Raw genomic sequence first — 72,089 nt, 5'->3', positions numbered from 1 at the left:
ACATGGACTTTCCAACTTTTTGATCATTGGATGAAGACTTCTTTGAGGATCACACACACTCCACACAAAATCTTAGGGATAGAGGTTGAAAGAGTGTAGAATGTTGAGAGGAAATGAGAAGTGGAAGTAAATTTTTTGAAAGGCTTTGTGGGGAGACGGGTGGCTTCGGCCGAATTCATAGGAGAGGAGAGAGAGACTATTCTATTGATATTTGGTGGCTAATACTTCATTCATAGATGTATGAGAGGTAATTAACATGGTTACATGCGGTGTAAATGTGAGGTGTCACATTTATAAACAACCATTTTTTTTATTAAATGGGCTAACCGAATCAAAGGGGTTATCGGCCCACATGATGGCCTAAAATGGATGGTGGACATTGAACTTGACTTGGCCCAAGGAGTTTTCAGCTCAATAATGTTTTAGGAAGGGCATTGGCCAAATTAAGGGATTTTCGGCCCAAAATAGAACCCAAGTATGAGTTTATGGGATTTAAAGGAGAAGTTTTGGCCCAATAGAGGTCTTACGGCCGAATTCGAAGCCCAAAGGAGGGTTCTCGATCCAAAAGACCAATTCAAAGGGTTATCAGCCCATTAGGGCTCAATAAGGGAGTATGTGTCGAATAAGAGGTTTTGACTGACAACTCTTGGGCTAAGACCCAAAGTTGAGTGGAATTGACTTATTGGATTGAGTTTCGGGCTTACATGAGGTTGTTTCGAGTTAAATATCAATGTATGGAAATATGAATCTTAGTAGCATTGAAGTTTGATTTAGTGTTACGAGGTCACATGGAAGAAATTGCTGTGAGGAAGCTTCACATCTTAAACGCTAATTTGCTGGTTGTGACAAGTTTGGTGAGAACCCTAATTTTACTTCATAAATTCCAATGGATAGCCCAAATACAAAACAAATGCTTATAGATAATTTTGAAGGCCATGAGCATGTCAAGTTTCAACAACTGCTAGCCGACGTACAAAAGAAATGGTTATAGATAATTTTGAAGGCCACGGATGTCCTAATTTCACAAAATCGTCCGCAATAATTGAACTACTCAAGTTGAAGGGTATACATTGATGTTTCGATACGTTCTTTACAAAACTACTAAAATTTGTTAAAATAGATGCTACCTAAAGCTAATGAGTTGGTGGAAAACATTTATGAAGAAAAAAAATATGAAATATATGGGATCGGGATACAAAAAAATACATTTATGTATCAATAACTGCCTTATTTATTATAATGAGTGGGAGATATGGACCATGTGTTGATCTTGTGGGACAACAAGATGGAAGGTGGATGAAAACAAAAAGAAATTCTATGAAAACATTTCAGCCAAAGTAATGTGGTACTTTGCAATCATACCAAGACTCCAACGATTGTTTAAGATACAAAGTATGTATGAAGACTTAAGATGGCGTGCGAGAAAGAAAAATAACAGAGAGTGTTTTATGACACCCTGCAGATTCATCGACATGGCGTATCATAGATGAAAAGTTACCCGAAATTTCTAAAGATCCAATAAATTTATGGAAAGGACTATTCGCTGATGGGGTTGATGTCGACGGACGAAAAAGATCACATAGTATATGGACAGTTTTAACTGTCATATACAAATTTCCTTCATGGTTGTGTGTGGAAAGAAAGTTTATCATGCTTTCAGTCTTAATATCAGGAAACCCGGCAAATGACATCGATGCTTTTTTATAACCTTAGGTTGATGGTCTCCAACAGTTATTCGAGGAATAGGTGGATACATATGATGCTTACACAAAAGATTACTTTAATCTACATGTAGTTGTGTTATGGACAACAAATGATTACCTTATGCTTGGTGTGTTATGTGGCTGCCCATGTAGGGGATACAAGTTAATGCATTATGTGGGAAAGAAACATATTGTGTCAGACTGAAAGCCTCATCCAAGTAGAGTTTTATTGGACACAAACAATATATGTCATACGACTTTGCATTTAGAATGAAAAGAAAGGAGTTTAATGGAAATTAAAAAATGTTCCTAGCGCGAATTCCAAACACCGGGCAAGAAATATACAACAAGGTCCAACATGTTGAAAATAGGAGGGGAAGGAAAACAAAAAAAACAATAAGGCATCAAAAAATGAAGAGATGTTGGAGGTTAAGGTGGGAAGATCAAAAAGGCTAAAAGGAAAAGAAAACCAATGCTAGAAGAGGATAGTTCAAGCAATGAAGAAAATGGTCTGCATTTGAAGGAATTCAACATTTGGTATTAAAATCTTACGTATCGGAGGAATAATCATGTTCCACACTTTATTGATATCATGCATATAGAAAAGAATGTTATTGAGAGTTTAGTCGAAACTTTTCTAAATATGGGAAAGATGAAATATGCTTTGAATGCTCTATTGGATCGGGCAGAGTTCGGGATAAGACCTTAGTTGTTTGCTAAGGAAGATGATGAAAACATAACACTACCTCTAGCAGGTTAGACATTAATAAATAATGGTAAAGACAAATTTTGTGAAACCTTATACAACATCAGGGCACCATAATGCTATTTTTCAAGCATCTCTATTATAGTTAGCCTAAAGGATAGGAAAGTTGTTGGCCTAAAATCGTATGACTATCACATGATAATGCATGAGTTTTTGCCAATTATAATACGCTCAATCATATACCAACCCAGAAGATATGATATTATAAGGTTTTTCATTTTCTTTAAATAAATATGCACCAATGAAATAGTAAGAGAAGAACTTGATAAGATGCAAGTAGAACTTTGTGTGACACCGTCCCTGCTCGAGAAGTTCTTTCCACTAATATTTTTTAATATTATGGTACATTTGACTGTGCACCTAACTAAGGAGGTAAAATTATGTGGTCCCATATGCTTTCGATGGATGTATCCTTTCGAAAGACATATGGAGGATTTTAAAGGGAATGTATGAGACTGATACCGACCAGAGGGATGCATTGCTGAAGAGACTATTATACAAGAAACAATAGAGTTTTTGGTGGATTATAAAAAAACCATGATAACTAATGGTATACCACATGATGAACATGAAATGGATGAAAATGAGGATCAGGAGGCGCTATCGGCCAACAAGCCAAGTGAAGTTTCTTCAAAATGGAGGGAGCAAGCACATTTGGGTGTATTATTAAATACAAATGAAACTACGCCATATATTGAGTAAGTATTACTACCACATGTCTATTTCATTACTTCAAATGTTATATCACATATAATAATCAAATACAATGCTTCCGGCGACACAAGCATGTTGTGCAAGAAAAAAAAATAAACAAAAAGCATTGTTGCAGAAGGAGCAAAGTATGACCTTTGCTAATTGGATGTATTAAGAGGTAATTAATTTTATATTAATCATAATTGTTCGTTTGTTCATGTCCCTTCACTTTGAAGCTCATATATACTTGTAATGAAATTCAGCTCAACACACACAGACACATACACACACAAACAGAGAAAAGAGAGAGAAAGGGTTATTCAACCTATTACTATATTCGTTTAAAATATAAATTTATGGTCAAAAAAAATTCACATGTATGCACAAGGATACTATTAGAGATATGGGTTGAGTTTTTCTTATTCTCATTTAGTGTAAAAGTCGTATATATTGTTTAAGTGATTTGTTTCCATATCTCTCATGTATTTGAATTATTTAAAGGGTTATTCAACCTAAAAATTACAATATCATATGGTATCAGAGCAGTTTTCATCCCTCTTCCTCCTCAACCCTGTTGGGATTATTATGTTGTGTCATGAGCTGAGTCCTTACCCCGGTTTTGATTGCCGGTATTGGGCCTGTCCAACTATGCATGTTTTGTTCTAGGGTATAGTATATAAGCTGCATGTATGCCATCTTTGTAGTTAACACTTTAATTAATTTTCTCATTAAGTTTGTAGAAAACCCTAGCTCGCCTCTGCAGTGGAAGTTCTTTGTCGAGCTCTGTTGAGGCGTGACTTTATTGGAATCATAAGCACATATTTGATTATATTCTGTTTTCATAATCTTATTGTGTTTGTCTTGTTTGATTTTCATATTCTTACCTGTGAAAGATCTAATCGATCTAGAGTTTTATTCTCATCAATTAGTGTCAGAGCAGGAGGCTGTGTAATTCATACACATCTCTTCTATCGAAGAAGCTATTAGGGTTTTTAATTCCTCATTGATTGATATTAATTGAGCCGTCATTACATATTGACATATCTCATTAATTGTTGATCTAACCCTAAAAATATATTACAAGTCTGATCTTAAACAGGTAATCGACCAAAAGTCATTAGAATGTCCATGGATGATTCTCAAACCAATCGAATCAACATCTCCAACAACATTGGTTCTACGATAAGGATTCCAATCTTGTGTACTGAAGATTATGAAGTTTGGACGCATCACTTTGAAAATTATGTGATTGGATTAGAGGATAATGGGTACTTGATCTGGGAAGCAATCACTATTGGCCCATTTGCTCACTCAAGCACCTCAAAGATTGTCAAAACTCAGAAGGAGTACAATCAACTTGTTAACCATGTCAAAGATATTCCTCAAGACGAGAAGGAAAAAATTCAATGCAACATCAAGGCATTGACGATGATTAGGTTTGCTTTGCAGTCAAATATGTTTCTTTTGGTAAGTTCTTGTGCTACTGCTAAAGAGATTTGGGACAGATTAAAAGAATTGTATTCCACTGATGAAGATCTGGAACATTAAATTCAAACACTTCTGCTTTCTAAATTTGGCGATTTCAAGAAGAATCCCGAAGAGAAACTGTTTCAAACTTTTGATCGCCTTAATCATCTTTCAAGTAAGATGATAAAGCATGGGATTAAAAGAAATTTATTGAAAAAAAGGTTACTTTCATGAACGGTCTTAGATCCAAATGGATGGCTATTGTATCTACTGTTAAAGCACATCAATAGTTCAAGTCGTATTCTCTGGCGAAACTAGTGAGTATTTTTGAAATCCCACAGAAGTGCACTGTCTACGGAAAAGAATGTGATTTCTAGTTTGGGTTCTTTAGCCGTTGTCTCTAAAGGAAAAAAGCTCAGTTCAAGAAGAAGAGGAATTGGATCTTGCCGACTATGATTTGACTAGTGAAGAATATGCCATGATGGTATCAAATCCTAGAAAATTCATTAAGAAGAAATTCCCAGCCACCAAGAACTGAAACTGGCAGGGAAGTTACAGCATCGAAAAGATCAAGGAGGAACCAAATATGGGGTCGAAGTCTGAAGAGTCAAAGAAATAAGGGAAAGTTGGTGGAGACTCAGGATTTGATGTCCATTACTATGGAGGCTAGAATCATTTCGCAAAAGATTGTATGCTGAAAAAGAAAGCAGAAAAGATAGACGTGACGATGAGGAAGCGAGCCTCCTGAGAAGACTGGAGGAAATCAAGAAAAGAAAGTTTGCTGCTAACAATAATACTATGAATGCTTTAATTGTGCAGGATACAAACAATCGTGATGAGTTTGATGGTGTGGAAGTATGGTCCACAAATTCAGAGGATGAAGAAGTCAGAAAGCCCACACATAGGAAGGCAATGATGGTGAAGGAAGAACCTGCGACAGGAAGGTGTTACGTGGTAACCGAAGGTGTGTCTGAAATGAGAGGATATACAACCGATGGTGGGATAGAAGGGGAAAAGGAGCGAGAGGACAGGTGTTTTGCTGCTAAACCTGTCAGTGCACAGATCAACGAATGTGATGAGTTGATCAAGAAGCTACAAAATATTCTTGCTTCTTTAAATATACCTGTTACTAACTATGAAAAGGAATTAAGCAACTTAAAATCTAAATTTTCAAGCATAAGTAGCAGTCTCACCCAAACCCGTGTCACAAATTCTAACATAACTGATCAAATTAGCATGATATCATCGAAAAGTGAGGAAAGGATGATATGGATTGAGCAGAAGGAGAAAGAGTTGATTAGGTCTAAGGATGAATCGATTTATTTGCAAAGATACAATCTTAACCTTCTAAAACAGCGAAATGTGTTTTGTTTGATTGCGAAAAGACTTTATTTTAATGTCACTTAGTTACATCTTGATTGTAAAATATGAAAGAAGATACATCACATGACTTTACCCTTCCTTGAGTTAAAGGAGGATGAAATCGATGGTGAAGCCTACAACTGTGAAAGCATTGTATCTCCTGACGAGGTCTCTCCTGCCTATAAAATTGGTCTTGACAAAATTGAATCCTACATAAAGTCCAAAGACCACAAGGACATGCTTAAAAATCTATTAGCTGAGAATGATAGATTGAAGTTAAGAACTGAAACTGTACAGAAATTTGACTATTTGAATGCCAAATTAAGTTCAGAGAATAAAATTGATGTTGAAAATGCATCTGAACTTAATGAGGATGATGATCTGAGTGAAATCTATGTAGAAGATTTGGTGGACTGTTCAGAATTTGTCAAGAACGAACCTGAATCACATACAAACTTGATTTCTGAAAATTCTGCATAGTTCGCTCGCACGTCAACAGACAAGACCAAAACTCTTAAATAAAAAGTTGTTGTATATAAAAAGGTACAAACCACTCCAATCATGTATACACGGTCCCTTGTGTCACTCCACACCAAACTGCATAATTGACAGCTATGGTGGAGGAAGATAAGGTTGTCGGATGTGACGAGTTCTTCTAGTCAGCACCAATAGACAACACTGATGAAACGAAGGTTGTATCTCAGAAGACCTCATGGAGAGTGAAAGGTAGATATATACCCCAACCACTAAATGAGCCTGCAAGATATGATGTACCAAGTACAAGTGGAACCAAAACTTCATTGGGCGAACCTGCGCAAACCACTAATGAAACATCCTCAGCTAAAAGTGACTACCATGCTCCTACTTCAAAGAAACAGGCTAACATCCATAGAAATCCAAAACAGGTGGCTGATCGAAAACACCAACGTAATCTAAGATACAAGAAGAATCTCTCAGAAAGAAAACAGTTTAGGAGATCACAAAATCCTCACTTTGTAACGATAGAAAGGAAGCACAAATCTCAAGAGGAATCAAGGAACTGAAAGGGCAGTTTCGGTCCATCGACCGAAAGGAACCGAAAGGAGAGTTTCGGTCCATCGACCGAAAGGAACCGAAAGGAGAGTTTCGGTCCTGAGAACAACATCAACCAAAAAGGTGGTTTCGGTCCCTCGACCGAAAGGAACCGTAAGGAGAGTTTCGGTCCTGAGAGCAAGATCAACCGAAAGAGCGGTTTCGGTTCTCCACCCAATAGCAACCGAAAGAGCAGTTTCGGTCCTTATCCCTACAAGTCCAATCAGATACACAGAGGATCCAATGCCACTTTTAAACCCAACACTTCTAATTATAATTCTCTTTCTTCAAAAGATTTAAATGGAAAAAGAAAGCACTTTCTAGAAAATAATAGTCGTCCAAAAGAGATCCAAAAGAATCCTGATGTCAACACCACAAATCCCAAACCTACTGAATCTGAACCATCCAAAATTAAAGTTTTCAACATAAAAAGAAAAGATGAAACAACTTTAATTAAACGTACTTACATGGTAGATATTTTTCTTACTATTCCCTATCATGTAAAAGGCTCAAGAGGACCAAAGAAACTTTGGGTTCCTAAATCTGCTTAATATTTTGAAGGTTATGCATGACGAGCAGTTTGACGAAGAATTTTATATTGATAGTGGTTGCTTGCGTCAGATGACAGGGAGGAAGGAAGAACTGAGGGAGTTTCGGTCTCTCAAGGATAGTGGTATTGTGAAGTACGGCAACAACTCATTTGGCACTATCAAAGACTATTGAATGATCACTAATGGCGATCTCTCTATAAGAAAAGTGGCGTATGTTGAAGGGCTCGAACACAACCTTATCAGCGTATCACAGCTGGTAGTTGACAATGGATTGAAGGTATCATTTGATGATGAAGGATCTGAGATTTTCGAGAAGAAATCTAATAACGTTCTGCTAAAGTCAAAGCGAAACAGGGAAATGTATCCTTTGAACCTCAACCCAATTCGAGGTAAACCAGCAGTTTGCTTACTCATGAAGGCTCACTCAAATGAAAGCTAGTTATGGCATCGAAGAGTTTTTCATTTGAATTTCAAGGATATCAACAAGTTGGTTTTAGGTGATCATATTTGTGCTGCCTGTGAAATAGGAAAGGAAAGTAGGCAAAGTCATCCTTCCATTATCAATACAAAGGTGATAGAACCATTGGAGTTGTTACATATTGAGCTATGTGGTCCCTCGTCCATTGAAAGCATTGGTGGAAACAAGTATATTCTGGTTATAGTGGACGATTTCTCTCAATTCACGTGGGTGTTCTTCTTGAAGCAAAAATCAGAAGCTACTCTAAAGCTAAAGCTCTTCATAAAACAGGTGGAAACTCAATTAAGGAAAGTTGTTCGTAACGTTAGAAGCGACAATCGCTTGGAATTCAAGAAAAAAGATTTTGAAGATTTTCTTGCTGAGAAGGGAACGACTCATAATTTCTCAGCCCCATACACTCCACAGCAGAACGGTATCGTTGAAAGACGAAACCGATCTCTGTGTGAAGCAGCTCGCACAATGTTATGTTTCACATCCCTGCCTTTGTATTTCTGGGCTGATGCAATTGCTGCTGCTTGTTATACTCAGAATAGATCATTTCTAAACAAATGATTCTCCATCACTCCTTACAAGATCTTGAACAATCGTAAACCGAATGTGAAATTCTTTCATGTGTTCGGTTCAAGATGCTTCGTATTCAACTCAATAGAGAATCAAAACAAGTTTGATGCTAAGGCTGATGAAGGAATATTCTTAGGTTATTCCCTGAACTCTAAGGCATATATACTTCTAAATAAGTGCTATAAGAAGATTGAAGAAACATACTATGTCATTTTTCAAGATAGCTATGTTAAAAAGATGAAGTCAACAGAAGGTGCAATGCAAGAAATCTTTCCAAATAATGGTCAAGTTACCACTTCTATTTCAAATCTTTTCGAGCAATATTTGCTTCTGTTTGATGATCCTCAAAAGGAGATTGATTCTGAATCAAAGGCAAAAGACAACAAAGTTGATAATATAAAACACATCATCGACGATGCTGCTCAAAAGATGACTGATGATCAACCCAAAGAAACCGAAAGGCCTGAAACAAGCGAACCTTCAAATGATCATCCTAATGTCCAGGGGGAGGGTTCATCTCTTCAACATGATCAAGGTTCATCGTTCCAGCGGGAGAATCTATCATCTCAATCTTCAAGCTCCTCTGAGAATTCTATCGAAGGAGGTGATTCCAATCCAGATACTGAAAAGCTGTCATCCTTTGAGGGGGAGAACACCAACGTCAATGAAGATGACATTCTGTTAGAATTGGAAGAAAAAATCAATGTAGAATTGGATCCCTCTTGTGATCCAAATTACCCACCGCTTATCAAATGGACCAAAGATCACCCTCAAAGTCACATTATTGGGGAATCTTAAGAAAAGGTGTTAACTCGATCTCAAATCAAAGCGAAACAAGATGCACTCCTTTCATAAGTATAGTTTTGCATGTTCAACTCCTATGTTTCCAACTTTGAACCGAAGACCGTTAATTCTGCCCTTGATCATTCAGATTGGGTTCAAGCGATGCAAGATGAGTTAAATGAGTTTGAAAGAAACAAAGTATGGCGACATATTCGAACTCCAAAAGATGCCTCGGTTGTTGGTCTTAAATGGGTATTCAGAAACAAGATGGATAAGGAGGGAAATGTCATTCACATCAAAGATCGGTTGGTTGTCAAAGGCTACTATCAGGAAGAAGGCATCGATTATGAAGAGACCTTCACTCCCCTTGCAAGATTAGAGTCTATTCGTATCTTTCTTGCCTATGCAGCACACAAAAGCTTTGAAGTCTAACAGATGGACGTCAAATGTGCCTTTCTCAATGGGGAACTTGAAGAGACTATATAAGTTGAGCAACCGCCAGGGCTTATGAACGAGAAATATCCAAATCATTGTTATGTCCTTGACAAAGCGGTATATGGCCTAAAACAAGCTCCCATAGCATGGTATGAAACTCTAACTCGATTCTTAAAAATGTCTAATTTCAAACAAGGTTCGGTTGACATCATCTTCGCAAGAGAGAAGGTAACCACCTTATGATAGTCCAAATTTATGTTGATGACATCATCTTTGGCTCCACGAATCCTAGATTAACAGCTGAATTCAGGAAGTTGATGGAAACCAAATTTGAGATGAGCTCAATGGGTCCAATTAACTTTTTCCTTGGATTAAACATTAGACAGGGACCCGAAGGCATTTTTATTAATCAGGAGGCATACACCAAGCCACTATTGGCTAAGTTTGGGATGATAGGAGACTCCAAAGTGAAAGTGCCTATGGCCTTTGCGACAAAGCTTACACCTTCATTGGAGAAACCAGCTGCTGATATGATGCTCTATCGTTAAAAGATTGGGTCTCTGATGTATCTTACAGCTAGTAGACCTGACATCATGTTTTCAGTCTGTTACTATGCAAGATTCCAAGCTAACCCCCGCGATTGTCATCTGCAAGCAGTGAAAAACATCTTTTGCTATCTGAAGAGAACCTCCTCTCTCGGTTTGTGGTATCCAGCCAACTCAGGATTCTTTGTTCAAGCATTCTCAGACGCTGAGTTAGGTGGCTGTAGATTACATCGTAAGCGCACCACTGGAGGATGCTAATTTCTAGATGGTAAATTGGTTAGCTGGCAATCAATGAAACAAACTTGTGTCTCTCTCTCCACTTCAGAAGCTAAATACATTGTTGCAACATCAAGCACATCTCAACTCGTATGGATACAAAGTCAACTTTGGGATTACGTGCTAAACATGAAGAAAATCCCACTATATTGCGACTCTGAAAACGCAATTAGGATTTGTCACAACCCAGTGCAACACTCAAAGACTAAACATATAGCAGTGAGGTACTACTTTATCAAGGATCAAGTCGAAGATGGTAATGTAGAAATTCACTTCGTCAGAACGAACCGATCAACTGGCAGATATATTCACTAAGGCTTTACCTGAAGCGAGCTTCAATAAGATTCTACAAGGCCTAGGAATGATGGAAGCCGAATCCGTACCAAAATCGCCTTCACTTCAATAAAGGTAAGAAGCGAAATAGAGAGAACCGAAATGAACCGAACGTTCGGTCTATTTCGGGTTCGGTCTATTTCGGGTGAAGTTCAACCATGAACCGAAATGAACCGAACGTTTGGTCTATTTCAGGTTCGGTCCTTCTGAACTTGTTCGCTTCTTTTTCTTATCAAAGCATTTTGACTGTATTCCCTTGTATACTGTTTTTAAATACATCTTTTTATATTCATAAAATCCAAAAATATTTTTCTATTTCGTTCAATTGGTCAATTCTCACGAAATACAAAAATATTGTTTCATTTTTTTATTTTTATTTTTTTTTATCTAATGTTTTTCTTTGTATAAGTGTGATTCTCGATGTTCAAGCTAAACCAGGTAAATTTTTTTATTAGTTAGGCGTCCCTAGAATCATGCTTTTGTATGTTGACTAAAGCCTCGAAAGATTTTGAGTGAAGTCTTAATAACATGATATATACAAATCATGTTTTCCCAAACTACGTTGTAATATTCACTCTAATCCTGAGCTACCTTACTCTACTCACATTGAGTTTAGAGTTTTCTGCTTGGTCATTTTTTTTCTTTATAGTAGAGGTACATTCGCTTCTTTTTCCATCTCCATCATTTTTCTCTATTATACTTCTTTTCACCAATATAACCCTTGAGACTCTCAGAAAATACCATTGAGGTTTATGGTTATCCTAAATCTGTGTTAATGATCTTAGTTTCATGCCACTATGAACTAAGTGAAACCCACAATCCAACAGCAATGATGAATTGATGGTGAATTCTCATATTCAAGATCTTACTTGTTACATAATGAAATCTATTTTTATTTTTAAGTGATCTTTTATGAATTTGTCTAAAACCAAGGCTTTTCTTTTCCTAAAGATCTAGTTTATTTTTGTTTTTGGGATTTCTATAATTTCTTTTGTCACTATAACATATATCCTACCTACTTGTTCAACAGATCACATTGATCTCACAAGTACCTCATTCAATTTCGGTCTTATGTCATGTATCGAAATTATGAATTGAAGCGAAAGCCACCGCTTATAACCTTCAAAAAGATGCCTTTCAATACTTCTTAACAAGTTATTGATCGTTATTTAATGGGAAACCAAGCAAGCACTTTAATGTCTCTCTTGACATTGAAGAAAGTGATTCGTGCCCAGAATCAATTGTTTTATGTCTCTTTAAGACATCACAAATTATCACAAAAAGTTTGCTTTATTTCTTTATCTTTTACACTCTATGCACGATAATTTTTAATTTTCCAAACTCTGGTTCTTTTAAGGCTGTTCAATAATGCACAATAGGGAATGGCGATTCAAATGAATTTTGGGGTGACGATTGGGATAAAGTGAAAGCTCACTCAGCGGTTATCTAATCGTTTTGGCGATTTGAAAAAGCCAATTTTATGGAATGGCGTGCAAAAAGGAAACGTCCTTTCTCTTTCCTGTGTCATCATCGGTATGCCAACTATTCATCCGTCAAGTCAGGTGCTATTTTTGAAATAATCCAAGATCTCAGCCGGATTTTTCTCTCTCCTCCTTGTATGTATAAAAGGAATTCGAACGATCCTATTTACCCTTTTATCACTCACAAAACACTCTCAAAGAACAAAGGGGATTTCTCATACTGTTCATTATCTTCTCCAAGCTTCTACAATGGCAGACTCTTCGTCCGTTCATGATACATCTGTTCGTCAACCACTTCTCACAATCAAACCTCAACAAAACTTGATCATCGATCTCACTCCTTTTATCTATGAACCCTACATGCTATATTTGGTTGAGTGTCTCAAATACTCCCCTCTCGTCGAAGCTCTGACCAAAGTTGAAGTCGTACCAATGTCCTGCCTTTCACTTTTCTAATCCACTGCTTACTATGAAAAGGTTCATGAATGTGTTCACTTTGAAGTCCACAATGAGAAGACCTCCATCTCCAAGCACCGCTTTTGTGCCCTAATTGGTCTTACTGAAGCACCAACTCTGGTAAACCCTGAATCCATCACTACTGGTCAACTATTTTCTATGTTTTATCAGATGGGGTATACTAAAATCCTCACCACAATAACCAAGTTCAAGAAGTCCTATCTTCCTCCTCAATGGAATGGACTTTTCACTTTGTTGTTCAAAGGTCTCTCTGAACGCATCGCCGGCTCAGATGGGGCGAGGAAGTCTATTATGATTGTACTATATGGACTGTACCATGGGATAGATTTGGATTTTGGAACTATTATCTAGCAGCAACTGGAACAAAGCTTAGTCTCTTCATCCAGGCACCCAGAGATTTCTTGTGGGCGATTTTGGTCAATGATCACTAACTGGGCAATGGATCGTCTTCTTGTTCTAATCATGGCGGATTCTCTTCTCTCCTCCATCGCTACTTTTCACACCACAAAAATCATAGTCACAGATCCCACCATGTACTCCTTTATTGGATCTGTTCCTAAAACCATGCTCGCTCGTGTCTCTACAACGAGTAATGTTCTACAACAATACAGGAAGATTCCGTCTTCAGGTCCAAGGGAGCTTACGCCAGCCGTGGTTCGCTCCATTGAAGAGGCTGACAAGCCAGTGAAAAGGTGCAACAAAACTGAAACCTAGAAAGAGGCACAGGTTTCCAAATCAACCAAGGGGCAAAACCCTAAGAAGCGAAAATCTGACAAGGCTGCTCCATCACATCCTCAACCAAAGAAGCAAAAGAAGCCTGCTAGGAAGCTTATACTCAAATCCTCCAGTGATTCATATTTAGAGTATGTTCCTCCCAAACATAAGTCTGCTCCTCCTCCAGAATCCGAGAGCGAAAGCTCTGATGATGAGGCTTCGGGCCTAGGAGATACTCCGCCTCACTCCCCTACCCTAGAAGTTTCGGTTCCCTCTCCACCTCCTTCTCCACCACCTGTTACCATTCCAGTATTCATCCTTCCAATGTTTTCCTGTCCCAACCACTCAACCATCCACTACAATTCCCATCCCAAATCCTATATTCACAGACACTACTACCACCAGTACTACCACCAGTACTACCATAGGGGCTCATTCTACAGCTCCCAATCCACCCGTTACAACCGAACCACCAGTTACAACCGAACCACCAGTAACCACCGCACCTCCAACCACTACCAAACCCTTATCTCCTATTCCATCTACAAAAACCACCCCTGTTCTAGGTGGTGAGGACTTGGAATTTGATTCCATGTATTTTAGTCCTTACCGTGTACACAGTGATGATGATGATGATGAGCCTGTTACAAAGTGTCATCTCAAGGCAGTAAACGAAAAACTCGATCAACTGCTCTCATCCTCTTCCTCTGGAGATTCCTCTGAAGCTGCTTTAAAGGCCTTGTTCTCATCTATCATTCAAGAACACAACACCTCACTCTCTGCGGCCGCTAAAGCTATTGAAGCCTCAACTTCTCAATGTCAGCAAGCCTCCCTTGCTCTTAAGGCTTCCACCAAGGAGTGCAAAGAAGCGACCGCAAAAGTGATGGGTTTTGAGCATTCTAACACTTTTTAAGTGTACATGCAACCCTAATAACCTTAGATCTATGTTTGTCTAATTATCATGCAAAGTTGATTTCCAAGGCAATGATCCTATCTAGCATACATAGGGAATAATTTTAACTTGAATAAAAGATAGTACTACATACCTTGTTGTTGATTTTGATCCTTGAAACCTTGTGAGCCTAGCACCCCAAGTGTGATGCCTCAAATGCTTCACACAACACCAAATGCTATCAAGTAAACTTGGAGAGAAAGTATAACACTCTAAAAATCGGCTCTAGCCCTTAGGCATGCATGTGTAGCTGATTTTGGGAGAAACATGAACTTTATATAGTGTTGACACATATAGGGTTACACCATGTAAACCCTAATGTGTCATGACTCTTCATTTCCATGACCCATGGGTTTGTAACTCCCATGGAGCATCCAATGGTTTTTAACCAAACTTGATTATCCATGGAGCCTCTTAGCCCACTATATAAGATATGGAAGACTTACATAATCTACCCATATATCTAAATAGTTATCTTTTGATAACATAATTAATTCTAAATTAATTCTTGATCCAACTAATTAAATAATATTATTAATATATTAGAACTTATAATATATTAATAAACCACAAGTGTTTTTTCTCTCATTTGGTCTATCCAATTCCATGGTGCCATGCAACCCAAATGGACCATGCCGGGTCGGGTCGGGTCAACGTTTCTCGGAACTAAGAAGATGATGGTACGCCATTTCAGATAAGGGATCATATAATCCTCTGTTCTTAGATATCATCCGGACAAACACATGGAACATGGTCTTGCTTATTGTCCAGCAGTTTGTTTCCTGATTTCCGATTTGTTTGACATAGAACATAATTGAACACATCAACTTAGTTCTGACCGGGCCCAGTACATAGGTCAAAACAAAATCATCGAGGGGCCCAGATATCAGCTTCTAATCCAAGAAGGAACAGATAAACTTCGACTCATATGCTTGTTCTACTACTTGTTAAATTACACACAAACGCACATTTTATAACATCGAGTTACCAATGCGGTTTCGCACGTTCAATGCATAACTAACTCATAGTTAACATGTCATATCTCTAGGTTTGAAGACTGATATGATATTACTGTCTCGCGATCACTCGAGATAAAATTCCATGAAGTGATACCAGCGAGCGTGGGTTGAATCCGATACTCAGAACTTATGAGCACTCATGAGTGTTGAGGCCATGTCCAACATCTTAGACCTCTACAACCAACTCATGACAGTCTTACTTCATATCTACTTCCAACATATGACTGACTGTGGATAATTTGAATAATATGTAAAACAACATAAATATTCTAGAAGTCAAAACATGCAAAAGAAATAATAGTAAACGATTGACAAGAGATAGCAACACTTTACTCATAAATAAACACAACATTTATTCATCATGAAATGTCAATTACATTTTACAAATTTCAAAATTATCGAACTACTAAGACTAATATCATCCTTCAGCCCTATGCTCCTAGCATGCCGGAGATGCTTAACCCTACCCAGTCCCTTCGTGAGGGGATCTGCCGGGTTCTCATCCGATGATACCCTCTTTGCCACAAGAAGTCCATCTTCTATACGATGTTAGATGAAATGATATTTTATGTCAATGTATCTGGATCTCCTGTGATCCCTTGGTCCCTTGGTCCCATGATCACAGAAAATCTCTATAGGCTTCGATATAGCTGGTACAACTCCAAGGTCTCCGATGAAGTTCTTTAGCCACATAGCCTCTTTTTCCGCCTCGCTTGCCGCTATATACTCTGATTCGCAAGTTGAATCAGCCACTGTCTCCTGCTTGGAACTTTTCCTAGAGATTGCTCCTCCGTTTAAGGTAAAGACCCAGCCCGACTGAGAGCGGAAATTATCCCTATCAGTTTGGAAGCTAGCATCAGTATACCCTACGACTCTCAAGTCATCACTCCCACCGAGGGTAAGGACCCAGTCCTTAGTCCACGCAGGTAGTTGAGAATGTTCTTTACCGCTAACCAGTGAGCCTTACCAAGATTCCCCTGATACCAGATAACCATGCTTAAAGCAAAGGCTACATCAGGACGAGTACAGGTCATAGGATACATGATTGAGCCTACTGCCGAAGCATAAGGTACCCGACTCATTTCTGCTATCTCAACCTCAGTACTTGGGCTCTGAGTCTTACTCAGTCTAGTGTTACTCTGGATGGGTAACTCTCCTTTCTTGGAATCTTGCATGCTGAATCTCTTCAGCACCTTCGCCAAGTATGTAATCTGACTAAGTCCAATTAGTCTTTTACTCCGGTTTCTCAAAATCCTTATTCCTAGAATATAGGCAGCTTCTCTAGGTCCTTCATAGAAAAACACTTCCCAAGCCAGGACTTAACTTCCTGCAGAGTTAGGATGTCATTTCCTATGAGTAGTATACCATCCACATACAAAACGAAAAGGCTAAGTATACTCCCATTAGCCTTAACATATACACAAGATTCATCTTCACTCCTAGAAAAGCTAAACTCTTTGACTTTCTCATCAAAGCAAAGATTCCATCTGCGAGGTTCTTGCTTTAATCCATAGATGAATTTCTCAAGCTTACACACTCTATTAGGGTACTCTGTGCTGACAAAACCCTCTGGCTGATTCATGTAAACATCCTCAGCCAACTTTCCATTAAGGAAAGCGGTTTTGACATCCATTTGCCATATTTCGTAGTCATGAAATGCAGCTAATGCTAACAATACCCTAATAGACTTAATCTTGGCTACTGGTGAAAAGGTCTCATCATAATCAACTCCTGGAGTTTGAGAAAAGCCCCTTACAACCAGTCGTGCCTTATAGGTGTGTACATTTCCATCCATGTCGGTCTTCTTCTTGTAGATCCATTTGCACCCAACTGTCTTACGACCTGGCACATTGTCAACCAAGTCCCAGACCTGATTGTCATACATGGATTGTATCTCGCTATCCATTGCCTCTTTCTATTTAGCAGACTCAGGGCCTGCCATGCCTTCCGCATAGTTGTTAGATTCATCCAGACCTACTAGTGTCTCATCAATAATAAGTGTCTCACCTTCCGCCGTAATATGGAAACCATGGTAATGCTCAGGTACATTCCTAACCCTTGTGGAACGCCTCAGAGGTAAAATTGGAGGTATAATTGGATCAACAGGAGGTTCCTCCTCATGTAGACTGCTAGGGTTTGAGGATCCTTCACCACTTGACTCTTGAAGTACTTCAAGGTCAATTAGCCTCCCACTGTCTCCTTGGCTTATGAACTCTCTCTCTCTAAAGACAGCCCTCCTTGCTACAAAGACCACATTCTCACTAGGTATGTAGAAGATGTAACCAAAGGATTTTTGAGGGTAGCCGATGAAAATGCACCTCTCGCTTCGAGGTTCGAGCTTGTCATGAGTCTCGTGTCTCACGAAAGCCTCGCAACCCCAAACCTTGATGTGGGCTAGACTAGGAACTTTTACAGTCCACATCTCGTCAGGTGCTTTGGCAACCTTCTTTGTAGGGACCAGATTAAGGATATGGGTGGCAGTCTCTAAGGCATACCCCCAAAATGAGATTGGTAGCGTAGCTCGACTCATCATGGAACGAACCATGTCCAACAAGGTTCGATTACGCCTCTCAACCACACCATTCAACTTTGGTGTCCTGGGAGGTGTCAATTGTGAGAAAATCCCACATTCCCTTAGCTAGTCGAGGAACTCAGTACTAAGATACTCACCACGATCGGATCGAAGCATCTTAATGTTCCCGCCCAATTGATTCTCGACTTCTTGTTTGAACTCTTTAAACCTTTCAAAAGTCTCTGACTTATGCTTGATTAAGTAGACATATCCATATCTACTATAACCATTTGTAAAAGTCACATAATAACGATTAGCATCCCTTGTGGCAGTTTTGAAGGGTCCACATACATCCGTGTGTACAAGATCCAACAAACCTTCACCCCTATCACATGAACCTGTGAAGGGTGACTTTGTTATTTTTCCAAGTAAGCATGATTCGCAACTCTCATCTGACTTTAGATCAAATGACTCCAAGACTCCATCCTTTTGGAGTTGGCCTATGCGTTTCTTGCTTATATGTACAAGACGACAATGCCATAATGAAGCTTTATCCAAGTTAGTATTATTAGTAGAATCAATACAAAATACATTATTTCCTATGTTATCTACAACATACACAACTTCATACACACCATCACAAGGTAATGCTTTAAAATAAAACACATTATTAAAGAAAGCATTTATTCATCCAATTTCATTATCAAAAGAAAAGGTAAAACCTTGTTTATACAAACCATGAAAAGAAATAACATTTCTTGCCATTTCTGGCGAATAACAACATTTATTCAAATCTAAAGTAAATCCACTACTAAGCAACAAAGTATAAACTCCAATCTTGGTGACAGGTGAAACTTTCCTATTCCTCATGATCAAGTTTATCTTTCCATGCTCCACATTCTCACTTCTTCTTAGTCCCTACAATTCAAAACAAATATGAATACCGGAACCGGTATCAAGGACCCAAGAGTTAGAATAGAGTGAATTGTTAGATGAGATAGTGTAAATTCCTGCATGGTTGGGTTTAACTTTCCTATCCTTCAAATCTTGCTGGTACTTTGGACAGTTACGCTTCCAATGCGCCTTTTTGTAGCAATAGATGTAACGCCCGTGTTTCTGGGCTTGCCATTTTTAGCAATGTAATAGTCTAGGTTAACCTTTGTAACCCAATCTGAAATAATAAGAATGTATTACTTGTGAATTATGTGAATTATGTGTGTTTTCTTAATTATTAAAATTAAATTGAATTAAGAATAAAATGAGAATCAAATTTAAGTGTAAAATAAACTCGATATCTTTGGATAAAGTTGTAGTGGCCGAAACGAGGTTTCCTAATATATATAGAACGCCCAAATCTGACTTCGTATTAGGAAGTTATGATTTTCTAAAGTTTCGACTTAACAGTATGCAGCCCGAATAGTCGATTTGAGATCGAGCGGTTTGTAGCCAAAACAATCTAAACGAGAATCAAAGATCTCGTTGTTAGTAGCGAAACGATGAAAAGTTAGGCGAGAACGGACATCGGACGAAGAAGTTACAAATTTATAACAAAGTTTTCCTGTCCCGGCCTACTAAAAATAAATAATAAAAATAAAGTAAAAATTAGCCGACGGAGTCTAAACGAAAGTTGTATAGCGTAGTCTCACCTACGCGTGGATATAAAGAACGTCGAAAACGGAGTTCGTATGAAGTAGATATGAACTTTTGAAGTTTATTAAATAATTAAAATATAAATTTAATTAACAAATCCGATATTATCCGAAGGGGAGTCACCGGACTTATCCGGGTTACGCCCCGCGTAATGCTGTACGCCCAACGTACAGCAAAGCGTGACGAAACCTCGCACTCGAGTACTCCGATCACGTAGGCAATGACGTTTTGGCATTACGCCTAGTGTACCGAAGCCGCACGCCCAGTGTAATGCGAGGGTTCAGCCCTATAAAAGGGCCATGTGAGGGCAACTCTTTCTTTTACAAACTTCTTCCTTTCTCTCTAAGTTTTCCCTCAATTTGCAACCGTTTATACCCCGAAGCCCCGGTATTATTCCCGAGCCCCAAAGCAAGTTCCGAAGCCCTGAGAATCCCGAGAAGTGAGATTTCCGAGCCGAAGCCCTGCCGGCGAGGAGCCCGATTTTTGTGAAGATCTTCCAGATCTACCGAAGAAAACTACTTCTGCAAGTCGTAGTGATGTCCGATCATCTTCTGATCAAGTGAGTGTGTTGTCATTTTCTTCTAACACATTATTATGAAGTATCTTATACGAAATACATGTTATGTGTATACTTTGTTGATTATATGTGTGAATGTATATTCACTTTCTTCTATCTCACAGATCTGATTTATTCTCTATGAAATACGTGTTATGTGTGTATGCCTCATCTGTAATGTGGAAAAATGTATTGATCGAGCATGCTATACAGGTTTTAAACTTTGTATAAAAATGTATATTTTTATCTGCTAATATGTTGGGTAGAACATGGGTAGATAATTGGTGTGTAATAAACAGATGAGAGGCCTCAATGTTGTTGGTGTTATTCTAATCATTCAGCAAAGTATGGATGACGACCACAGACTATTCTTGACAGTCTTGTGGAACACTAGCAGGCTCATAACCTGTAGGTGTTGTGAATGACGTGTTCACCGGTGTACTCTATCCCCCTCATGGTTGCCTTTATGATATTTGTTGCCAAGGAATCCCCTTTGTAGTAATGTCCGTCCCGATGAAAATCCTAGATTAGGCCCTTATAATAGATGTTGTTTTAGGGACATAAAGTGAGGATAACGGGAATGGATAATCGAGTTATTGTTGATTGTTGAATTAAATATAATTATTTATTGTGGGTTGAAAACCCTACATGCTCACCAGGCTGCCAAGCCTGACCCACTCAGTTATATTTGTATTACAGGAAGTGGCGCAAGGGCATAAGATGGATGAATCATCAAGTTGTTTTGTTTACAAGTCTGTATATGTATATATTTGTTGAATGAGTTGTAATGTTATCATTTATGCTTTATGATCTGTATCGGAACATGACATCCCGATTTTTGATTATGAAATGAATCATATTTCTTTATGAAATGTTTTGATAAAAATCTATTTTATCATGTTTTGCTTTTGGGAACAAATTCCGCATCCCTTTTAAAAATCAAAAGGATTTACTTTGAAATTTTTTAAAAGCATAAATGAAACTGGTCTTTTCTGGCCGAGATTTTTGGTATGTCACAGTAGAAGTATTCAGCCTCTTTGGGATCAGAAGAAGGTGTAACGAAACCTTTCTAGGTTCCGCTAGAAGAGGACCCATCAAGAGTCTTACCCTTGGTACCCTTCGAAGGGTTATTTCTCTTCATCCCTTTACCTTTCCCGATTGCCAGGATAGGTGTTGAGTTTGGAGTAGTAGCAGGAGTGGTCACAAGTGACTTACCTTTAAGACCTGATTCTGTAGTCTTTAGGAGTCCCTAAAATTTGCTAAGTGTAAGTTCCTCCTTATTCATGTGGTATGTCATGCGGAATTGATCATAACACGAAGGTAAGAATTGCAAAATAATATCTATTGCTAACTCCTCAGGGAAGTTCACATTCATCATCATTAATCGATCCACATACCTTTGCATTTTCTGCATGTTGCTTGTGATAGGTTCACCATCTTTCATTCGGGTTGTGATCATAGAGGTGATGATTTCATATCGTTTTTCACGAGCACTCTGATGGTAGCGGTCCATCAAATCCTGGTGCATCTCAAAAGGATAGTAGTGCTTATAGGAATTTTGGAGTTCAGCTATCATGGTGGCCATCATGATGCATGCCACTTTGGTAGCATCTCTTTCATGTGCCTCATATTCAGCAAACTCCTCAGGAGTAGCAGTTGGCTCAGGCACCTTGAGCTCCTTACCAAGAACATATTCCTTGTTCTCGTAACGAGTGACCATCCTGATGTTTCTGATCCAATCAGTAAAGTTGGATCCATCAAAGATGACTCTCCCACAAAGGTTCATGAGAGAGAAGGAGCCAGTAGGGTTTGAGCCAGGAGTAGCATTTTTGGAAGACATCTAAAAAGAAGAAAATAATTTTAGTTTAGATATAGGGATAGTCCTTAATAAAACACCGAAATGTAATATTAAGGCTACGATCCAATCACAATATATTATAACCTAGAAGTGGGATGCCGTAATCCAAGTTATAACATATTTGAATGGTAGGTGAATGACGATTCATCAATTTCCAAAATGAAACGAAATATAAATTATTAGGTTGTATTTGGCTTTTAGAAATTCCTAGATTCTTTGAGATTCATTGAACTTTTTAATGGCATGTTTCAATCTCGAGTGTGCCCTTCATACTTTGTGACTGGGATACCGAGGATCACAAAACAAGGTGTGAAGTAATCGTGCTAATTACTTGGTACCCTTAATGTTTTTCACTTAATCGTTGTGCCGGTAAACCACACGCGCTCCTTCCGACCTCATGAAAAACCTTAAGTCACCCTTTGCCTTCCATGTTAAGTCCAAGTTAGTGTTCCGGTTAACCACACATGCTCCACCAACGAATTAAGCAAGGTGCAAAGTGTAATTTCATGGATTAGCACCTTATTCACATTTTTCCTAGAGTAACTAAGATTGGGAATTTATAAAACATTTAGTTACTTTATAATAATCTTTATACTTTTAATGATAATTTTTAAGTCATTGTCCTACCCGTTCAGCTAACGACCCTCTACCAGTCCAGCAAGCGGTGGGTGAGAGTAGACACCCATTAAGTCGCCATTTTATAGGCAACAACCTTATACCCACCTTATAGACTGGCTTCGTGAATGAGGCGTACTAGTGGTAAGACGACTTTGATCTTATACATACATATATATATATATATATATATATATATATATATATATATATATATATTATTATTATTAACTTATAATATTATAACTATAAGGGTAGAATTTTTACTTTTAAAAACCTAACGGTTGGAACTAAAGTTTTAATCAAGACATTACTTGTTCCAAAACTTGAGGACAAGTTTTATAAACTTTCAAAACTTCTCATTTCTTGTAACTTATGAGTTAATTAGAATAATAAAAATGAAAACTCTTCATTTTTATAACCCATGTGTTCTTTTAATGGTTTTAAAACAAAGTGACTTTTGGTTTTCCATAACTTGAGGACAAGTTATGGACACCATTAAAACACATAATGATCAAGAGTTAATCTATCACATAGGTTACAAACAATTCCTATGATCATCTAAACATCATAAGATCAAGAACATGAACATGAACACTTTCATGAATCAAAACTACACTTAAAACTTTGTAATTTTGATAACTTGTTGTTATAAATGGAATAGCAAAGACATTACACCATCTAAAACAAGTTTTCAAGTACCAAAACAGTTTAGGGTAATGTTTCTAGTCCATTTCCAGCAACCAAAGTCGAAAATCTGCATTCTGGGGCTCTTACTCGCCGAGTGCATGAACCTACTCGGTGAGTATGATGAAGATACACATGAACTCGGCGATTCCCCCCATGGACTCAGCGAGTTCATCAGGCAGATTGCACAAAATCGACTTTTTTTCAACAATTTAGCACAAATAACAAACAAACAAGCCTAGGCTCTGATACCACTGATGGGTTTTGAGCATTCTAACACCTCCTAAGTGTACATGCAACCCTAATAACCTTGGATCTATGTTTGTCTAATTATCACACAAAGTTGATTTCCAAGGCTATGATCCAATATAGCATACATGGGGAACAATTTTAACTTGAAAAAAAAGATAAAACTACATACCTTGTTGTTGATTTTGATCGTTGAAACCTTGTGACCCTAGCACCACAAGTATGATGCCTCAAATGCTTCACACAACACCAAATGCTATGGAGTAAACTTGTAGAGAAAGTATAACACTCTAAAAATCGGCTCTAGCCCTCAAGCATGCATGTGTAGCCGATTTTCGGAGAAACATGAACTTTATATAGTGTTGACACATCTAGGGTTACACCATGTAAACCCTAATGTGTCATGACTCTTCATTTCCATGACCCATGGGTTTGTAACTCCCATGGAGCCTCCATGGAGAATCCAATGGTTTTTAACCCAACTTGATTATCCATGGAGCCTCTTAGCCCACTATATAAGATATGGAAGATTTACATAATCTACCCATATATCTAATTAGTTATCTTTTGATCACTTAATTAATTCTAAATTAATTCTTGATCAAACTAATTAAATAATATTATTAATATATTAGAACATATAATATATTAATAAACCACAAGTGTTATTTCTCTCGTTTAGTCTATCCAATTACATGGTGCCATGTAACCCAAATGGACCATGCCGAGTCGAGTCAAGTACATATTAGAAATAATTATACACTTAGACACCATATCTAATAAAAAGTCGATAAACTAGTGTCTAAGGCTCACTTATTTCTAGACTCCTTGCACGCGGCTGCTAAGAAGAATGCTGAAACTGTCAACGCTTCGGTGGACACCCTTCAACGTTCGCTTCAATCTGAAAGGTCCAACCTTGAAGCTGCACGCCAAACGATCGAAGCTGCCAACGAATCTCTACATGCTAATGTTAGTGATCGCCTGACTCAACTTGAGGCAGAATTCACTGAAGAGAATCGCATCATGGATAGGCTTGACAGGAAAACCTCTCAGCTGAAGATGCAAAATTACAAGCTTCGTACTGCAACTGCTGAGCTTAATGACTTGATGTCTGAAACGGAGGTTATTCGAAGCTCTGCTATTGATGTTCACTCCATACTCTTTCATCTCCTTGAAGTGAATGATCCCATCGTCACCATTACTATCAGAAGGCACTTGGCTGGCAAGCTCAGGCTAGCATTGGACATCCTTAGTCGTATTGAAGGTGTTCCGGTGACTGGTGTCCAACCGAAATAAGGGGGAGAAAAGGCAACAACTCAACCTCCTCCTGCACCAAAACCATCCACTGAACCGAAGGGTAATGAAGCTTCGGTCAGTAATAAGGAGAAAGAGAAGAAGAAGATTGGGGAGGATGACATGGATAATGAAGATGATGTCTATGTTAAGAATCCTAAAAAGCCTTTTCAGAAGGCAAAGTCCTCCGATAAAGAACTAGAAGAAAAAATCAAGAAACAATAGACTGAGCTTGAGCAAAAGCGAAAGGAGACGAAGCTCCTAGAAAAGAATAAGTCTATGTTTCCTGTCTGGACTATAGATCCGCTTCAAAGGTGTGCCATTGATGAACCTAGCATACTTTGGCTTGAGCCTGTGATGTCATTTGGGCTCGATAACTCCAAGGATGCACAGTTTGACATGCCGATCACGCGAAAGGCATTCATTTATCACTGCTTAAATTCAACTGCTGCCATTCCTTCTCCAGAACCGATGGTAGATAGGGATCTGTTGGAGTTCTAATTAGAGTTTCCTCAACCCCAGTACTTGACCTAGAGTTCGAAGAAAATTACTACTGTCAAGGTTTTGAAGCCGTACTCAGCGGGGAAGTTTATTAACGTTAAATTCAAAGTGACTCGAGGCACCGAAGGCTCAGATCACAACTTCACCCTTGCTGATCTACCGAACCTTCATCCCCACGACTGGATACTCCTCAACAATATTATATTGTCAAATCCACAGGAGTACTAGCCAATAATTGACCATGTCAAGCGAATACTTGTGTGCTACATTCACGAGGTAGTGAAGATGGACCAAGAGATTGCTTCTGCCATTCACAAGCGAACCACGATCAAGAGTATGGGCAAAGTAGGCAATGTCAATACAATGGTCAAGGGGAAGATTGATTCGAAATACCACACTATAATGTTCGTCAAGGGCGAAGGTCAAAAATATATGTTCGCTCTCGTTGACAAACACCTTTTCTCAACTTCTTTCCTGGAGCATATTTTGGAGATCATTCAAAGGTGTGATCAGAATAGTGCAGCTGAGAAGAAGTTGTTCACCGATATGCTAAGGTGGTATATCCAGTTTCGGCAGACACTTCTTGCAATAATTCCTCGGCTGTTCAAAGTGATAAAGACAGTGAAGCCTACACAAAAGAAATAATCTCTCGCCTCATTTGACGCAAACGGGGAGATTGTTGGGGTTATTATGTTGTGTCATGGGCTCAATCCTTAGCCCAATTCTGATTGCCGGTATTGGGCCTGTCTAACTGTGAATGTTTTGTTCTAGGGTTTAGTATATAAGTTGCAGGCATGCAGTCTTTGTAGTTGACGCTTTAATTATTTTTCTCATTGAGTTTGTAGAAAACCCAAGCTCACCTCTATAGTCGAAGTTCTTTGTCGAGCTCTGCTGAGGCATGACTTTATTGGAATCATAAGCATATATTTGATTCTATTCTGTGTTCATATTCTTATTGTGTTTGTCTTGTTTGATTTTCATATTCTTACATGTGAAAGATCTAATCGATCTAGAGTTTTATTCTCATCAAACCCTAAAATCACCACTAACTCCTTCTCTTTTCTATGAATCCGCTATTCCCATCCATGACACCTTCATTTTCCTCTAATGAGATCCAATGGAATGCTCTTCTTCACATGCTTAAAAGTAAATTGTCCTCGTCTAATTTTCTTTTTTTGCATAATCAGATGTCTACTCTTCTATCTCATCAAAAATGGCTCAGTTTTATTGATGGTTTGAACCCAACTCCATCGCCAACAAATATCAACGATGCGAAAGAACTGCCCAATTCAAGTTATACATCTTGGTTGGAAACGGATCAACGAGGCCTTATACTTCTTCAATCCTCTCTTAGCGAAGAAGCTATGGCTGAAGTACTTGGTCTCTTTACTTCTGCCTCTTTTTGCAATGCTCTCGATATTGCATATAGACATGACTCCCTTGAACATGCTCAAAATCTACATGCCTCTCACCGTAATCTGAAGAAAGGTAATCCCTCTATTCCTAACTTTGGATCCCAATTTAAATCATATTGTGATCAGTTGGAAACTATTTGACATCTGGTACCTGAGTTGGATAAGTCTCATTTGTTTCTTTATGGACTGTGACCAACTTTCATGACATTCTCTACTGCCTACCGTGCATCGCAGCTCTAACTCTCCTTTCGTGATTTACATTTTCAACCAGAAAGTCACGAGTTATTCATGGCATCCCTTTATCACACTTCTCCTACAACAGTTTCCTTCAACACTAACCACGTGCCATCTTCTCCCATGTTCTCTACTCGTAGTCATGGGCGTTCCGGCCGTAGACGAGCCTGATATTCAGGTCGTGGTCAAGGATGTCGTCCGTCACATTGTCAATTATTTTGAAACAATGGCCATTATGCAAATCAATGCCCTGAATTAGCTTTTTATGCCCGTTCCTCTTCAAACTCGACAACTAATCTAGCTCAAGCCTTCCAAAGTTCCTGCAACGTGCAAGATTCATCTCTAGATTGGTATGTTGACTCAAATGCAACTGAAGACATGGCTCCCTCCCCGGCTCATGTTTATTCTTCCACTCCGTACTATGGAAAAGACAAGATCACCTTTGGTAACCATAACATTCTACCTATTTCTCACATTGGTACCACTTCTATATCACCTATGTTGACACTATGGGATGTTCTGGTTGTGCCTAATGTAAGGAATAAATTACTATTAATAATTAAGCTTACCAATTATTTAGCGATTAATGTTTTATTTTCGTGGTCTTATTTTGCTATTCAAGATCAAATCAGCAAGGAGATTTTACAGAAACGGAAATATTAATATTACATTTTAGGCATATACTGCATCTTTAATTTTGCCTTCTAAGGCATCTTTTGAATTATAGCATAAACGTTTATTACATGTTGTTTTTGATGTTATTACTAGTTTGAATAAACTTGGTTTTTTAAAGCTTACATCTATTTTGCCTAAACCTGGTTTATGTTCACCTTGTTAACTCTTAAAAGCACATCGGTTACCTTTTACTCTAAATGAAAAACGATCGCAACATGTTCTTGATTTAGTTCACTATGTCTTACGGGACCGACTCCGATTACTTCAACTAATGGTATCGTTTCTATGTCATTTTTATTGGTGACTTCTCACGATTCACTTGGTTTTACCCATTACGTGTCAAATTTGATTTTGTTTGGTGCTGCAAGCTTTTATTACTCTTGTTTAGACTCAATTATCCACAAAGTTAAAAGTATTTCATAGTGATGGTGGTACTGAGTTCCAAAATCATCAAGTCATGCAATTCTTCACATCTACCGACACTCATCACCAAATGTCCATATATTCCTCAACAAAATGGACGTGATGAACGTAAACATCGCCATTTAACTGAGACATGTTTAGCCATGCTTTTTGGTGCCAACGCTCATGCAACACTTTGGGTCGATGCGTACTCTTTTGCTGCCTTCGCTATCAATCGACTACCTACAAAGATATTCGATGGGAAGACCCCTTTCAAACTCCTTTTTCACTCTACACCCATTTATAACAATTTCAATGTGTTTGGTTGTAGAGTATTTCCTCAATTGTATTAATCTCTGTTTTAGACATCATATTGAAATATTTGATTAAAAAGACATTTATCGTATTTTTTACACCATCTATCAATAAATTACACTTTATGCTCGAGATAGCAAATGATCATCGACAAATATTAATATTTATGTATCTGTTGACGAAGAAAACAGCAATTGTAGTTTATATAAAAATATATAAACATTATTATCAATCAATATGATAATTGTCATAATTTTTTTTTTTTTGCAACAACTAGTGATGTAAATTATTTTTTCAGCCACTTAAGGAATGGAATATTCCGTCAAACTTGAATTATGAAGCAAAATTTATGACTGTAATCTAGCTTTCATTCCTTTGAATACTCATAGAATCTTATACACAACGACAACCTTAATAAATCAAATTCTAATTGAGAAGGCTAACATTTGTTTTAAAATATAAACTTTTTTATCATCCAGATATTAACATCATTAATTGAAAAAAGTTTTATGTTCAAAATATTAACACCTTTGTTAAAAGATACCTCTTTGTTTTGAATTATATATTTTAGACATTAAATTGAATTATTTGTCGCAGAAGACTTCAATGGTCTACAACTAACCATTTTTAGAACCTATGTTTCAAGCTAATCATGAGCTACTCGGGATCGACTCGTTAAAAGTTTGACTCGAAACCGAATTTAAACTAGTATGAGCCATGCTCGAGCTTAATATTAAGCTTGTTTATTAAACGAGCTCGAGCCTATGTCAATGAGTTTGATCAGGCTTGCGAGCCTAGACGAGTCGATATATAATATAATTTATTATTATTTTTAAATATTAAAATAACAGCATATTTTGGAAATTAGGGATTTGGGGTATTATTAACAAGCTTCTTAATGAGTTCAAACCGAGCTTAAGCTTATTTAGGGACGTTCGACAAAAAACGAGCCGGGCTCGAGCCCGAGCCCGAGCCGAGCTTGTGTAGTTTCTTATGAGCTGGAGTCAAACTCAGTAAAATAAAGTTCGAATTGAGCCGAGCTCGAGCTCGAACCCCTTATTACTTGAACGAGTCGGAGCCGAGCATATCCGGACTCGGGCTCGGCTCGGCTTATTTGTACCCCTAGTTTTATATTTTGTCTTACATAGATACATATAAGTAGTCACTTTCATTAAATTAAGTAATCCAATTACAATAATTCGCTTTATTAAGATTAAAAACAAATTAACATATGAAAATTTCCTATATATATTAATAAACATCTTTTTGAAGACTTTGTATGGTAAATAACTCAATATACTAACTTCTTTGTTCAATAATACAATGTTATATTGAATTATTTTGTTATATATATATATATATATATATATATATATATATATATATATATATATATATATATATATATATATATATATTTTGAACCGACAAATCTAATTTACTTCAAAGCTAACAACATCTATTCCACCTATGTCCACGACGGGACTGATCTCGACAGTTACTCGTTTAGTACTTACATTTACAATATTTTTATATTAATAACTACAATAAACTAAGTAATTATGTTAAATAACTTATTAATTTTAGAAGGAATCACGCCCACTGATTCTGTAAACCATTTTCTCTTTTTAATTTCTAGGTACTTAATTTTACAACCTTTCAAATTCCTATTAAAAAACTATTTGCAATTTTATAGAAAATAAAGCCTAAAACATATATAGATGAACGGTTACTAGATAAGGTAACTAAATAAAATTGATTAATTTCTTAATACTGTAAAAACTTGTTTATTGACTACATGTTTCACTTCATCGTTGCTGCCATTCATGTTTGGTTGTCGTCGTCATCTCCTTCCTTTGCAGTGGAAGTTCCCAATTGATATATATATATATATATATATATATATATATATATATATATATATATATATATATATATATATATATATATATAATTGATGAATCATTGAGATGTTATATTATCGTTATTGTCATATTTTGCGAGTGTTAATGAGGTTTTTCGGGGTGGAATCGAACATGAAAAGAAAATCATCATCTTAGTTCGGAAACAAATATACACACAAATGATATAGGGTTAGGTTCATTTGAGACCACCTATATTTTGTGAGACCGTGAGACGCATTTTTTTATTTTTTTTAGTTAATTCAAGTTCCAAAAATAATATGTAAATTTTTTTTTTTGGATGTTTCCATTTATTTGTCATGTTAAAATTATTTTATAGAATATGTACAGTGTAATATTCTATTACAATATTTCACGTATTTTTCAAAAAAAATGGAATTTATTTTTATATTTTTTAGTTAACTCAAGTTTCGAAAATTATATTTAAAAAAAGAATTTTTAGATTTTTTCCATTTATTCTGTATTTTAAAATTATTTTTTAGAATATGTTAGTGTAATATTCTATTAGAATATTTCACGTATTTTTAGAAAAAAACGGAATTTTTTTTATTTTTTTTTAATTCAAGTTCCGAAAATAACATTTGAAAAAAGAATTTTTGGATTTTTCCATTTATTTTGCATTTTAAAATTATTTTTAGATTTGGTCTCACGGTCTCACAAAATTAGAATGGTTTCAAATGAACCTGAACCTATATATATATATATATATATATATATATATATATATATATATATATATATATATATATATATATATAATATATATATATATATATATATAACGCCCCAAATTTGAAATACAAATATTATGTTAACATGGTCTCAACAACCTATAAAATTCGAAAATTCATATGCTAATGTCATTATTAATGATAATAATGGAAGCAAATAAAAATTTAAATAAATACTTGGTGCGTTACTTCATCCTCAAAATATGTCGTCTTTTCATGTATGAGCTTTATCCTTTGCATTTTCGCTGCCACGTGTATTGTTATTTCCTGTGTTGCGTGCATATAAAGATTCTAATGGATAAGCGTAGGGCCTACTGAGTTCGTGGTTTGCATGCATATTGACATCAATAAAAGAAAAACAATGCAACCGTTAATCAAATATAATATTTTTTTCATTTCTTTTCACCCTTGATAACACATTAGGGAACTACTATCATTATCAGGGAACAAGTCCCTCCGTCGGGCACAACAAATATGATTACGACAAATTAATTACAGCGAATGCTCTCCGCTGAGTACTGATACCCATTACGTCGACTAATAATAAGACCGTATAGTTAATATACATGTTGAATATATATATATGTCACCCACCCTTTTCACCCTTTTACATTAAATAGTTCATAAAATTCACACAAATATTAATAGCGATAACTATGTTAACATGTAAATACAAATAAATTTAGAAACAATTTTTCATATAAGGAACTATAAAATTCATATGAACTCACCTTGTTGGTGTTAAGTTTTAACCAAATTTTTTCATGCTACACGCACTCTGCATTTAACCATCAAGTTTTCTAAGGCCATAATCCTAAAATATCTTATATGATCATTTTGGTTCGACCATCCGCATGTGTCTCCCCATATATGGTTGAGTTATCCGCATGTTATGTTCAACCCGACAAACACATTATATTTGAACTATAAATATTCAGAAGCTAATTATGCGACTATGATCCATAATTTATAAATATTCTTAATAATAAAATAAGATAACTCATATATATGTGATTCTGTCGAAATAAATAAAGTTTAAAACTTTAGCCAAGTACATCAATTTAAGAGCATCACAATTTATATATATATATATATATATATATATATATATATATATATATATATATATATATATATATATATATATATATATATATCCAGGCGTCTCTCTTCATTTCTTTAATTTGAATAAATAAAATACATAAGTAAAATCGTTTATAAAACTCCAATGACCATATTGAAATATACAAAACATTTACTCTTTCTACTTGAAATGTTGGGCGTTAAAAGTTGGTAACAAAGAGATGTTTAAGCAGATTAGTCGTTGTTTAAATGCCTAAGCTTAAACGGGAGGAGCAGTACAACGCCTAATCTGGATTGTGTCTTGTTTGTATATACTATGGATCATGGAAAGGAAATCGTTGATAGTGGGGTGTCAGTTGAGGGTACGAGCGGGTTATTTCCTCATGAGAAGTTGGAGGACGAGTTAGAGCTCTCTGACTCAGAAGGCAGTCTGGAACCAACGACTATGCTCCGCCTTTCTGAGCGAAATGAAGAAGATGAAGATGGAACTCTGAGGAGGAACCCAAAGAAAATTATGAGGAGGAACGTAACGAAGATCCTGAGGTGGAACCTGAAGAAGACTCAGAGGAGGAGCCTGAACGAAACAACGTGGAGTACCGTGTTGAATAAGGATACTAAATGTTCCATATTCCGTATGTGGATTATAAGCCAACTAGTCCTGGTTTTTATTAGGAACAAATTTATAAAGAAGAAATGCCCCCAACATAACGTAAGATTCACAGCCTAAAAAGGAAGATTGAAGAAATAGATGAACATAGATCAAGGCTCGTGCATGAGAATCAAATGCGGGTTGAGAATGCTGAGGAAAGTAAGCGTAAGATACAAAGGTTAGAAAAGGAAGTGATGCAACTAAGGAAACCCACTATCACTAAGCTGTGGGAAGGATTCGTGCTCGAGGGAAGGTGAACCAAGGCTGTGACATACAGGTTCCTAGATAAGGTCGTTGGAAGCGACCCACCTCAGGCTAAGGTGCTGATCATCAGAGTGGTCCCAAAGATCGAAAATCCAAGATAATAAGGAAGTACTTGAAAGAGGGAAAGTGAATCTTGAAATGTGATGACATTGTGTTTAAGAAGTAGAATTAGGTAAATTGATGAGTTCTTTTTTTTTCTTGGTTGTTAGCGTAAGTTGTTTGATGTTAACAAGAAATATGTCTCTTTTTGAAATTTTGAAAATTTGGAATAAAATTTATGTTTTTTTATACTTATTGAGTTATAAACGTAAATATATAGTTAATATGTCTTCACGAAGATCTAGGAGGTTCACTAGGGTTACCTCAGAGGAAGAACGCATCCCAATTGGAGGTTATGTCAAAGACCCAGGTGAGGTACTAGAAACACATTGATCCTAAATGTTGGTCGGGGACGGAGCCAAGGAAGATGAGGAGGCAGGGGTAGAGAAAAAGCCCAAAGGAATTGTTACAGCATCGATGCCTACACCATCGACCCATTGAAGCTCTGCATCCCACCGCGGTCGAGGTCGTGGTCGCGGAAGGGGTCATGCGGCAAACATGATCAGTAGAGAAGAGTTAGCAGATGAGATTGTTCGGGCAATTCGAGCCACATTTCCAGATGTAGTTGCTTAGGCACGAGAAGCTATAATGGGTGAGTATGAAGGTAACTTGGGTGCAGGTGAAGAAGACTATGAGTACTGTACACTAAATATTAATGTAACCCCCCAAATTTCAAATACAAATATTATCTTAACATGGTCTAAAAACCATCAAAATTTCGAAAATTCAAATACTAATGTCATTATTAATAATAATTGCGGAAGTAAATAGAAATTTAAATAAAATACAAATCATAAAATCGAGCATAGATCTATGTCAGGAAGAAAAAAATTGGAAAAAAATTTAGATCATTAAAATTGAATCATAGATATATTTCATAAAATGCAATTTTTTTTATCCCGACCATAGACCTATGCTCGATTTTATGATTTTAGTTTTATTTTATATTTCTTTTCAACTTTTTTAAGGTGTCCTCATGAGTCCTCATAGGAACCAGACCATCTATATATATATATATATATATATATATATATATATATATATATATATATAACGCCCCCAATTTCAAATACAAATATTATCTTAACATGGTCTCAAAAACCAATAAAATTCGAAAATTCATATGTTAATGTCATTACTAATAATAATCATGGAAGCAAATAGAAATTTAAATAAGCACTTGGCGCGTTACGTCCTCCTCAAAACTTGTCGTCTTCTTAATGTACGAGCTTTATCCTTTGCATTTCCGCTGCCACATGCATTGTTATTTCCTGGGTTGCGTACAAATAAAGATTCTAATGGATAAGCCTAGGGCCTAGTGAGTTTGCGGTTTGCATGCATATTGACATGAATAAAAGAAAAACAATGCAACAATTAATCAAATATAATAGTTTTTCATTTCTTTTCACCCTTGATGACATATTAGGGAACTACTGTCATTATCAGGGAACAAGTCCCTCCGCCGGGCACAACTAATATGCTTACGCCTAATTAATTACAGCGTAAGCTCTCCGATGAGTACTAATACCCTATACGTAGACTAATAATAAGACCGTGTGGTTAATACACCTGTTCCATATATATACGTCACCTGTCACTTTCACCATTTTACATGAAATAGTTAATAAAATTCACAAAAATATTCATAGTGAAATCAACGGTAACATGTAAATGCAAATAAATTTAGAAACAAATTTTCATATAAGGAACTATAAAATTCACACGAAACTCACCTGTTGGCGTTAGGTTTTAATAATATTTGGTCACGATACACGCACCCTGCATTTAACTAACAAATTTTCTAAGGCTATAATCCTATAATATCTTATATGATCATTTTGGTTCGACCATTCGCATTTTCTCACCATATATGGTTGAGTTACCCGTATGTTATGTTCAACCGGACCATCACATTTTATTTTAACTATAATATTCAAGAAGCGAAACACCATGCATTTAACCAACAAATTTTCTAAGGCCATAATCCTAAAATATCTTATGTGATCATTTTGGTTCGACCATTCGCATGTGTCTCACCATATATGGTTGAGTTACCCGCATGTTATGTTCAACCTGACCATCACATTATATTTTAACTATAATATTCAAAAGCTAATTATGAGACTATGATCCATAATTTATAAATATTATTAACAATAAAATAAGAGAACTCATATATACATGGTTATGTCGAAATAAATAAAATTTAAAACTTTCGCCAAGTACATCAATTTAAGAGCATCACCATTTGTGTGTTGAGTGTATATATATATATATATATATATATATATATATATAATATATATATATATATATATATATATATATATATATATATATAGGGTTGAATTCATGTGAGACATTGATATTTTGTGAGACGTGGGGAGAAAATCTGAACCACTAATCTATAATAATCTATGGGTAGAATTAACTCAAATTAAAACAATAGAGGCGGTGGCAATTTTTGCAATTTGATCAGACTTCAGGATTAGAGGAAGGACACAGAGGGGTAGTGTCACACCCCGAAACCGACGGCGGAAACGTTCCAGTGTGGATGACATCATTTGTAGTATCACAACCAATGTAGATAGCAAAAATAGTAAACACCACCGTTACATTACATAGGAATATTTGTATTTGTTTGAAAGCAATGTAATACATGTTTTATATATACATAAGTACGAACAAAAGTAAAGACGAGACTTCTATACGCTCCGTCATCTCCAAAAGTAACGGGATACCTGTCTAACAAGAACCTGAGAATAGAAGCAGTTTTAAAAATATCAGCATAAAGCTGGTGAGTTCATAAGCATGTTTTGTAAGGAAAACTGGTTATTAAATCATGTGAAAATGCTTCATTTCCTTTGATAAAGAATGTCGTACTATCGAAAACAATTGTTACTGAGTAATGAAATACATATGCATGTTTTTCTAGAAAATCCCATATTTTCTAATATGTTTGTCGATTTCCATAAGATAAGAAAAACCCTGGTTATCACTAGTAAGATAAGAAAAACCATAAGTTATGATCCCTAGATCACCCTCCAGCATGAAAGTAGGTAGTTTTATTACATAAAACTATAAGTTAAGATCCTTGGAATACCCTCGAGTACGAAGTAGGTAGTTTTATTATATAAAACTATAGGTTAAGATCCCTGGAATACCCTCCAGTATGAAAGTAGGTAGTTTTATTAGCTCAATAAAACTATAGAAGAAAGAAAGAAAGAAATCCGTTAACAAAGTCAGTTTATTACGTATTGTGAGTCGTATAACCATACTAATTTGTCCCGTGACCTCCTTGACGTTCTTCAGGCATCGATCGATTTCTAAAATTTTGTCACCCCACGCGTACCTGCCTAATTGTAGCTAGCAGTTAAGGTGTGGGATTGTCAGTCCTGACTAGATCTATCCACAAATTTCATTCTTTCCCTCCAGGAGACTCTGGTTATACCTCCGGAGAGGATTTACTAGTACCCCGAAGGGTATAACGAAGACAAGTCTCACAAGCTAGTAGTAACTAATTCACAGGATAATTGGTTGTTATCGAGTTTCGAAATCGTTTGGAACAAAGTAGAGTATAAATAATTAAATAAAAAGTAATTATTTAGCATGATACTCTAGATTAAACATGGATAAACTAAATTAGACTTAGTTTATATATTGACTATGCATGAAATCTGAATCCGTAAAACAAGTAATGAAGATCCCAAATTATTCCCATAATAATTTGAATGGTTTGATAAGTTCCCATGCTGTTTGAAAATCATGTAATTATATTCAACAAACCTCCCTTATGCTCCGCATATTACAAAATGGATAAAGTATCTAAAAGTTTATCAGAAAAGCGTATAATTACATGTGTTGTAAGTAATACGAGTTGCATCTAAGGAGTGTAGAGCCTCGATAAGGAGTTTACTCTTCAAGTGGATGACTTCTAAAGGTGCTTACCGCCCAAAGACCACTTCCCCATGACTTTACGGCGGTAAACTCATGGTAGTGGTGGTTTTGGTTGTTTAAAGGTCTTATATCACTTGGGGAAATAAGCTAGACTCAATTCTAGGGCATAGGAAGTGACTAGGGATTAAAATGGACCCCTGTAGGGAGTTCACGCCTATAAACATATGAGTTTATGGCCGTAAACTCATATTTGCCCCATTATTTCATGCGTTGGTCTTTCTAGGTTCAGCATAATACAACTTTCTAGCCATTTATACAAGCCATAGGGGTTGTTAGGGCACTATATGACCCCTTATGGGAGTTTACGGACAAAGGACCAATTCCTTTAGGGTTTACAGCCGTAAACTCTAGGAAAACATGGTTTCTACAATGTTTAAGGTTCTTACTTCAATGGTGGTTGGTTCTATGTTGAGTTCTAGGCATAAGGAAGGAAGAAAGGGCAACTTTGCACCCTTAAATGGAGTTCACGACTGAAGAACATTCTTTGGCCGTAAACTCTCATTCATCCATGATTCTTGATGTTTTTAAGCCCAAAACATAATAATCCTAGTGTTCAAAGAGTTTGGATAAGAACACTTATAATCTAGGAGCTTGGACGAATGATTTTTGGCCCAAAACACCAGAATATCAACTTAACCGGATTTATTTCATGGATATAATGATTTCAGTACCAGAGAGGGCACTGTGAGGGTTTCGTCTCTTGGCTAGCTGCATGTCCCCTACCTCGGTCCAACACAGAAGGGATTTGCACTTACGACCATAGAGGGATTCAAACGGGGCAGCGTTGATGTTGGTGCAGTAGCTGTTCTTATATGATGACTCGGTCAAGAGTAAATGGGTGTCGCATGACTTTCCAAAATTGATGACTCATGCTCTCAGCATGTCTTCCAGGGTCTGGATAGTTCTGTCACTATGTCTTTCTATCTGAGGATGAGAAGTTGTACTCATATCCAGCTTAGTTCCAAGAGCTTTCTGAAGGGACTGCCAAAACCATAAGGTAAACCTAGGATCTCGATCGAAGATAATGGATACAGGTACACGATGCAGTCGGACTATCTCTTGGATGTAGGTTCACGTGAGTCTTTCCATCTTGAATGATTCTTTAATCGGGAGGAAGTGAGCGGATTTTGTCAAACGATCGAAAATTATCCCAAATTGTATCGTACCCACTCGGAGGTTTAGGTAACTTGGTGATGGAATCCATGGTAATCATCTCCAATTTCCACTCGGGTATCTCGGGCTGCTGGAGCAGACGCGAGGGCTTCTAACTGATTTTCTCAAATCTGTGCAGATAAGTGGGAATGGATAGTCATCGTCAATGTCTTTCCTAAATCGATGACTCATGCTCTCAGCATGTCTTCCAGGGTCTGGATAGTTCTGTCACTCTGTCTGTCTATCTGAGGATGAGAAGCTGTACTTATATCCAGCTTAGTTCCAAGAGCTTTCTGAAGGGACTGCCAAAACCTTAAGCTAAACCTACAATCTCGATCGAAGATAATGGACACAGGTACACCATGCAGTCAAACTATCTCTTGGATGTAGGTTCGCGTGAGTCTTTCCATCTTGAATGATTCTTTAATCGAAAGGAAGTGAGTGGATTTTGTCAAACGATCGACAATTATCCCAAATGGTATTGTACCCACTCGTAGGTTTAGGTAACTTGGTGATGGAATCCATGGTAATCATCTCCCATTTCCATTCAGGTATCTCGGGCTGCTGGAGCAGACGCAAGGGCTTCTGACTGAGTTTCTCAAATCTGTGCGGATAAGTGGGAATGGATAGTCATCGTCAACGTCTTTGCCTTGCACCTTGAACTCTCCTTTCGGCTCAGGGCATCTGCTCCCACATTGGCCTTTCCGGGATGGTAGCGGATTTCACAGTCATAAACATTGAGCATCTCTACCCATCGCCGCTGCCTCATGTTTAAGTCTTTCTGTGTCAAAGTAGTTAACGGTTTGGCGATTCTGGAAAAATTCTGGATGAACCTGCGATAGTAGCCAGTGAGACCCAAGAATTGACGGATTTCTGTGGGTGTCTTCGCTGCTGGCAAATTCTCTATCGGCTTGATTTTCGATGGGTCCACGTGTATACCTTCCTCGCTTACCACGTGACCAAGGAAAGTGGTTGGGTCGAAGGGAATCACTATGAACTCGTAGTGTCCATATCGAATCCTGAATGTCGTCTTGGAAACATCATTCTCGTGAACTCGAAGCTGACGGTACCCTGATCTAAGGTCTATCTTCCAGAAGTAGGTGGCTCCCTAAAGTTGATCAAAAAGGTCGTTTATTCGAGGAAGAGAATATCGGTTTTTGATTGTCAATTTTTTCAACTCGCGGTAGTGATGAGTTTAAAACTCTTAGATCGTTTAGATCTTTCACAAATGCGATAAAAGAATTCTAGCAGTTAAGAATAAATTATGAACAAAAACAGATCAGAATCAAACAAGAGCTTATGATTCAAAACTGAGTCACGCCTCAGCAGAGCTAGATGAAGAACTTCTGTTGTAGAGGCGAGCTAGGGTTTACAAAACAATGAATACGAAAATAATGAAAGAGCTACCTTTTAAGTCTGCATGCATGCAACTTATATACTAAACCCTAATGCAAAATAATGCACGGCTGGACAGGCCCAATACCAGCAACTAAACTAGGCTATGGACCGAGCCCATGACGCAATCAATTAGACTCAAAAATCTCCCTGTTTGCGTCAAATGAGGCGAGAGATTATTTCTTTTGAGCTGGTCTCACCGTCTTGATAACTTTAAACAATTTAGGAATGATGACGAGCAGAGTCTGTCGGAATAAAATGTACCACCTCAGCATGTTGACGAACAACTTTTTATCAGCAGCACTGTTATGGTCACACCTTTGTATAATCTCCAAGATATGCTCGAGATGAGTCGTCGAGAAACGGTGTTTGTCAACAAGAGCGAACATGCACTTTTGACCTTCGCCCCTGAGAAACATTACTGTGTGATACTTGGAATCAATCTCCCCCTTGATCATGGAGTTAACATTGCCAGCTCTGCCCATCGGTTTGATCGTTGATCGCTTGTGTATGGTAGATGCAATTTCCTGGTCCATCTTCACTACCTCGTGTATGTAGCAAACGAGCATACGCTTGACATGATCAATAATCGGCTGATACTCCTGTGGATTTGATAGAAGAATGTTGTTGAGGAGTATCCAATCATGGGGGTTGACGTTCGGTAGATCAGCAAGGGAAAAGTGGTGAACGGAGCCTTCGGTTCCTCTAGTCACCCAAAACTTGACATGGATGAATTTCCGTGCTGAATAGGGTTTCATCACCTTGACGGTTGTTATCTTCTTTGAACTCCATGTCTAGTATTGAGGTTGAGCAAACTCTACATAAAATTCTAACAATGGCAGCAGTTGAGTTGAAACAATGGAAAACGAATGCCGTTCTAGTGATTAGCATATCGAACTGCGCATCCCTGGAGTTGTCAAGGCTGAAAGACATTATTGGCTCGAGCCATAAAACGGCTGGCTCGTCAATCGCACACCTCTGAAGCGAGTTTTTGGTCCATTCAGGGAACATGGCCTTTTTCTTTTGTCAAGGCTGAAAGACATTACTTATCTACCCTCGTAGTAAGAAGAAAACCCATGGAAACATTTCCAACAGAGGAACTTTTAGTGAAGTTCTCTAGGCACGAGTTTTGAAATTGAATAGTTGAATTTCTATGACACACTGTTAGTAATGTGGGAAATTTTGAGTACTCTTTCAATTTGTCAAAACCGTTGAGCATTTGTCGACACCAGAGACGCCGACAGTCTTTCGCCAAATTCTAGGTCTTACAGACCTACTATCATAGTTCATTCAGAACCCCTCGCAAATCTCAGGAACCATTTCGACTTTGACCCAGCAAGGGGTGGCCTTTGTCTGGGAAGTAAAGCAGGAGAAGAAACCTTTTGAATTCCAAGTGAGAGACCAAGTTCTTTAGGAAGTCTCACTTTGGAAATGGCTTAATACGCTTCGTATCGCGTGGAAAGCTAAATCCAACATAAATAGGACCTCCGAGATTCTTACCAGAATCGGTCCTGTACCTCGCACAAACTAGACCTACTCCGCGAACTCGGTAACATACATTCCACTCTTTGCGTCTCGATCGTCAAACCATACCTTTCCGTTAGGACTCTTGTAAGTCCACTCATCGAGATCCTTGGCTTTGTACTAGAACCGTGGTGACCCTCGACCGAGAGGTCAAGCGGACGAAGCAACGTCGTCGCCAGTTAGTGGAGGTTCGTTAGGATACCAACCGAGAACCCGATTTCACTTAGGTGCGCTAGAACCAATCGATTAGGAAGTTTCCTCCTCACAACTCGATCATTCGTTCCTACTTCCTTGCCTAAATCCTAATTTCTGGACGAAATTCCCTTCAACAGGGGGATGATGTGACAACCCGAAATTTCCATTCTGAACAAACCCTATCAAGCAAATAGAAGTACAACAGTTACAGTGAAAATTCAGATTTCGAGTATAAGTTTGGCAGTTTTCAGGATTTACTCTTAAGGAGATATCAGGAGAGTGGATGCACTAGGGTTTTGTGCAACACTGTTTTTCCAATACTCTAGGATAGTACAGTTCATTCCAGGAATAAAAATATTATCGGCCAAAAATCCCAGGACTATATTTAGAAAACTGAACCAAATAGTTCATTAATTACATTTCCAATTAGAGAAAAGCCAAATTCTCTCTCACGGATCTTCGGGTTTTTATCCCAAATTGTGAGTACTTCGATCTAGTTATGTTATATAGCTTAGATTGTGTTTAGAAACATCAAAATCATGCCAAAATCCCAAGATTCGGGAGTTTACCGCCCAAGGTGTCCCAAAGTCCCGCAAAGCCATGGAACTCGAACTATAACCCACCATTGCATGTTTAGGACACCAAAACAATTAACATTCAAGGGTAAAAGAGAGTTCACGGCCAAGGAGGTTCTTGGGCCGTGAAATCCATGTTTAAAGTGCCAAAATGCCTTAAAAACCCTCCTTAAGCCAATATACTAATTTGCGCATGTACCTAATGAGTTTAGGAGTAGCCAACACACTTAGAACACCAAGAGTAAGGTGTTCACGGCCCAAAAGGTTCTAGGGCCGTGGACTCCATTAAATGGTGCCATAAATCCTCCTAAAGCCTTTGACATTAGCCTTGATTTATTCCTTGTTAAATTAGAGGTTAGAAAGCACCATAAACCTTCCCCCAAAGGAGATTACGGCCGTAATCTCCATGCATATGGTCCTAGGGTCGTAAACCCCTATAAAGGGGGCAAATGTCACCCAAACACTTGATTTAGCCTTGAAACAATTCACCAAACTAGTTGTATAAATGATAGGCTTCATTTAGAGACCTTGTTGAGAGTTTACGGCCAGGAGTTTACTCCCGTGGGCCGTAAACTCCAAAACATATTGTCATTTGACCATAAACTCCCATTAGAGGTCTTGCACTCCTTTGTTGCAACCCATTTGCCTCCTAGCACTTGACCAAAAGTGTTTTCCTCGCATTAAAATGATTATACATGTATAATTAGCGTTTTAACCACTAATTATTAATATGCATATGTCTTCATATGTACTTAGGATCATTGTGTGTGTCTAAAGTCTTCACTTGACACCAAGCACTTGTCCGATCCTTCCTTACGATAACAGTCCGTTCAATTCCAGTGACTTACTGCAGGTGAGTTCATACCCCTTAAATAATGTTTTAAACTACTTTTAAATGTTTTATGGGAGGGGGGGATACAAGTAGAATCATGCTAGTTATTATATCAATCACATGTGATTAATATGCAGCATTCAACTGATTTACTACACATTAACCGTTTTACCAAACAGGTTCTTCAAATGATTTTCTTAAATATTTTATATGTTTAAAAATCTTTATTAAACTGTTCATTACACACTGTATGATCCTTTTCAAACCATTTTACTCCGATCCATTTTACTCCAAGCTATTACCGAATCGACTTCAAACTGTTTTCACTTCAAACTGTTTTATCGATTGACATCAAGTCGATCTTTTCTTAGATAATATTTATGTTCAAAGGTTTTACAAATCTTCTTTTTATGATTTTATATTATAAATTGCATGCCTCTATATGTATAGTTATATAAGTAATGTTTAAAAGACTTAGGAAGGCTATCCATCCTAATTCCTTTTCGAGCTTGAGATGTGGTCTGGTGGGATATCGGGTACCGTCCGATGGTCGTTTAGATATTAGTTATATATCATGTGTACATATATAGTCATAAAGGTCTTTCCAGTTCATCCAATGCCCTTCGTAGCAAGGGTATACATCCATGTCCATACGTACCAGTTAGATTACTAGTAAACTACCATATGGGTAGTTTAGGAAGATACTAGAACTATTACTAGGACGCGATATCATACAATGAGTCAGTTCATTCATGAGTCAATACTTCCTAGAACATTACAGTACATTACTATACTTGCTAGATATAGAGCACATACATTACAACTAGAACATTTCAGTACATTACTTTACATTTAAATTGATACGTTTACATAGAGATACTTTATAAGCATGCCTATATATGTATAATTATATAAGCAATGTTTAAAGGACTTAGGAAGGCTATCCACCCTATTTCCTTTTTGCGCTTGAGATGTGGTCTGGTAGGATATCGGGTACCGTCCAAAGGTCATTTAATCCTTAGTTATATATCATGTGTACATATATGGACATAGTAGTTCCCTTTAGTCAGTTCAGTACCTTTGGGTAGCGAAGGCATACGTTCATATACTTTTACATGATCACACTTACATAAGTACACTTACATATACATAGAACAGACGTCACTAGGTGCTATAGCATGGAACCACTTCAGGATCTAACTATACCGATGAATCACAACGTAATTGTGATCGTTATATCGAGTATACATGATCATAGTAATGTGGATGCTCATGGCTTGCATACATGCAGGGGTCATGGGTAGGTCCCAAAATCCCTTTGATAGGGGAGCGTATAGTCTGGGATCTAGACATCACATTATACCTTATCCCTCAAATAAGGTAGTTGAGTACCGATGTATTTATTTATTACAAATGCTACAGTACTTAGAAGTATTACCCTACACTTAAGGTAATTGGTCGGTTAAAGTTCAGTGCTACACCATAGTACTATTTCATTTTCCCATTACATTCACTTCATGAATATTCACACGACGCATGGTAATGTAGAAAACTATATTTTTGGTTAATGATAGTCAGACTTGGGAAATATTCACTCTTACAAGAGACACACACAGACACTAGATGCCTTGGTAGAAGGCTACATATAGATCAGTTAAGTCTTGGTAGAAAACTCCCTGTTATAATAGGAATCATAGGGATTTTTAGGGTTTTTCAAACGTTTACAGTTGTTTTACATACATTTTCAATACTTACAATTCATATACATACTAATTCTTACATACAAATTAAGACACTAAAATACTTATGATCTCACCAGCTTCAAAGCTGATACTCGCTTTCAAAATTACCTGTATCCTTAGGTCATCATAGACAGGTACCGATGCAAGGAGAAATGAAGATGGAGTTTGTGCAAGACTCATCTTTCATTTTGATTTATGCTTTAGTGTTTATCAAAATTTGACAGAACACACTTGTATAATAATTATATTATTAATGCAATGGATGATGTTGTTGCTTGTTTACTACTTTACATTGTTGTGATACTGTACATGACGTCCTCCGCCCCAGAACGTTTCCGCCGTTCTTGGTTTTAGGGTGTGACAGTGTATCACAACTGGTAGTTGGCACTGGATTGAAGGTATCATTTGATGATGAAGGATCTGAGATTGTCGAGAATAAATCTATTAACGTTCTGCTAAAGATAAAGCGAAAAGGGGAAATGTATCCTTTGAACCTCAACCTAATTTGAGGTAAACCAGCAGTTTGCTTACTCATGAATGCTCACTCAAATGACAACTAGCTATGGCATCGAAGACTTTATCATCTGAATCTCAAGGATATCAACAAGTTGGTTTTAGGTGATCATCTCTGTGCTGCCTGTGAAATGGGAAAGCAAAGTAGGCAAAGTCATCCTTCCATTATCAATACAAAGGTTATAGAACCATTGGGAACTGTTACATATTGACCTGTGTGGTCCCTCGTCCATTGAAAGAATTGGTGGAAACAAGTATATTATGCTTATAGTGGACGATTTCTCTCGATTCATGTGGGTGTTCTTCTTGAAGCAAAAATCAAAAGCTACTCTAAAGCTAAAGCTCTTCATAAAACAGGTGGAAACTCAATTAAGGAAAGTTGTTCGTAACGTGAGAAGCGACAATGGCTTGGAATTCAAGAAAAAAGATTTTGAAGATTTTCTTGCTGAGAAGGGAACGACTCATAATTTCTCAGCCCCATACACTCTACAGCAGAACAGTATCGTTGAAAGACGAAACCGATCTCTGTGTGATGCAGCTCGCACAATGCTATGTTTCACATCCATGCCTTTGTATTTCTGGGCTGATGTAATTGCTGCTGCTTGTTATACTCAGAATAGATTATTTCTAAACAAACGATTCTCCATCACTCGTTACGAGATCTTGAACAATCGTAAACCGAATGTGAAATTCTTTTATGTGTTCGGTTCAAGATGCTTCGTCTTCAACTCAAGAGAGAATCGAAACAAGTTTGATGCTAAGGCTGATGAAGGAATATTCTTAGGTTATTCCCTGAACTCTAAGGTGTATATAGTTCTAAATAAGTGCTCTAAGAAGATTGAAGAAACATACTATGTCATTTTTAACGATAGCTATGTTAAAAAGATGAAGTCAACAGAAGGTGCAATGCAAGAAATCTTTCCAAAGAATGGTCAAGTTACCACTTCTATTTCAAATCTTTTCGAGCAATATTTGCTTCTGTTTTATGATCCTCAAAAGGAGATTGATTCTGAATCAAAGGGAAAAGACAACAAAGTTGATAATCTAAAACAAATCATCGACGATGCTGCTCAAAATATGACTCATGATCAACCTAAAGAAACCGAAAGGCCTGAAAAAATTGAACCTTCAAATGATCTTCCTAATTTCCAGGGGGAGGGTCCATCTCTTCAACATGATCAAGGTTCATCGTTCCAGGGGAGAATCTATCGTCACAATCTTCAAGCTCCTCTGAGAATTCTATCGAAGGAGGTGATTCCAATCCAGATACTGCAAAGCTGTCATCATTCGAGGGGGAGAACACCAACGTCAATGAAGATGACATTCTGTTAGAATTGGAAGAAGAAATCAATGCAGAATTGGATCCCTCTTGTGATCCAAATTACCCACCACTTATCAAATGGACCAAAGATCACCCTCAAAGTCAAATTATTGGGGAATCTTCAGAAAAGGTGTTAACTCGATCTCAAATCAAAGCGAAACAAGATGCACTCTTTTCACAAGTATAGTTTTGCATGTTTAACTCCTTTGTTTCCAAAGTTGAACTGAAGACCGTTAATTCTGCCCTTGATCATTCAGACTGGGTTCAAGCGATGCAAGATGAATTAAATGAGTTTGAAAGAAACAAAGTATGGCGACTTATTCGAACTCCAAAAGATGCATCGGTTGTTGGTCTCAAATGGGTATTCAGAAACAAGATGGATAAGGAGGGAAATGTCATTCACATCAAAGCTCGGTTGGTTGTCAAAGGCTACTTTCAGGAAGAAGGCAAGATTAGAGTCTTTTCGTATCTTTCTTGCCTATGCAGCACACAAAAACTTTGGAGTCTATTTGATAGACGTCAAATGTGCCTTTCTCAACAGGGAACTTGAAGAGACTGTATATGTTAAGCAACCGCCAGGGTTTGTGAACGAGAAATATCCAGATCATTGTTATATCCTTGACAAAGCGGTATATGGCCTAAAACAAGCTCCCAGGGCATGGTATGAAACTCTAACTCGATTCTTAAAAATGTCTAAGTTCAAACAAGGCTCGGTTGACCCAACCTTCTTTCGCAAGAGAGAAGGTAAGCACCTTATGATACTCCAAATTTATGTTGATGACATCATCTTTGGCTCCACGACTCCTAGCTTAGCAACTGAATTCAACAAGTTGATGGAAACTAAATTTGAGATGAGCTCAATGGGTCCAATTAACTTTTTCCTTTGATTAAACATTAAACAGGGACCCGAAGTCATTTTTATTAATCAGGAGGCATACACCAAGCCACTATTGGCTAAGTTTGGGATGACGAGAGACTCCAAAGTGAAAGTGCCTATGGCCTTTGGGACAAAGCTTACACCTTCATTGGAGAAACCAACTGCTGATATGACGCTCTATCGTTAAAAGATTGAGTCTCTGATGTATCGTACAGCTAGTAGACCTGACATCATGTTTTCAGTCTGTTATTGTGCAAGATTCGAAGCTAACCCCCGCGATTGTCATCTACAAGCAGTGAAAAACATCTTTTGCTATCTGAAGAGAACCTCCTCTCTCGGTCTGTGGTATCTAGCCAACTCAGGATTCTTTGTTCAAGCATTCTCAGACGCTGACTAAGGTGGTTGTGGATTACATCGTAAGAGCACTACTTGAGGATGCCAATTTCTAGATGGTAAATTGGTTAGCTGGCAAATAAAGAAACAAACTTGTGTCTCTCTCTCTCTCCACTTCAGAAGCAAAATACATTGTTGCAGCATCAAGCACATCTCAAGTCGTATGGATACAAAAGTCAGCTTTGGGATTACGTGTAAACATGAAGAAAATCCCACTATATTGCGACTCTGAAAGCGCAATTAGGATTTGTCATAACCCAGTGCAACACTCAAAGACTAAACATATAGCAGTGAGGTACTACTTTATCAAGGACCATGTCGAAGATGGTAACGTAGAAATTCACTTCGTCAGAACGACCGATCAACTGGCAGATATATTCACTAAGGCTTTACCTGAAGCGAGCTTCAATAAGATTCTACAAGGCCTAGGAATGATGGAAGCTGAATCCGTACCAAAATCGCCTTCGCTTCAATAAAGGTAAGAAGCAAAATAGAGCAAATCGAAATGAACCGAACGTTCGGTCTATTTTGGGTTCGGTCTATTTCGGGTGAAGTTCAACCATGAACCGAAATGAACCGAATGTTCGGTCTATTTCAGGTTCGGTCCTTTTGAACTCGTTCGCTTCTTTTTCTTATGAAAGCATTTTGACTGTATTCCTTTTTACACTGTTTTAAATACTTCTTTTTATATTCATAAAATCCAAAAATATTTTTCTATTTCGTTCAATTGGTCAATTCTCACAAAATACAAAAATATTTTTTCATTTTTTTATTTTTATTTTTTTTATCTAATGTTTTTCTTTGTATAAGTGTGATTCTCGATGTTCAAGCTAAGGCAGGTAAATTTTTTTATTAGTTAGGCGTCTCTAGAATCATCTTGATGTATGTTGACTACAGCCTCGAAAGATTTTGAGTGGAGTCTTAATAACATGATATATACAAATCATGTTTTCCCTAACTAGGCTGTAACATTCACTCTAATCCTGAGCTACCTTACACTACTCACATTGAGTTTAGATTTTTCTGCTTGGTCATTTTTTTTCTTTATAGCAGAGGTACATTCGCTTCTTTTTCGATCTCCATCATTTTTCTCTATTATACTTCGTTTCACCAATATAATCCTTGAGACTCTCAGAACATACCACTGAGGTTTATGGTTATCCTAAATCTGTGTTAATGATCTTAGTTTCATGCCACTATGAACTAAGTGAAACCCACGATCCAACAACAATAATGAAATGACGGTGAATTCTAATATTCAAGATCTTACTTGTTACCTAATGAAATCTATTTTTATTTTTAAGTGATCTTTTATGAATTTGTCTAAAACCAAGGCTTTTCTTTTCCTAAAGATCTAGTTTATTTTTGTTTTTGAGATTTCTATAATTTCTTTTGTCACTATAAAATATATCCTACCTACTTGTTCAACAGATCATATTGATCTCACAAGTACTTCATTCAATTTCGGTCTTATGTCAAGTATCGAAATTATAAATTGAAGCGAAAGCCACCGTTTATAACCTTCAAAAAGATGCCTTTCAATACTTTTTAACAAGTTATTGATCGTTATTTAATGGGAAACCAAGCAAGCACTTTAATGTCTCTCTTGACTTTGAAGGAAGTGATTCGTGCCCAGAATCAATTTTTTATGTCTCTTTAAGACATTACAAATTATCACAAAAATTTTGCTTTATTTCTTTACCTTTTACATTCTATGCACGGAAATTTTTAATTTTCCAAACTATGGTTCTTTTAAGGCTGCTCAATAATGCACAACAGGGAATGGCGATTCAAATGAATTTTGGGGTGACGATTGGGATAAAGTGAAAGCTCACTCAGCGGTTATCTAATCGTTATGGCGATTTGAAAAAGCGAATTTTATGGAATGGCGTGCAAAAAGGAAACGTCCTTTCTTTTTCCTGTGTCATCATCGGTATGCCAACTGTTCATCCGTCAAGCCAGGCGCTATTTTTGAAATACTCCAAGATCTCAGCCTGGTTTTTCTCTCTCCTCCTTGTATGTATAAAAGGAATTAGAACGATACTATTTACGCTTTTATCACTCACAAAACTCTCTCAAAGAACAAAGGGGATTTCTCTTACTGTCATTATCTTTTTCAAGCTTCTACAATGGCAGACTCTTCGTCAGTTCATGATACTTCTGTTCGTCAACCACTTCTCACAATCAAACCTTAGCAAAACCTGATCATCGATCTCACTCCTTTTATCTATGAACCCTACATGCTATATTTGGTTGAGTGTCTCAAATACTCCCCTCTCGTCGAAGCTCTGACAAAAGTTGAAGTCGTACCAATGTCTTGCCTTTCACTTTTCTACTCCACTGCTTACTATGAAAAGGTTCATGAAAGGATTGAATTTGAAATCCACAATGAGAAGATCTCCATCTCCAAGCACCGCTTTTGTGCCCTAATTGGTCTTACTCAAGCACCAAATCTTGTAAACCCTGAATCCATCACTACTGGTCAACTATTTTCTACGCTTTATCAGATGGGGTATACTGAAATCCTCACCACAATAACCAAGTTCAAGAAGTCATGTCTTCCTCCACAATGGAATGGACTTTTCACTTTGTTGTTCAAAGGTCTCTCTGAACGCAGCGCCAGCTCAGATGGGGCGAGCAAGTCTTTTATGGTTGTACTATATGGACTGTACCATGGGATAGATTTGGATTTTGGAACTATTATCTGGCAGCAACTAGTACAAAGCTTGGTCTCTTCATCAAAGCACTCAGAGATTTCTTGTTGGCGATTGTGATCAATGATCACTAACTGGGCAATGTATCGTCTTTATGTTCCAATCATGGCAGATTCTCTTCCCAAACGCACACTCCACCTATATATACCACACTTAGTCATTTTTGAACACTTCTTTCACTTCTTCAAGCATAGAACTCGAAAATCCACTCAAGTATCATCCATTCTCCTTGAAGATCTTCATAAAAGGTACCAAGAACACCAAGAACACCATTTGGCCGCACACATGGCAGCACACATGGCCGCACACATGTGCTGCCAGCACATTAGGCTGCACACCTGGCCGCACACACACATATAGTGTGTATTTTGGCCATACACTCCTTTGTAAAGCCTTATACCCCTTCATACAATCATAGATGGTTGTAACAATTCAATATAAGTGTTCACTAGTCCCTAAGGTGGTCCCAATTCATTAATTAGTTGTTTATAACACTAATTATATTCATATATATGCCAATATATGCTAAATAGGATTCACGTGTGTACTCAAGCCACCACTTGATACTTACCAATTGATCCAACGTTTTCATCCGAACCACTCACTACAGGTGAGTTCATACCCCCTTAATAAATGTTTTAAACTATTTTTAAATGTTTTATGGGGGGGATACAAGTAGAATAATGCTAGTTATTATATCAATCACATGTGATTAATAAGCAGCATTCAAATGATTGGCTACTCATTAGCCGTTTTACTAAACAGTTTCCTTCAAATGTTTTTTATAAACACTTTATGTGTTTAAAACTCCTTATTTCTCGGTACATTTTACTCCGTATATTACTTTTCAAACTTATTTACAATTGTGTTTCAAACAAATGTTTCTTTATACTAAATCGTTTTATCAAACCCATGCCTTCAAACCTTTTATAGATTGACATCAAGTCGATCTTTTCTTAAGATAATAACTATGTTCAAAAGTTTTACAAAACTTATTTATGTTTTTATATTATAAATTGCATGCCTCTATATGTATAGTTATATAAGAAATGTTTAAAAGACTTTGGAAGGCTATCCACCCTATTTCCTTTTCGCGCTTGAGATGTGGTCTGGTGTGATATCGGGTACTCGTCCGAAGGTTGTTTAAATATTAGTTATATAACATATCTACATATATAGTCATAAAGGTCATTCCAGTTCAGCCCATGCCTTTGGGTAGCAAGGGTATACATCCGTGTTCATACTTTACTAGTAAGCTACCATAGGGGTAGTTTAGGAAGATACTATTACTAGAACAATGAAACATACAAAGAGTCAGTTCATCCATGAGTCAATACATACTATGATGAGAATCAAACATGAAACAGAGTAAGGAGAGACAAACAATAGACACTATGACGAGGAACAAACATACAGGCTAGACAGAGAAAGAACGTACAATACAGCTAGCACACATATACATTACATCCAGTTATGTGAGCCATTAGACGGGTCATGGCACTACCTGTCATGACCGTTTTTGTATCCAGAATCTCCTTAATTGGGGAGCGTATGAGTTTGCGTATAGATCTATACTGGATTGACTATCCTAGACCTTGCTGCTCGCTACAGTGGGAGTTGCAAGTCTACGGGTGCCAAATGTCATTTCTTACGGCGTCTTACATCGTTGTTTTACTAGACTCGGTAGCAGGATACAGGTTGATCACATGTTAGTTTAAATTACAATAGATTTAAGGTAGTGAGTACGGTTGTAGTTATTTGATGCTACACCATAGTACTATTTCATTTTCCCATTACATTCACTTCGTGAACATTCACACGAGGTACGATAATGTAGAAACTATATTTTTGGTTAATGATAGTCAGATTTGGGAAAATACACACTCTTACAAGAGACACACACATGCACACTAGGTGCCTTGGTAGAAGGATACAGTTAGTAGGAAACATAGGGTTTTCTAGGATGTTCGTTTAGATACATATTCTTACAGTTCATTCGTACAAATACTTATATTTCAAATACATACAAGTACTTACATACAAAATAAGAAACTAAAATGCTTATGATCTCACCAGCTTTAAAGCTGATACTCGCTTTCAAAATAACTTGTATCCTCAGGTCAAAAGTAGATAGGTTCAGATACAAGGTTTAGAGAAGACGGAGTTCAATCAAGACTCATCTTTCATTTTGATTTATACATTAGTGTCTATTAGACATATCATAACACTTGTATCAAAATTATATTATTAATGCAATGGATGATGTTGTTGCTTGTTTTCTACTTTTCATTGTTGTGATACTGTACATGACTTCCTCCGCCGTTCAATGGTTTTGGGGTGTGACAGAAGTTATGAATTTATAACGAAGTTTTCCTGTCCCGGCCTACTAAAAATTAATAATGAAAATAAATTCAAAATTAGCCGACGGAGTCTAAACGAAAGTTGTATACCGTAGTCTCACCTATGCGTGGATATAAAGAACGTCAAAAAACGGAGTTCGTATGAAGTAGATATGAATTTTTGAAGTTTATTAAATTATTAAAATATAAATTTAATTAATAAATCTGATATTATCCGAAGGGGAGTCACCGGACTTATCCGGGTTACGCCCAGCGTAATGCTGTACGCCCAGCATATAGCGAAGCGTGATGAAACTTCGCACTCGAGTACACCGATGACGCAGGCAATGACGTTTTGGCATTACGCCCAGCGTAGCAAAGCAGTACGCCCAACGTAATGCGAGGGTTCAGCCCTATAACAGGGGCACGCGAGGGCAACTTCTTTCTTTTACAAACTTCTTCCTTTCTCTCTAAGTTTTGCCTCGATTTGCATGTCGTTTATACCCCGAAGCCTCGGTATTATTCCCGAGCCCCAAAGCAAGTTCCGAAGCCCCGAGAATCCCACGAAGTGAGATTTCCGAGCCGAAGCCCTGCCCGTGAGGAGCCCGATTTTTGTGAAGATATTCCAGATCTACCGAAGAAAACTACTTCTGCAAGTCGTAGTGATGTCCGATCATCTTCTGATCAAGTGAGTGTGTAGTCATTTTCTTCTAACATATTATTATGAAGTATTTTATACAAAATACGTGTTACGTGTATACTTTGTTGATTATATGTGTGAATGTATATTCACTTTCTTCTATCTCATAGATCTGATTTATTCTCTATGAAATATGTGTTATGTGTGTATGCTTCATCTGTTATGTGCAAAAATGTATTGATCGAGCTTGCTATACAGGTTTTAAACTTTGTATAAAAATGTATATTTTTATCTGCTAATATGGTGGGTAGAACATGGGTAGATAATTGGTGTGTAGTAAACAAATGAGAGGCCTCGATGTTGTTGGTGTTATTCTAGTCATTTAGCAGAGTGTGGATGACGACCACAGACTATTCTAGAAAGTCCTGTGGAACACTAGCAGGCTCATAACCTGTAAGTGTTGTGAACGATGTATTCACCAGTGTACTCTATCCCCCTCATGGTTGCCTTTAGGATATTTATTGCTAAGGAAGCCCCTTTGCAGTAATGTCCGTCCCGATGAAAATCTTATATTAGGTCCCTTATAATAGATGTTGTTTTAGGGACGTAAAGTGAGGATAACGGGAATGGGTAATCGGGTTATTGTTGATTGTTGAATTAAATATAATTATTTATTCTGGGTTGAAAACCGTACATGCTCACCAGGCTCCCAAGCCTGACCCATTCAGTTTTATTTGTATTACCGGAAGTGGCGCAAGGGCATAAGATGGATGAATCATCAAGTTGTTTTGTTTAAAAGTCTGTATATGTATATATTTGTTGAATGGCTTGTAATGTTATCGTTTATGCTTTATGATCTGTATCGGAACATGACATCCCGATTTTTGATTATGAAATGAAATCATATTTCTTTATGAAATGTTTTGATAGAAATCTATTTTATCATGTTTTGTTTTTGGGAATAAATTCCGCATCCCTTTTAAAAATCAAAAGGATTTACTTTGAAAATGTTTAAAAAGCATAAATGAAACCGGTCTTTTCTGGCCGAGATTTTGGGGATGTCACAGTAGAAGCATTCAGCCTCTTTGGGATCAGAAGAAGGTGTAACGTAACCTTTCTTGGTTCCGCTAGAAGAGGAGCCATCAAGAGTCTTACCCTTGGTACCCTTCGAAGGGTTCTTTCTCTTTTTCCCTCTACCTTTCCCGATTGCCAGGACAGGTGCTAAGTTTGGAGTAGTAGCAGGAGTGGTCACAACTGACTTACCTTTATGACTTGATTCTGCGGTCTTTAGGAGTCCCAGAAATTTGCTAAGTGTAACTTCCTCCTTATTCATGTGGTATGTCATGCGGAATTGATCATAACACGAAGGTAAGGAGTGCAAAATAATATCTATTGCTAACTCCTCAGGGAAGTTCACATTCAACTTCATCAATCGATCCTCATACCATTGCATTTTCTGGATTTGGCTTGTGATGGGTCACCATCTTTCATTCAGGTTGTGATCATAGAGGGGATGATTTCATATCATTCTTGACAAGCACTCTGATGGTAGCGGTCCATCAAATCCTGGTGCATTTCAAAAGGATAGTAGTCCTCATAGAACTTTTGGAGTTCGGCGGTCATGGTGGCCATCATGATGCATGCCACTTTGGTAGCATCTGTTTCATGTGCCTCATATTCAGCAAACTCCTTAGGAGTAGCAGTTGGCTCAGACACCTTGAGCTCCTTGCCAAGAACATATTCCTTGTTCTCATAACAAGTGACCATCCTGATGTTTCTGATCCAATCAGTAAAGTTGGATCATTCAAATATGACTCTCCCACAAAGGTTCAAGAGAGAGAAGGAGCCAGTAGGGTTTGAGCCAGGAGTAGCATTGTTGGAAGACATCTTAAAAGAAGAAAATAAGTTTAGTTTAGATATAGGGATAGTCCTTAATAGAACACCCAAATGTAATATTGAGGCTAGGATCCAATCATAATATATTATAACCTAGAAGAGGGATGCCGTAATCCAAGTTATAACATATTTGAAAGGTAGGTGAATGACGATTCACCAATTTCCACCATGAAAATGAAATATAAATTATTAGGTTGTATTTGGCTTTTAGAAATTCCTAGATTCTTTGAGATTCATTGAACTTTTCAATGGCATGTTTCAATCTCCAGTGTGCCCTTCATGTTTTGTGACTGGGATACCGAGGATCACAAAACAAGGTGTGAAGTAACCATGCAAATTAGTTGGTACCCTTAATGTTTTTCACTTAATGGTTGTGCCGGTAAACCACACGCGCTCCTTCCGACCTCATGAAAAACCTTAAGTCACCCTTTGCCTTCATTGTTCAGTCCAAGTTAGTGTTCCGGTTAACCACACATGCTCCACCAACGAATTAAGCAAGGCGCAAAGTGTAATTTCATGGATTAACACCTTATTCACATTTTTCCTAGAGTAAATAACATTGGGAATTTATAAAACATTTAGTTACTTTATAATAATCATTATACTTTTAATGAGAATTTTTAAGTCATTGTCCTACCCGTTTGGCTAACGACCCTCCACCAGTCCAGCAAACGGTGGGTGAGAGTGGACGCCCTTTAAGTTGCCATTTTATAGGCAACAACCTTATACCCACCTTATAGACTGGCTTCGTGAATGCGGCGTACTAGCGGTAACACGACTTTGAGCTTATACATATATATATTATTAACTTATAATATTATAAGTATAAGGGTAGAATTTTAACTTTTAAAAAACTAAGGGTTGGAACTAAAGTTTTAATCAAGACTTTACTTGTTCCAAAACTTGAGGGCAAGTTTTGTAAACTTTCAAAACTTTTCATTTCTTGTAACTTATGAGTTAATTAGAGTAATAAAAATGAAGACTCTTCATTTTTATAACCCATGTGTTCTTTTAATGGTTTTAAAACAAAGTGACTTTTGGTTTTCCATAACTTGAGGACAAGTTATGGACTCCATTAAAACACATAATGATCAAGAATTAATCTATCACATAGGTTACAAACAATTCCTATGATCATCTAAACATCATAACATCAAGAACATGAACATGAACACTTTCATGAATCAAAACTACACTTAAACCTTTGTAATTTTGATAACTTGTTGTTGTAAATGGATTAGCAAAGACATTACACCATCTAAAACAAGTTTGCAAGTACCAAAACAATTTAGGGTAATGTTTCAAGTCCATTTCCAGCAACCAAAATCGAAAATCTGCATTTTGAGGCTCCTACTCGCCGGGTGCATGCACCTACTCGGCGAGTAGGATGAAGATACAAATGAACTCGGCGAGTCCCCCCATGGCAGATTACACAAAATCGAATTTTTTCAACAATTTAGCACAAATAACAAACAAACAAGCCTAGGCTCTGATACCACTAATGGGTTTTGAGCATTCTAACACTTCCTAAGTGTACATGCAACCCTAGTAACCCTGGATATATGTTTGTCTAATTATCATGCAAAGTTGATTTCGAAGGCTATGATCCTATCTAGCATACATGGTGAACAATTTTAACTTGAATAAAAGAGAGAAGTACATACCTTGTTGTTGATTTTGATCCTTGAAACCTTGTTAGCCTAGCACCCCAAGTGTGATGCCTCAAATGCTTCACGGAACACCAAATGCTATGGAGTAAACTTAGAGAGAAGGTATAACAGTCTACAAATCAGCTCTAGCCCTTAAGCATGCATGTGTAGCCAATTTTGGGAGAACATGAACTTTATATAGTGTTGACACATCTAGGGTTACACCATGTAAACCCTAATGCGTCATGACTCTTCATTTCCATGACCTATGGGTTTGTAACTCCCATGGAGCCTCCATGGAGCATCCAATGGTTTTTAATCCAACTTGATTATCCATGGAGCCTCTTATCCCACTATATAAGATATGGAAGATTTACATAATCTACCCATATATCTAATTAGTTATCTTTTATTAACTTAATTAATTCTAAATTAATTCTTGATCAAACTAATTAAATAATATTATTAATATATTAGAACTTATAATATATTAATAAACCATAAGTGTTATTTTTCTCATTTAGTCTATCCAATTGCATGGTGCCATGCAACCCAAATGGACCATGCCGGGTCAGGTCAAGTACATACCATAAATAGTTATAGACTTAGACACCTTATCCAACAAAAAGTCGATAAACTAGTGTCTGAGGCTCACTTATTTCTAGACTCCTTGCACGCAGCTGCTAAGAAGAATGCTCAAACTGTCAATGCTTCAGTGGACACCCTTCAACGTTCGCTTCAATCTGAAAGGTCCAACCTTGAAGTTGCACCCCAAGCGATCGAAGCTGCCAACGAATCTCTACATGCTAATGTTAATGATCGCCTGACTCAACTTGAGGCAAAATTCGTTGTAGAGAATCACATCATGGATAAGCTTGACAGGAGAACCTCTCAGCTGAAGATGCAAAATTACAAGCTTCGTACTGCAACTGCTGAGCTTAATAACCTGAAGTATGAAAGGGAGGTTATTCGAAGCTCTGCTATTGATGTTCACTCCATCCTCCTTCATCTCCATGATGTGCATGATCCCATCGTCACCATTACTATCAGAGGCACTTGGCTGGCATGCTCAGGCCAGCATTGGACATCCTTATTCGTATTGAAGGTGTTCCGGTGACTGTGTCCAGCTGAAACAAGGGGGCGAAAAGGCAACAACCCAACCTCCTCCTGCACCAAACACATCCACTGAACCGAAGGGTAATGAAGCTTCGGTCAGTAATAAGGAGAAAGAGAAGAAGAAGATTGGGGAGGATGACATGGATAATGAAGATGATGTCTATGTTGAGAATCCTGAAAAGCCTTTTCAGAAGGCAAAGTCCTCCGATAAAGAGCTAGAAGAAAAATTGAAGAAACAACAGACTGAGCTTGAGCAAAAGCGAAAGGAGACGGAGCTCCTAGAAAAGAAGAAGTAAATGTTTCCTGTCTAGACTATAGATTCGCTTCAAAGGTGTGCCATTGATGAACCTAGCATACTCTGGCTTGAGCATGTGATGTCATTTGGACTCAATAACTCCAAGGATGCACAGTTTGACATGCCGATCACGCGAAAGGCATTCATTTTTCACTGCTTAAATTCAACTGCTGCCATTCCTTCTCTAGACCTGAAGGTAGATAGGGATCTGTTGGAGTTCTAATTAGAGTTTGCTCAACCCTAGTACTTGACCTAGAGTTCGAAGAAATCACTACTGTCAAGGTTTAGAAGCCCTACTCAGGGCACCGAAGGCTCAGATCACAACTTCACCCTTGCTGATCTACCGAACCTTAATCCCCATGACTGGATACTCCTCAACAATATTCTATTGTCAAATCCATAGGAGTACCAGCCAATAATTGACCATGTCAAGCGAATACTTGTGTGCTACATTCAAGAGGTAGCGAAGATGGACCAAGAGATTGCGTCTGCCATTCACAAGCGTACCACGATCAAGAGTATGGGCAAAGTAGGCAATGTCAATACAATGGTTAAGGGGAAGATTGATTCGAAATACCACACTATAATGTTCGTCAAGGGCGAAGGTCAAAAATATATGTTCGCTCTCGTTGACAAACACCTTTTCTCAACTTCTTTCCTGGAGCATATTTTGGAGATCATTCAGAGGTGTGATCAGAATAGTGCAGCTGAGAAGAAGTTGTTCACCGATATGTTGAGGTGGTATATCCAGTTTCGGCAGACACTTCTTGCAATAATTCCTCGGCTGTTCAAAGTGATAAAGACAGTGAAGCCTACATAGAAGAAATAATCTCTCGCCTCATTTGACGACAACGGGGAGATTGTTGGGATTATTATGTTGCATCATGGGCTCAGTCCTTAGCCCAATTTTGATTGTCGGTATTGGGCCTGTCTAACTGTGCATGTTTTGTTCTAGGGTTTAGTATATAAGTTGCAGGCATGCAGTCTTTGTAGTTAAAGCTTTAATTATTTTTCTCATTGAGTTTGTAGAAAACCCTAGCTCGCCTCTATAGTGGAAGTTCTTTGTCGAGCACTGTTGAGGCGTGACTTTATTGGAATCATAAGCACATAATCGATTATATTCTGTGTTCATATTCTTATTATGTTTGTCTTGTTTGATTTTCATATTCTTACATGTGAAAGATCTAATCGATCTAGAGTTTTACTCTCATCAAACCCTAAAATCGCCACTAACTCCTTCTCTTTTATGTGAATCCGCTATTCCCATCCATGACACCTTCATTTTCCTCTAATGAGATCCCATGTAATGCTCTTCTTCACATGCTTAAAAGTAAATTGTCCTCGTCTAATTTTCTTTTTTTACATAATCAGATCTCTACTCTTCTATCTCATCAAAAATGGCTCAGTTTTATTGATGGTTTGAACCCAGCTCCATCACCAACAATTATCAACGATGCCAAAGAACTGCCCAACCCAAGTTATACATCTTGGTTGGAAACTGAGCAACGAGGCCTTATACTTCTTCAATCCTCTCTTAGCGAAGAAGCTATGGCTGAAGTACTTGGTCTCTTTACTTCTGCCTCTTTTTGCAATGCTCTCGAGATTGCATATAGACATGACTCCCTTGAACATGCTCAAAATCTACATGACTCTCACTGTAATCTGAAGAAAGGTAATCCCTCTATTCCCAACTTTGGATAACAATTTATATCATATTGTGATCAGTTGGAAACTATTTGACATATGGTACCTGAGTTGGATAAGTCTCATTTGTTTCTTTATGGACTGTGACCAACTTTCATGACATTCTCTACTGCCCACCTTGCATCGCAGCTCTAACTCTCCTTTCGTGATATACATTTTCAACCGGAAAGTCACGAGTTATTCATGGCATACCTTTATCACACTTCTCCTACAACAGTTTCCTTCATCACGAACCACGTGCTATCTTCTCCCATGTCCTCTACTCGTAGTCATTGGCGTTCTGGCCGTAGACGAGCCTGATATTCAGGTCGTGGTCAAGGACGTCGTCCCTCACATTGTCAATTATGCTGAAACAATGGCCATTATGAAAATCAATGCCCTGAATTAGCTTTTTATGCCCGTTCCTCTTCTAACTCGACAACTAATCTAGCTCAAGCCTTCCAAAGTTCCTGCAACGTGCAAGATTCATCTCTAGATTGGTATGTTGACTCAAATGCAACTGAAGACATGGCTCCCTCCCCGGCTCATGTTTATTCTTCCACTCCGTACTATGGAAAAGACAAGATCACCTTTGGTAACCGTAACATTCTATCTATTTCTCACATTGGTACCACTTCTATATCACCTATGTTGACACAATGGGATGTTCTTGTTGTGCCTAATGTAAGGAATAGATTACTATTAGTCATTAAGCTTACCAATTATTTAGCGATTAATGTTTTATTTTCGTGGTCTTATTTTGATATTCAAGATCCAATCAGCAAGGAGATTTTATAGAAAGGGAAATATTAATATTACATTTTAGGCGTATACTGCATCTTTAATTTTGCATTCTAAGGCATCTTTTGAATTATGGCCTAAACGTTTATGACATGTTGGTTTTGATGTTATTACTAGTTTGAATAAACTTGGTTGTTTAAAGCTTACATCTATTTTTCCTAAACCTGGTTTATGTTCAGCTTGTTAACTCTTAAAAGCACATCGGTTATCTTTTACTCTAAATCAAAAACGATCGCAACATGTTCTTGATTTAGTTCACTATGTCTTACGGGACCAACTCCGATTACTTCAACAAATGGTATCGTTTCTATGTCATTTTTATTGATGACTTCTCACGATTCACTTGGTTTTACCCATTACGTGTCAAATTTGATTTTGTTTGGTGCTGCAAGCTTTTATTACTCTTGTTCAGACTCAATTATCCACAAAGTTAAAAGTATTTCATAGTGATGGTGGTACTGAGTTCCAAAATCATCATGTCATGCAATTCTTCACATCGACCGACACTCATCACCAAATGTCCATATGTTCCTCAACAAAATGGACGTGATGAACGTAAACATCGCCATTTAACTGAGACAGGTTTAACCATGCTTTTTGGTGCCAATGCTGATGCAACACTTTGGGTCGATGCGTACTCTTCGGCTGCCTTCATTATCAATCGACTACCTACAAAGATATTCGATGGGAAGACCCCTTTCAAACTCCTTTTTCACTCTACACCCATTTATAACAATTTCAATGTGTTTGGTTGTAGAGTATTTCCTCAATTGTATTAATCTCTGTTTTAGACATCATATTGAAATATTTGATTAAAAAGACATTTATCGTATTTTTTACACCATCTATCAATAAATTACACTTTATGCTCGAGATAGCAAATGATCATCGACAAATATTAATATTTATATATCTGTTGACGAAGAAAACAACAATTGTAGTTTGTATAAAAATATATAAACATTATTATCAATCAATATGATAATTGTCATAATTTTTTTTTTGCAACAACTAGTGATGTAAATTATTTTTTCAGCCACTTAAGGAATGGAATATTCCGTCAAACTTGAATTATGAAGCAAAATTTATGACTGTAATCTAGCTTTCATTCCTTTGAATACTCATAGAATCTTATACACAACGACAACCTTAATAAATCAAATTCTAATTGAGAAGGCTAACATTTGTTTTAAAATATAAACTTTTTTATCATCCAGATATTAACATCATTAATTGAAAAAAGTTTTATGTTCAAAATGTTAACACCTTTGTTAAAAGATACCTCTTTGTGTTAAATTATATATTTTAGACATTAAATTGAATTATTTGTCGCAGAAGACTTCAATGATCTACAACTAACGATTTTTAGAACCTATGTTTCAAGCTAATTATGAGCTACTCGGGATCGACTCGTTAAAAGTTTGACTCGAAACCGAATTTAAACTAGTATGAGCCAAACTCGAGTTTAATATTAAGCTTGTTTATTAAACGAGCTCGAGCCTATGTCAATGAGTTTGATTAAGCTTGCGTGCCTAGACGAGTCTATATATAATATAATTTATTATTATTTTTATATATTAAAATAACAACATATTTTGGAAATTAGGGATTTGGGGTATTATTAACGAGCTTCTTAATGAACTCAAACCAAGCTTAAGCTTATTTAGGCACGTTTGACAAAAAACGAACCGTGCTCGAGCCCGAGCCCGAACCGAGCTTGTGTATTTCGTTATGAACTCGAGTCAAACTCAGTAAAATAAAGTTCAAATTGAGCTGAGCTCGAGCTCGAACCCCTAGTTTTATATATATATATATATATATATATATATATATATATATATATATATATATATATATATATATAAGTAGTCACTTTCGTTAAATTAAGTAATCCAATTACAATAATTCGCTTTATTAAGTTTAAAAAAAAATTAACATATGAAAATTTCCTGTATATATTAATAAACATCTTTTTGAAGACTTTGTATGGTAAATAATTCAATATACTAACTTGTTTGTTCAATAATACCATGTTATATATATATATATATATATATATATATATATATATATATATATATATATATATATATATATATATATATATATATATATATATATATATATATATATATATATATATATATATATATATATATATATATATATATATATATATATATATATATATATATATATATATATATAGGGTTAACTTCAAATGAGAACACTTTTGATTGTGAGAACGTGAGAACACTACTTTATGTTACTATTCTACTATAAATTTTGTATATACAACGATATGACATTATTCATCAACAAATATATGAACAATCACACATTAATATTCACATTAAAATTTTGTATATACAATTTTATGACATTATTCATCACCGAATATATGAACAATCACATATTTAACATTCACATTAGAATTTATTAAATTACTACATATATTTATAAATTTTATAGTAGAATAGCAATATAAAATTGAATATATTCATATTATAATTACTACAATACAATACATATTAAATTCATAGTAGAATATATAGTAACATAAAACAGTGTTCTCACGTTCTCAAATTAAATAGCATTCTCATTTGAACTTAATCCTATATATATATATATATATATATATATATATATATATATATATTGAACCGACGAATCAAATTAATCATAAGCTAACAACACCTATTTCACCTATGTCCACGACGGGACTGATCCCGACAGTTACCCGTTTAGTACTTACATTTACAATATTTTTATATTAATAACTACAATAAACTAAGTAATTATGTTAAATATCTTATTAATTTTAGAAGCAATCATGCCCACTGATTCTCTAAACCACTTTCTCTTTTTAATTTCTAGGTACTAATCATTACAACCTTTCAAATTCTTATTAAAAAACTATTTGCAATTTTATAGAAAATAAAGCCTAAAACATATATAGATGAACAGTTTCAAGGCCACTATTATTTTTCCAAGCTGGTTACTAGATAAGGTAACTAAATAAAATTGATTAATTTCTTAATACTGTAAAAACTAGTTTATTGACTACTAGTTTCACTTCATCGTTGCTCCCATTCATGGTTGGTTGTCGTCGTCATCTCCTTCCTTTGCAGTAGAAGTTCCCAATTGATATATATATATATATATATATATATATATATATATATATATATATATATATATATATATATATATATATATATACTTGATGAATCATTGAGATGTTATATTATCGTTATTGGATATTTGCGAGTGTTAATCAGGTTTTTCGGGGTGGAATCAAACATGAAAAGAAAATCATCATCTTAGTTCGGAAACAAATATACACACAAATGGTATAGGGTTAGGTTCATTTGAGACCACCTATATTTTGTGAGACCGAGAGACACATTTTTTTTATTTTTTTTAGTTAATTCAAGTTCTGAAAATAATATTTAAAAAAGAATTTTTGGATTTTTCCATTTATTTTGCATGTTAAAATTATTTTTTTAAATATCTACAGTGTAATATTCTATTAGAATATTTCACGTATTTTTAAAAAAAAATCGATTTTATTTTTATATTTTTTAGTTAATTCAAGTTCCGAAAATAATATTTAAAAAAAGAATTTTTAGATTTTTCCATTTATTCTGCGTTTCAAAATTATTTTTTAGAATATGTCAGTACAATATTGTATTAGAATATTTCACGTATTTTAAAAAAAAAACGGAATTTTTTTTTTGTTAATTCAAGTTCCGAAAATAATATTTAAAAAAAGAACATTTGGATTTTTCCATTTATTTTGCATTTTAAAATTATTTTTAGATTCGGTCTCACGGTCTCACAAAATTATAATGGTCTCAAATGAACCTGAACCTATATATATATATATATATATATATATATATATATATATATATATATATATATATATATATATAACGCCCCAAATTTGAAATACAAATATTATGTTAACATGGTCTCAACAACCAATAAATTCGAAAATTCATATGCTAATGTCATTATTAATGATAATAATGGAAGCCAATAAAAATTTAAATAAGCACTTGCTGCGTTACGTCCTCCTCAAAATATGTCGTCTTTTCATGTATAAGCTTTATCCTTTGCATTTTCGCTGCCACGTGCATTGTTATTTCCTGTGTTGCGTGCATATAAAGATTCTAATGGATAAGCGTACGACCTACTGAGTTTGTGGTTTGCATGCATATTGACATCAATAAAAGAAAAACAATGCAACCGTTAATCAAATATAATGTTTTTTTCATTTCTTTTCACCCTTGATAACACATTAGGGAACTATTATCATTATCAGGGAACAAGTCCTTTTGCCGGGCACAGCAAATATGATTACGACAAATTAATTACAACGAATGCTCTCCGCTGAGTACTGATACCCTATACGTCGACTAATAATAAGACCGTGTAGTTAATACACATGTTCCATATATATATGTCACCCACCCTTTTCACCCTTTTACATTAAATAGTTCATAAAATTTACACAAATATTAATAGCGATAACTACGGTAACATGTAAATACAAATAAATTTAGAAACAATTTTTCATATAAGGAACTACAAAATTCACACGAAACTCACCTTGTTGGCGTTAAGTTCTAACCAAATTTTTTCACGCTACACGCACTCTGCATTTAACCATCAAATTTTCTAAGGCCATAATCCTAAAATATCTTATATGATCATTTTGGTTCAACCATCCGTATGTGTCTCACCATATATGGTTGAGTTATCTGCATGTTATGTTCAACCCGACAAACACATTATATTTGAACTATATATAATCAGAAGTTATGCGACTATGATCCATAATTTATAAATATTCTTAATAATAAAATAAGATAACTCATATATATGTGATTATATCGAAATAAATAAAGTTTAAAACTTTCGCCAAGTACATCAATTTAAGAGCATCACAATTTGTGTGTAGTGTGTGTCTATATATATATATATATATATATATATATATATATATATATATATATATATATATATATCCAGGCGTCTCTCTTCTTTTCATTAATTTGAATAAACAAAATACATAAGTAAAATCGTTTATAAGACTCCAATGACCATATTGAAATATACAAAACATTTACTCTTTGTACTTGAAATATGGGGCGTTAGAAGTTGGTATCAGAGAGATGTTTAAGCAGATTAGTCGTTGTTTAAATGCCTTAGCTTAAACGGGATGAGCAGTACAACGCGTAATCTGGATTGTGTCTTGTTTGTATATACTATCGATCATGGAAAGGAAATCGTTGATAGTGGGGTGTCAGTTGAGGGTACGAGCGGGTTATTTCCTCATGAGAAGTTGGAGGACGAGTTAGAGCTCTCTGACTCAGAAGGCAGTCTGGAACCAACGACTCTGCTCCACCTCTCCGAGCGAGATGAAGAAGGAACTCTGAGGAGGAACTCGTAGAAAATCATGAGGATGAACGTAACGAAGATCCTGAGGCAGAACCTGAAGAAGACCCAGAGGAGGAGCCCGAAGGAAACCACGTGGAGTACCGTGTTGAATAAGGATACAAAATGTTCCATATTCCCTATGTGGATTATAATCCAACTAGTCCTGATTTTTATTGGGAACAAATTTATAAAGAAGAAATGCCCCCAACATAACGTAAGATTCACAACCTAAAAAGGAAGATTGAAGAAATAGATGAACATAGATCAAGGCTCGTGCATGAGAATCAAATGCGGGTTGAGAATGCTGAGGAAAGTAAGCGTCAGATACGAAGGTTAGAAAAGGAAGTGATGCAACTAAGGAAACCCACTATCACTAAGCTGTGGGAAGGATTCGTGGTCGAGGGAAGGCGAACCAAGGCTGTGACATACAGGTTCCTAGATAAGGTGGTTGGAAGCGACCCACCTCAGGCCAAGGTGCTGATCATCCAGAGTGGTCCCGAAGATCGAAAAGCCAATAAAATAAGGGAGTACTTGAAGGAGGGAAAGTGAATCTTGAAATATGATGACATTGTGTTTAAGAAGTAGAATTAGGTAAATTGATGAGTTCTTTTTTTTTCTTTGTTGTTAGCGTAAGTTGTTTGATGTTAACAAGAAATATGTCTCTTTTTGAAATTTTGAAAATTTGGAATTAAATTTATGTTTTTTTATACTTATTGAGTTATAAACATAAATATATAGTTAATATTGTTGGGTTTTGAGCATTCTAACACTCCTAAGTGTACATGCAACCCTAAATACCTTGGATCTATGTTTTCTCTATTATACATGCAAATAAGAACTTCAAAGGTATTATCCTAATCTAGTATACAAAACAATGAATGTAACAAGATATAATACATAACTCTTTGATGTAGAAAGTCTTCATGAAGCTTAAGTACCTAGTGCCCTAAGTATGACACCTCAAATGGTTCACACAACACCAAATACACTTGGAATAACTTGAGAGAATTCTACACTCATGAAATCGGCTAGCCCTTCTTTTTCACACACTAATCACCGATTGTGGTCAACAATAAGATGCATATATAGTTAGGGTTACACCATGTAAACCCTAATTGACATGCCCTTTCATTTCCATGATCCATGGGTACAAAAACACCATGGAGCATCCATGGAGCATCATATGGGTTTTAGCCCAACTAGATAATCCATGGAGCATTAGCCGTCTACATAAGTATGGATGATTTGCACAATCAACCCATATATTTAATTAGTCTTCTTTTGATCACTTAATTAATCCTAGATTAATTCTTGATCAATACTAACTAAATAATCTTATTATTCTTATTATTAATATACTAGAACTTATAATATATTAATAACCATAAGTGTCTTATTTCTCTCATTATAGTCTATCCAAGTGCATGATGCCATGTAACCCAAATGGACCATGTCGGGTCGGGTCAAGGCTTACCAATTATAGTTATGGACTTAGACATTAATCCAACAGTCTCCCACTTGAATAATTCTAAAAGTATTGTTGTGAATGACTTCAAGAACCGACCGACAATCATAGCTCTCGAAAGCTTCTATCGAACTCTGACCTTGTAAATGAACTCTGACCTTTGTCAATGACTTGTCCATTAGATAAGGGATCATATATTCCTCCATTCTAGATACCATATGGACTGAGACATGGATTATAATCATTCTCTATGTCCATTTGTTGTTTCCCGATTTCCGATTTATGACGACTGACTAATTGAACAAATCAAATCAGTCCTGGCCCGGCCGAGCACTTCCATTTGTCATCATCAAATCATCGAGGGGCCCACAGATATTGCTTTTATCCCGAAGGTAAAAGCAATGGATAAACTTCGACTCATATGGCTTGTTCTACTACTTGTTGAATCATACACAAAGGCAAATTTTATAATATCGAGTTACCAATGTATTTTCATGCAATCAATGTAGTATCAACTCATAGCAACAACTCATATCTCTAGGTTTTAAGAATATAAGATATTATCGTCTCATGATCACTCGTGATAAAATCCATGAAGTGATTCCAATGAGCGCGGGTTGAATCTAATACTCAGAACTTATGAGCACTCATGAGTGTTGTAGCCCTTTGTCCAACACCTTAGACCTCTACAAACCAACCCATGACAGTCTTAATTCATATCTACTTCCAACATATGACCGACTGTGGATGGTTTGAATAACTTAGTCATTCCGGAAGAATAACCTAGTTTATTCTGGAAGTGAAAACATGCAAAATGAAACACAATAATAATCGAATCCAATATGGTCTCAGAACTTATGAATATCAATAAAAAAACCTTTTATTTATCACCATATGATTACACATTGTTCATTGTATACTGTTTTAGCTATCAACTTTATTCTTGAATTTAAAACAATAGTTGTCCCATGCTCCAAGCATTTATACTATGTTTTTCCAAACACTAGTCATGCCATACACCAAGTATGCATACTATGTTTATCTATGATCTTTACTTTGTGAACTAGATCAATTGAACATAACTTCAATGATTCTCTTTTCACACTCCCAAATCCTTACTGCAAATGCAAGAATTCCAAATTCATGCCATTTACTGAAATCTGTTAGATTCTAAACTTATATGCATTGATCCTCTTGTAATGATTATGCACGAAGTCAGAAAGACTTGACAACAACCATTACAACGCATTCCAAAGAAGATCAGCTCCTTAGAAACATCCTTCTTGCATTAAGTTTCCTAATCTTAAACAGATTGAAAATTCTAACTTTGAAACATTTCCAGATTCCATTTTGACTATCACTTCTGAACAAGAGTTGCCTCCTTACAGATTATGTCAATATGGTCCTTCCAGAATTATCACTATACTTCCAACTGTCCTTGAGGAACCAATCTTTGGTAAACCTTAGATTGTCCTCGACAACTGTTTAATCCTTTTAGTCATATCCAATTCTAGACCTTTTCCCTTCTTAATGCCCCATGCATTTGGAAAATTTTAGAACGGATGAATATAGCACATGTAATCGATCGTATATTTGAAGCATATGGGACACGATTCATGATGTCTCACATAAAGACTAAACCAGTCTTTTGCTATACTATTTCCATTTCAATTTGCCAAGTTCTCATAATTCAGATTATGAAAAGGGATGCCGTAATGATAATCAAATTTTAGAACGCAAATAATGGACCCATATACATAATTTCGTTATGTTGAGCCATTCCAACATGAAATTCATATATATATCCTTGACTAAATGATTAAAGCCTCATGATCTAAGCTTATAGATTTGAGATGAAGTATAATTTCCTCTCCCTTAATTATAGCAAAACAACCTTTTCCTAATTGAAACTTTTGTTTTCTATAATTAACATTGCTAACTTGCAATACTTATCATAATTATCATGCTCCCACTAACATGATGATTATTAGCATAACAGTTATGCTCCCACTAGCTTTGACATGTACTCAGAAATCAACTAACTTTCTTACCAAAGTTCAGATTTCTGATACTAGATTGTTTTGATAAAACTTTATCAAAATCATACACCTTCCCTTAGATAGCACACTTGTGTGTCTAAACAATTATGAAGAGGGATCCCGTAATCATAATGGTTAGACCTTTTTGCCACTTCGAGTCCAGGTTAGTGTGTCGGTAAACCACACACGCTCCACTAACGACTTTGAGAATGCAAATATCACGATTGCTATCTAGCTAAAATCTACTTAGTGAAAGTGTTTCCCCACCATCATTTTCATGAATCGGAGAGAAACCTTATGACACTTAGATTTAATGGTATATGTGTTCTTATCCATGTGAATTTGTCAAAACCATAATCCCAAGACAAGGGTAATCACAAATCCAATCTCATATGGACTGAACTTAATCTTAATTTCTTGCCACCTGGCAGCTCAAGGGTCTGCCATTGCTTCCAAGTTGTTGTGCATCCAATTGAGAACTCTAAGAACTCATATGCAAAGCCAACTTTAACTGGAATGGGCATAGAATATGTCAACACGATAGGTTATAAACCTCAAGTCGTGTGCTAGTGAAGAACTTCAGGTTCTATTCTTGATTAGTTCTTGAGACTTTCAAGACCTTTAAGACTCCCACTGTCCTCTTGACCTATAAGACTCCCTTGTCAAACATACAAGAGATAGTGCGGATTTTAATCAAGACAAACACTTCACACAATTGGTTTAAGTTGGTCTTTGTTTTATCCAGAACATCACAACTTACCAATTTCAAATGTACAACAGTAGAAAACTTTTACTCTTACATTTGACAAGTGTTTTAATCCTTCTTTAAGACATGTCACTCAAGTTAGAATCTTGGAGTATAACTCTAAGACTTGTATTGGAACGAAGTATGACTCATCTTCTTGATTTAACCATTTCAACAATTCAAGATCCCTCTTCTTAGTCATAAGAATACAGTAAGATTTCCTTAGAGAACTAATTGTGCTATGGTTCCTTAATCATTAAGATGATCACAAAAACTGATACTAAAGTACTCTCCCATCTTTTCAGATTTGAGAAACTTTTATCCTTCTGCCTAATTTGATTCTTCTTATTCGCTCTGTCATACATTGGAACCTTTTTCCAATGTCTCAGAGTTACACTTAAGCTTGTAAGTATAATCATATTTACTGAGCTTATGTAAACTATGACAAATAGTTTTATCAATCTTTTGTGGTGGACTTGACCAGTGCACAAAAATGTTTACTCGATCCCTTAGTCCTTCACTTAACTCACACATCCATGTGAACATGTAATTAGTCTTAATTTTCCAATACTTGAAAGTTCTCATTCATCATACTATACCCCATACATGATTCCAAGTCCCGGTCCAAATGAAACTTGGGTGACGAGAATCTTTCCTTATTTGGTATATTTTGACATTACCACAAATGAAAGAATCAATTTCATATTTCCACTCTTGCTATTAATGGAATCATATAAGCAACAATTTTTCCTCAAATGCCATTGTAAGGAAATTTTAAAATAAATAAAATCAAAAATTTTTCTTTTATTTTAAAACTTTGCAGAAAAACTTATCCTTACAGTGCAAAAACACATGAAAACTTTGTTGTTATCTATTCCTAAGAAATATATCATAACTCTTAAGAAGTAGCTCAAGAATCCGATCTTCAAACTACGTGATAGAAATCCATCTATGCGATCAGATTCAGCTTATTCTTTCTTTAAGTTTCTTCACTTTTCTTTGATTCTTAAAACATCACCATGTGACCCAGTCACATCATGTATCAGGAATCTCAGAATAGAAACTTAACAGAGTTAGATAGTGGACTTCACCTGAAGTAGAGTCAAACTTATTGACTTAAACATCCTTAGGTAAATTTGGCAGCTTCGCAACCAATGCCCCTTCCTTTGGCAATATAAACATATGGACCCTTTGATGATGGTACACGGGACTATCACAGACTTAGCTTTTCTCTTTACCATTTGGTCAACCGAGTTGATTATGGCCGATCCCTTTCCATTGGGAAGAGAATGCTTTTCTGGATTTCCTGTGTCACTATTGTCAATGTCCATCAAGTTTTAAGGAAGTTGATCTTAACAAATAGATAAGATCATTAAGGGTCTTGTCATAGTTTGTTTCATAGGTGG

This window comes from Lactuca serriola, chromosome 4 (assembly GCF_051521515.1).
Source record: "Lactuca serriola cultivar US96UC23 chromosome 4, Lser_US96UC23_V15, whole genome shotgun sequence".
Classification (NCBI taxonomy): Eukaryota; Viridiplantae; Streptophyta; class Magnoliopsida; order Asterales; family Asteraceae; genus Lactuca; species Lactuca serriola.
Note: the sequence above shows the minus strand (reverse complement) of the source record.